This window comes from Camellia sinensis, chromosome 11, assembly GCF_055761805.1.
Source record: "Camellia sinensis isolate YWXY chromosome 11, ASM5576180v1, whole genome shotgun sequence".
In the NCBI taxonomy this organism is placed as follows: domain Eukaryota; kingdom Viridiplantae; phylum Streptophyta; class Magnoliopsida; order Ericales; family Theaceae; genus Camellia; species Camellia sinensis.
In genome coordinates, this window is record NC_138971.1 from 13,201,715 (window position 1) to 13,273,803 (window position 72,089).

General features: G+C 34.7%; 2 protein-coding genes across 5 annotated transcripts; both read right to left on the reverse strand.

The window, feature by feature from the left end:
* Positions 1 to 7,240: 7,240 nt before the first annotated feature.
* On the reverse strand, positions 7,241 to 13,102 carry LOC114316153 (Peptidoglycan-binding LysM domain-containing protein). Of its 2 annotated transcripts, none has more exons than XM_028262811.2 (4): positions 12,752 to 13,102; positions 12,261 to 12,635; positions 11,385 to 11,515; positions 7,241 to 8,515 (listed from the first exon to the last, which is right to left on the reverse strand). In XM_028262811.2, the coding sequence occupies exons 2-4, from the start codon at positions 12,570 to 12,572 to the stop codon at positions 7,714 to 7,716; spliced, it is 1,245 nt and encodes a 414-aa protein (XP_028118612.1). In that variant the 5' UTR covers positions 12,573 to 12,635; positions 12,752 to 13,102; the 3' UTR covers positions 7,241 to 7,713. The 2 variants fall into 2 exon arrangements, with proteins under 2 accessions (XP_028118612.1, XP_028118613.1); XM_028262812.2 differs by having other exon boundaries at positions 12,261 to 12,540; positions 12,752 to 12,997.
* Positions 13,103 to 29,647: 16,545 nt separating this feature from the next.
* On the reverse strand, positions 29,648 to 55,329 carry HUA2 (Tudor/PWWP/MBT domain-containing protein). 3 transcript variants are annotated; one of them, XM_082893607.1, is made up of 13 exons: positions 54,851 to 55,272; positions 52,635 to 52,711; positions 48,591 to 48,685; positions 45,967 to 48,135; positions 45,339 to 45,861; positions 38,042 to 38,150; positions 37,672 to 37,784; positions 37,406 to 37,593; positions 34,080 to 34,776; positions 33,476 to 33,980; positions 30,738 to 30,833; positions 30,529 to 30,629; positions 29,648 to 29,929 (listed from the first exon to the last, which is right to left on the reverse strand). In XM_082893607.1, exons 4-12 carry the CDS (start codon positions 47,787 to 47,789, stop codon positions 30,559 to 30,561), a joined length of 4,125 nt encoding a protein of 1,374 aa, XP_082749733.1. In that variant the 5' UTR covers positions 47,790 to 48,135; positions 48,591 to 48,685; positions 52,635 to 52,711; positions 54,851 to 55,272; the 3' UTR covers positions 29,648 to 29,929; positions 30,529 to 30,558. The 3 variants fall into 3 exon arrangements, with proteins under 3 accessions (XP_082749733.1, XP_028118611.2, XP_082749734.1); XM_028262810.2 differs by lacking the exon at positions 48,591 to 48,685 and having other exon boundaries at positions 54,851 to 55,329; XM_082893608.1 differs by lacking the exons at positions 48,591 to 48,685; positions 52,635 to 52,711 and having other exon boundaries at positions 54,851 to 55,329.
* Positions 55,330 to 72,089: the final 16,760 nt, after the last annotated feature.

Sequence of the window (72,089 nt, forward strand, 5' to 3'; positions counted from 1 at the left end):
CCAATCACCATGGTTTCCCTCTCTTGTTCCTGCACCCTCTAGACTATTGACTTTACGTCCAATGCTAAAAACTTGATTAAGGCCAAGGTCTGGCTTTTTGGTCCTGATCTTCTTGCCTACAACCAAGCATCATTGTCATCTTTGGTGACGAACTCTTCATCAGCACTCTCCTGCACCAAGTGCTTCAGGTGTGCTACTTCCTCATCAGCTGTCACTTCAGCTGTTCCATCAGGCTTCCTCAGCACACTAAGTGGTACAACCCCTTTAGTGTAAAGCTTGGCCTCAGCAAAATCAGCACAAGCAATAAAAGGCTGCGGATCCGCATTGATTTCCTCTGTTTTCCCATTGCACAAAGTTATCATCATCTTCTGATGTAGAGAGGAAGGCACACGCTTGTTGGTGTGGATCTAATCCCTACCAAGCAAAGCATTATACTTGACATTACTGTCTATAACAAAGAATGCTGTCATGTAATCTCTGGTTCCCACACTCAGGTTGATAGGCAAAATGCCCTAAGCCATTTGCTTATCCCTAGCAAAACCAGCAATGGTTATGCTGGTTGGGATCAACCTAGGGTTTCTCTTCCCTAACTTCTTCAACGAGGACCTTGGAAGCAAGTTTACTGCTACACCATTGTCCGCTAACACCCTATTCATGTGTATCCTATCGAAGTAAGCCTTGATGTACAAGGGCTTAACGTATTGGGTCATAGATATTGTGAGGTACTCGAAGGGGTATGAGAGGTTAATGTTCACCTTCTCACTTTCTTCATCAATTTCCATTGGCTTGGCCACTTCTGACTCATCTTGAACCATGTTGGCCTGTGAATCTTCACTAGAAACTGGAATGGGGTCATCTTCCTGACCTTCTTGGTTAGCCTGAAATTTCTATGGCAGCGCGTATACCATATTCATTGGCACTAAAGGGAATGAGCAAACTGAACTACTAGCTGTACTTATTTCCTTTCCAAAGTAACTTGTTCCATTGTTTCAAAAGCATCTTCCATGCTGCATTATGGTACCTCTTGGTAACAAGTTCTTTCAAAACAGCCTGTTGGTGATCTATTTATGTTGGCTTGTCAACCAGAAAGGTCTGTTTAGCCATGAAGGCCTTAAATATTTCATCTTCAGCCAATGTTCTCTCTAGGCCTAGCTCAGTTCCTTCATCTGTCTTAAAGCCACTTTTCATTAAGGCCTTCTCGAGGCCTGCTAAATTGGATTTTTCTTTGGCTCTCAGTTCAGCATGAACTTTAGCCAATTGCTCTATGTTGGCACTCCTCTTGACCTTAGGAACAGGCTTCAAACCCATCCCCTCATATGTCTAGTCTTTTGCTTGTACCATGGAAGTGCTCTCTCCATTTTCTTTTAGATCCCTCTGATACTAGGTGTATCGTCGTTGGATCTTCCTCATTTGAGACCTGGAAATCACAGGAACCACATCTGGCTCCCTTGTTTTTGGGTTCTTTAATAACACCCAATTATTTGGAGCCACTAAAGAAGGTTTGATCATTCTTCATTGGTCTCTAAAAGCCTTTCTTTGGGTAGGCATTTCCTTAGGTTTGTTCTGCATAACAAACCAATCTAGAACTCCTGAAAGCCATGAGCCCACTGGTCTGGCTGCTAGATTTGCGGTCCCACTCTTTGAAGCAATCTTTGAAGCAGTCCTTAGGGGCCAATCATCAGTCCTAGTCCTATGCCTTGCACTGAATCCATGCTTCCTTTCAGGCTGGTTTTCTACCTTGTAATAATTGGGTGGCCCAGTTTCATACAGAGGCCTTTTATCCTTTGATTGCATCCTGATGTTTTGGTGGACCAGCCAAAGATGAATGCTGTTTAGGACCAGTTGGACATGGCTTTCTGTTGTAGGTGCTGGTTGGTTTTTGATCCTTCTGTACGTCCTTATAATACTGTTTTCCATCAACTGGAAGCCCCTTCAGCCATTTGTAACTCATCTTGCATCTAGGACGCATCCTCTGTACTACAGCTGCCGAGAGAGAGTCATCATCTAGTATCTCTTCACTAGAGCCATCCCTTTAGCCTACAGAGTTTTGTCCACTTGCTGGTAAACTTCTCATATCCTTCTTGTAGGTATCCTGACTAGCCACATATATTTGCACAGTGACTTCCTCCAATTCCTTCAAGGATAGGTTTTGGAAATCTAACATGCCAACATTGGATGCAGCCTCTCCAATTTCTGGAAACGGGTTGGTGTCAATTCCCATAGCTTTCTCAGTCTTGGCTAGAAACTTTAGCCTTCCCTTCTGAATCTGTTCTTAGATCCTGTCTCAGAAAACAATACAGTTTTTAGTTGAATGAGACCAAGAATTGTGCCATTTATAGTACAATTTTCCTTTAAGTTCTTCAGGGGCAGAGGGATTTTAACTCCCTTTGGTAACTTTAGGAAATTTGCTGCAAGCAAATGATCAAAAATGTTATCTGCTTTTGTTAAATCAAAAGAGTACTTCCTATGAATGTCTTCCTTTTTAAATTGCTGGTCTATTGTACTGTCTTTCTGTATTAATGCTTCACACGTCATAGGTTATTTTCTTACGATCTCTGTTGTATCAATTTCATAGTTAGGGTCTCTATAGTAGGTCTTATATGATGCATTACTTCGATCTTGTTCCTTCTCAAGTAAAGTTTCATATCTGGACACCTTATAGGTTAATTCTACTAAGTCTCGAAACTCAGTTGAATAAAACTTCTTTCGAAACCTAAACTCCAGCCCATTTTGAGACAATCTCACAAATTCAGGCTCGGGTAGCATGACCCTACATTTGTTTCGTGCCCTTTTAAATCTGGCAATAAACTAAGCAGCCTTCTCATTAGGCCTTTGGCCAATCTTGCCAAGTCTGCCATAGAAATCTCAGGTTCTGTTTAGAAAAATTGGGCATAAAAAACCTCCTTCATTTGTTGCCAAGTTTGGATAGAGCCAGGTATAAGGTTTATATACCATACGAAGGCTGCTCCAGTTAAAGAGTTTGAAAAAAGTCTCAGTTTCATGTAATCATTATTGGCGAACTCACCACACTGGCCTGTAAACCTAGCAATGTGTTCCACCGTTAACTAGTTTTCATTCCCATAAAAGAGGGCAAAATTTGGTATTTTAAATTCCCTTGGATACTCATGTACCCTATCCACCCACTCTGGGTAAGGTTTTCTATACACTGGTGTCTGGACCCCCCGAGCCATATGGACATTTCTCTAACTATATCAGCAATTTGGTCTCTTGAAACCATATTTTGTGCTGGTTGAACCATTACTGAAGGAACAAACACAGGATTTTGAGGAACCACATTCAAGGCTGGTTGTCCTTGTTGTATTGGTTACTGTTGTAGGCTTGACTAACCTCTTGGAATCTATCTTGGGAAAAGCCCTACGAAAGGTGCTATATGAGGAGAAACAATTGTTGTTTCTCTTCCAACCGCAGGAAATCCTTTCAACCCCCTGTGTGCAAATTCAAACACAAGATTAGTGAAACCTCGTGTGCCAGGTATGGCTTCAAACATAGGATTTTGAAACATCCTCATACCATTCCCTTGTGCTGGCCCAAATTCACCAATTTGTATGGTTTCGCTAGTGGTCAATGGTACATTTTGGTTTGCTAGTGGTCTCAAAGGAGCTTCGTACCATGACTAAGGCACAGGTGACATTCTCTCATGGTTTTGATTACTAGTCTGAGCATTAGTTTGTCCATTATTTTACATAGGCTGTTTGTCTCGAGCCAATCCATGCTAAGGGGAATTCTCATTCTCTTCAACCTGTCTTATACCAGTTGGTTGATGAGAGTTCATTCGATCCAAAAAGGATGTTGCCCATCTTTCCATTGTATACATTAGTTGTTGTCCCATAGCATCTACTAAACCTCCCCGTGGATTTATTGGTTGGGTAGAAGGGATAGTTTCAAGTCCAGTTTCATGGCCCTATCTAGTATGTTGGACATGCGTTGTATATTTCGAAGTGCTGGTCTGTTTGACCATTTGCGAATGATCTAGTGGGATAGGTGCATCCGTTACATTATCCTCTGGGTTAGGTATTTCTACCTCTCTTTCTGCACCCTCTTCCAGGCATTCATTTTCTCATCTTCCTCTACGTCGAGCCATTTTTAAGATCCCACTAGGCGTGCCAAAAAATATAAGTTGGCTTTTTTAGCTTTCGAAGGTTAATTATATAATTTAAAACGTGCCAATAAGGATCAATAAGTCCTTACAGAATTTTAATTACCAACCAATTATCAAACGACTATGTTGCAGTTCTTTCAGCCTCAATGAAGAAGACTTTTACTGGTGGCTTTTTAGGAGAAACTTATAAATGATCATAGATACAAAATAGTTCAAAAAATTGAATTTCATTAAGTAAATAAGAACTTACAATGAATTGACCTAGCCTTGAAAAAAGTTTTACAGCAGCGACTATTGGAAACTGCTCCTAGGAAATAAAGTGCAGTACAGAAATTGAAGTGCTAGAAACGTAAAGAACTGGAAATGCAAAACTGGAAAGGAAAAACGAAGTAAATAAATTGATTTCTGGATCTAAGTCTGGGGGCTGCATTCTGGGGCCTTTTCCTCTATTTATACTTCCTAAAGGTAACTGTCAAAATGGGCTTCCAACCGTCAAAATGCGCTTCCACAATCTCGGTCATGTCTTCGCATAATCAGCTTCTATTACGTCATTCCTTCAGTTAGGCTTCCCTCATGTATTTGAATTTGAACTTTTGAGTAACCATTGGGCCATGTTACCCTACACTTTCTAACTGCTTTTATGTAACGCAGACCCACTATTACTCTTATGAACTGTCACGTGTCTATTGCTGATTGGAGACTTGTATTAATTTCCCAAATCACCCTTCATGAACCACGTGTTAAATTGCGATTGGCATATACAAAATATATAGCCAACAGGCTACACCAAGAATCTACCTTAAGTCCTTATCTTTTTGAGTTAGTTATGGATGAGTTGATGAGAAATATTCAGGATAACGTGCCATAGTGTATACTTTTTGCAGATGATATCGTGTTAGTGAATGAGACTAGAGAATGAGTTAACATAAAGTTGGAGATTTGGAGAAAAACACTTGAATCTAAAGGATTCTAGATAAGCAAAACTAAGACATAGTACATGAAGTGTAAATTTAGTAATAATAACAATGAAAGTAGAGGAGAAGTGAAGATTGAGAACCAAGAACTGCCTAAGAGTGAATATTTTCATGATTTATGATCAATTATCACAACGATAAGGGGAGATTGATGCGGATGTGGCCCATGGGATTAAGGTGGGATGGCTTAAGTTGAGAAGTGCGTCTGGGGTACTATGTGATAAACGAATAACCACTAGACTAAAAGGTAAGTTCTATAGAACGGCTATTAGACCAGCAATGTTGTATGAGACGAAATGCTGGGCAACCAAAAAAACAACATGTCGATAAGATGAGTGTTGCTGAGATGAGGATGCTAAGGTGGATGTGTGGCAAAACTAAAAAAGACAGAATTAAGAATGAGTATATTTGGGAATGGGTAAGAGTAGCACCGATTGACGATAAGTTAACAGAGAATCGATTAAGATGGTTTGGTCATATTCAACGGAGACCAATAGAGGCAGTAATAAAGAGATGCGATACAATGACAGTAGATGGAACAGTTAAGGGACCGGGTAGGTCTAGATTAATGTTAGCTAGTGTTGTAAATTGAGATGTAGATCTACTTAATTTGACTAACGAAATGACCTTTGATAAAGCCGCATGGAGAATAAGTATTCATGTAATCAACCCCATTTGATGAGACTTAAAGCTTGGTTTGGTTTGGTTTGGTTTGATATTCATGGTCTTGTTTAGAAAATATTGGAAAATGAAATTTGAAAATAGTAATTTTATCCAAAACAAATACATAGAATTAGAGTTATGAATTTTAAATTTAAATAATAAATAAAGGGTAAATTACATTGACACCCCTTGAGGTTTATATTTATTACAGTTCCCCCTCACCTTTTAGAAATTACATCTCCCTCCCTAAGGTTTAAAGTTTCATTACAGATTATCCCCTGAGGTTTAAAGTTTCATTACGATTCCCCCCTCACCGTAATGATCATCATACATAAAATTAAATAAACAGGGGGGGTTAGTGTAATTTTCCAAATGTGAGGGAAGAATTATAGTAAACATAAATCTTAGGAGGTGTCAGTGTAATTTACCCATAAATAAACAACCCACAATGCAAGGCTTGGATTTATAAATGACCTGAATGATCTAATTTCAATTGTAGTTACTATAAATGCATTACAATTAATTTAATATATATGGATATATTATAAAATAATTACAATCAGTTTGTTTGTTTATAAATATTTTTTTACAACGGATGGGGAGCCTGACTGCTAACTATCATAAGTACTAATTTAACAAACAAATAATTAATTTTCGTCGATCAAAAAAAATATATATATATATATATATATTATTTTACAATTTATGAAAAACTATTTTGTTCACAAATTACAACCAATCACACTCATTCATTGCTTTTTTAGCGTGATGGTCCTATTTAAAGTGAAGGACTATAATCAATAAAATTTAAGAAAATGTCTCGTAACTCAAATTTTGTGACTCAAAAGTGACTCAAATGGCCAAAACGACGTCGTTTTGGCCATTTTTATGTTGTTCTGTACTCAAAACGACGTCGTTTTGACCATTTGAACCACTTTTGAGCTACGTAACATTGTCGTAAAATTTATTCACTTGACAAAAAATATTATTAGATAGTCTCCAACTGTCATGCGATATTATCAATGTAATATTCTCTGCAAATGAGGAACAACCAAAAATACTAGATGAGCTATCTCCCACCATTAAACTACCTAACCAAAGAGTGTTATCATTGTCCCATCATGTGGAATATTAATGAATAATTACTTAATTTATGTGATCTTGCCATGATGTGGCATGTTTTGATTAGCAACACAACACAACACAAGCGCAAACAACACAAAATGGAACACCCACACAACTCATCAAATGTAGGGTTTCCCAACTAATTCCTCTAGCATGATCTACGTGCATATATAGCTAGCATTTAGCCAAAGCAAAAACAACAAATTAGTTACAAGATGTTTATAGATCTCCAATTTTATTGTGATGAAAAGAAAAGAAAAGAAAAAAATGTTAATTTGAGATATTGGTGGATTCTAAATTAAATGGGCTGTCCGTTGTCTAGTAAATATACATATTAGAGACTGAAACAAAAGCAAAAGAATATAAAAGATAAATACATATATATAACAGTATTGTTTTTTTCCTCCATTTCAATAGAAATAAGAGTCCCAATAAAATCTAATATACATTCTCTCCTGTAAAGGTTTGCAAATGCATACACACCTTTTTTGTAGCAAAAATCTATAATTGTAAACTTGTATGGCAGAATAAATCCCGGAGCACTCGCTCTTGTCAACGCTGTAGTTCTAATTTCTACTGCAGCTATCATCAACCCTTTCATTTCTAGCTTGCAAATCAACTCCCAAAAACAACGATAATATCAAGTTCTTTTAGTCAGCCAACGATAAATGATACCATATTCAATATCGATCAAAACGGGTTTTATTACTTCCCACTTTACCTGTCCCTCTATCTATCTAATCACCTCTTAATAATATGATCGGCCCAACAAAATATGAAAACCAAAATCAATTAAACTAAAAATTGAATCTACACAAAAGGGAATTTTTACTAATCGAGTGCAGCTTTGTTTTTGCGACCTGTTGTTGGCTTTGGCAAGCCAGTGACCGCTGCAGTAGACAGGGCCTGTAGATCCGGCTTCAAATTCCATTTTGATGTGGGCCAGACCAACAAAGAAGATGTGCTATTTTCCTGCTCGTGCAAACTTGATGTACTAGACGATTTCCTTACAGAATTAAAACCATCCGCAACGAGAGAATCTGCCAAAGCTATGGGAATACGGTTCAAGAAACCCGGTTCTGCCTCAACTCCTGCAGCAGTTCGATTAGCTGCCTTGGGTCGGAGAGCCAAGCCCTTTCCTGTTATCGCTGAAAATCCGCCACTGCTGCTGTTATCATCCTTCAACAGCTTTTCTGGTGTTTGATTGTGAATACTAAAGTCAGCTTCAGATTTCTGACGCCTTCTAAATAACTTCTCATTCCATTTATCAGAGTCAACTTCCCGGGCTTCTGTAATTGTGAAGCCATCAGCTAGTTCGTCGTTCTCTGAGAAGAAACCGTTTGCAACACTCTTACATTTTCTATGATGTCTCAAAGGCGGGTTAGAAAGAGGAGAAGGTTTATTAAATGGTCCGTCCTCTAAATAATGAGAACTCCCTTTTCGATAAACAACCATTTCAAAGCCTTCAGATGCGCGTCTTTGATCAGCTGGTTTTAGACCGTAATATCCTTGCAAATTGCTCATGGCCGGGGAAACCCTTCGCTGAGGAGAAGATTTAAGTTTCAGCGACTCAAATGAATCAAACAAATCAGACTGCCTACGGCGAGGTGGGGTCTCCTCAAAGCTGCTGGGTCTGCAAAAACATTAATCATAATTCATAATAAGGACTCTCAATCAGATACCATCTCATAAAAAGCATAACATCACTTGAGAGAAAATAAACTCAAAAGAACCTCCCTACTACTTCCAGGTTAAAATCAGATTATTTTCCTACACCGCAGTCACAAGTGTGTTTTGGGGTGTAGTAAAAGTAGTAAAGAAGGGTTCCAAATAAAATTCAGCTTTATATGAATTGATCACTTGAATACAACACACATCAAAAACGAACTAAAAGGTTGTCTGTCAGACAACATTTGGCAGGAAACAAGGACATGCTCATTTAGCTATATCAAAAATACCATTAAAAATCCAGTTACAAAAAATGTTTACATTTCCAAGAAAACCCACAGAAAGAAGGGTTGTATTTAATCAGCAAACAACAATGCATTGTTCAGCATCATGTAATATACCCATGTAACCGGTTTTAAATTAGAATCAATTTCAGTCAACTCAGTTCCTTGAGTTTGGGGTACAAACCCAAACTGGTACTATATAATAGCAATTTGTAATCCTAATATAGAAGTAATTTAATTCCTTCAAAATGAGCAGAGTCTAATAAACAAGAAGAAGGATCTTGTTCTGGGACTCAATTCAACAGATCTTGCAAATTTGCAATCATCCTTCCCCAATCACCTCACCATTATGACACAAACACAGCTAACAATGTTTTAGACTTTCAACAATCAAGGAACCACTCCAACACCACTGCCCCACCACCAACCCAGCCACGGTGACCCTTCCATTATTACATCCACTGTTATTACCCACCCTGAGACCGCAACCGCTACTCCAACTAACCCATCATCACAACTGCCACTCCAACACCAGAAACACTGATGCCATTCTTTCATAGTACTCCCAAGCTACCATAATCACATTCTTTAAGCACAATTGCGCTCACAAACCACTGTATGTTCGAGTTTCTAACCTAATCACACTTCATAAATTTAGAATTTTGGCCCTAAACACAGCCTTTTTCTAAAAAACACTAATTACAAAATATATGCTCTTTTCCCCCTAATATAGTCAGAAACACAACTCATTTATCAACCAAATCCGACTCATCGTTCTCTCTCTCATAGAAACCCTAAAACATCTCTTCCCAATACAGAGATGATGAAGGCGCTGTGGCAGTTGTTGCAAAATGAATCAAGGTGGTCACGACAGCAACTATGGTAGCTTTCACAAATAAGTTTATCTTCTGTTTTTTCTCTACTCCTCTCTAACCCAGATCTGTATGTATATACATGTATATCTACATATTTTATGCATTTGCTAGGGTTTAAAGTAGAGGGGGAAAGAATAACCAACTATTTGAAACTGTCCGAAACGAATGAGAGAGAGGGTCTGCTTCGAACAAAACGTTGGTCAACGATGGTTAGTGAAATCTCCAACCTAAAAGAGACGGTTCAAGTCACGGTTCCACCTATAAACCTGAACCGTCCGACCCGTGAACAGCCCTAATTTAAATGATGCAGCTTTTTCAATAAGCAGATAGCTATCCTATCATTTCTTTGCAAACCCAATCTGTGACATTTTTGGCCCTCCTTTCTTATTGTAGTCCCTTCAACTTGGACAGACTACCCCTTTCTCCTTTTCAAATAATATTGATAGTAGTAGTACAAAAAATTACATCTCTGACACCTTGTCCTGTCTCACCCTGTCCCAGATGAAGCGGTTGAGAAAAATATTAATATGTGATATTAATATGTGACAACTCTTATTTAACAATAAAAAATAATTTTTGACTAACCTTTCAAAAGAAAAGCTAATTTGCTAAGCATTAGATAATTAGATAAATAGGCAAAGGCTGAAAATATCTTAAGTATTGTACTTTCCTTTTCTGCCTCATCAAACAGACAACTTGAGCTATTGTTCTGTCATGTGCTTAATTAAGACTGGTTCAGTTCTTTTTTAATGGGAATTACATTTTATAATCACATTTTCACTGGTCAAATTATTATTCTTATCATCTCACTTTCTGAAAAACAGTGTTGATGACCAAGTGTCTGTTATGAACATGAAACTGTTAAAGGGAAGATAGTTTCAAGCCATCCAGGCTTCTCCTTAATATCTTGGTCACAGGATGAAAACTTCTGTTCGAGATTGTGCATCCAAAGGCTAGAAAAACTAAAAAAGCATGTCTCAAGGACCAACTTCCAGTGTTAATTTTTACTTTTCAAAGATAATTAGACAGGTGAATAGCAAAGTAAATTGGGACCTATAAGCTAAGTGGTGGGTGTTTCTACTGCAATCTAACTGCTACTACATTTAATCATCATTCGTGAATTCTTGATTGATTATCCAGGTAATCATGCTCCATTTTGATACGCTATGAATTGAAATTAGGCTCAACCTTTGCGTTGATTAAACTATCAGTTTCTCTTGCAGTTTTGTTACTGCTAGTTACTACTGCTGGTTATGCTTTGGTCTTAGGTACACGCCTAAGCTTGACGTTTGGTTGGGGTTTGCCTTGCAAATTTTGTACATTTTTTGATTGAATTACGTCTATCAACCAAAAACAAAAAGTAGATAATTGGAACACTGATAAGAAAAAAAATAATAATGGTGAAATTAAACCTCAAAACAACTACCAACAATTTATTATGATATATTTCAGCTAACAACAGACAAGAAAAACAGATAAAGGGTGTAGTGAGATAGCATAGCAACACTAGTAAGCTAGACACACATGGTCAAAAATTCAACCTGTAAGACATAGCACATTTATAAACTATTAAAAACATAAACCACACATCAGAACAACAAACACAAATGAAACTCATAAATAAATGGGGCTAAAAAGAACAATAATAATAAACGTAAAATGGACATATAAATACCCTTGACTATCTAAACCATTAGACAGAATGGGAGATGGGGGGTGCCTCCCTGGTAGTGGAATGTTAAGCGTCTTGAGAGCAAACATTTGGAGATCCGTCACAAGGCCATTTAACCTTTTAATGTCGGCCACCTAACATACACCATTGCATGTTAAAGAAAACTGGTCAGCCATCCTACTGTCTGAGCAATTCAAAAAAAGGAAGTGAAAACAAAGAATGCATGGTAATCAACCTTAATAAAAACCCAACATGTAAACATCCATACCCACAAATGGACAGTATAGAAAGGTAAAACCACACCATCAAACAAAACAACTTTTGGCAATATATGTGAAAAAACTAATTGCTTCATCCAACTAAAAATTTTCACAGTCAAACTAATACAACTACAAGAAGTTTTTAACAGAATATTTGTCCTATTCATGTATCTGACATAAATTTCATCCACCTCCCCATAAGGAAAAATTTAGCAGACCAATCACAATCGCAACCAAGATGTGCTTCTCTCAATTATGTTAAAAAGTCGTATTAATCAGACTCATTTTCCACTTTCACTTTTCGTTTTTCTATTTCTTTTTGTTATTTTCCTTCTTGTGTGTGATGCAATGATACCAAACACATTAAAGCTTAAACGATTTCCTGAAATTTCTTAGCAACCAAACAGAACAAAAGGAAATCCCATTCTAACCCATGTCAGAATACTATAGCATTCGGTGTCTACACGAAAACGCATTGATTAAATGACCATTCTCATACAGAAAATCAATAATAATAATGAAAAAAATAAACAAAACCGCATTAAAAAAGCCAGAAAACAAAAAAGATAATGAAATTAATGGAATTAAAATTTTAGACTACCAATTTTGTTTTAATTACCTCAACACCATACTTGATTGCGACGCCAGCGAGTGTATCCATCTTGGAAACGCGATGTTCAATGTAACTAAGACCACCAACAGGCGAACAAGAAGAGGGAGGCATTGGAGGAGTACTAGGACGAGCCAACAATGAAGATGATGACGATGATGATGAAATCATTCGATCAGGGCTCACTCGATCTACCTCCTGATGATGATGATGATGATTAAGATAGTAAAAATTACCATTGTCGTGCTTTTCTCTCTCCATCAGAAACTCGATGCGATCTTCGAAAACCCTAAACAAACCCCGACAAATCACTTGCTGCATCTATAATAATACATCATTGGAGCTACACATATATATACATATTGAAATGTATATCCACTAGATCTGAAACGAAATTGAGAGAAAAATTATAACGGATCCAAATTTTTGCCGATTGAATTGAACATGAACAAGATTGAAGGAAAAAGAAAAAAAATTGATCAGATTGGGTATGTACAAACCCTAGATCTGGTGGTGTTTTGCGTTGAGTGGTGTCGTTGAATTCGTGCTCTCTCTCTTCTTCTTCTTTCTCTCTCTCTTCTGGTTTGTGTGAGTATCGACGTTTCGTCCTGTTCTTCCGGAAAGAGGAGTGAGAAGGTACAAAGGTGGTGTTTGTGTGTTGTGGAAAAAAAAATGCGTTTGATCTAAAAAAAGAGCCTTCAATTAAAAGGAAAATTAGTGGTAAATTGGACTAGTTTTATATTGACAAAAAAGAAAAAAGAAAAAAGAAAAAAGAAAAAAATACAAGATTAGGCTAGTTTTAATGGTGTGCGAGGGTGAAGTCAAAATTTGACAATAATTTGTTGAAACTTTAACTGTTTTTTTGGTATGTTGTTTTTAAGTCAAATTATGATAATATCAAATTTTGAAAATAATATTTTTCTTTTTTTTTGTGTTTTCTTGTTGTGTCTTACTTTTTAGTGTAAAAGATGTTTATTGTGGGAGTAATATTGTCAAGTTATGTCATTTTGATTATATTTTGTATGAAAAATTATGTGTAATGAAAAATGTATAATCCTTTTAAACATCTTAATAGATGACCTAAAAACACACATTAATAAAACTCGTAAAGAAATTCTATTTCGTTTCTTTTCCTAAGAAATTCTAGCCGCTCTTTCTTTTCTATCACTGTATTAGCCACTACCACTCCTCTTGCCTCCATCATTGGCTTACAACTAAGGAAGCTTTCAGATCTTGACTCGGATCTAATTCATAATCGAGATTCGATATTGTTAAACGTATTATTATACGCTAAGCAATTACCTCAGATCTAAAATATTTTATTTTGTAATGTAGATGCGGGAATTAAGGTATCAAAGCTATCAGTTGTGACGATGAACAAATTATCAAGGTGATTGGTATTGTTTATTTGGTGGTGATCGTTTTGTTTTTGTTTTTGTTTTTGTTTTTGTTTTGTATTGCAATAATCTCTCTTTATGTAGAGGCTTCATCTTCCTTGCGTTGAGGTTTATTTTTTCTCCCTATGTGGAGACTCATATCTTTTCTGCGTGGAGGTTCTTTTTATCCATCTAGGATCCATTTTATTAGATGATTTATTTTATAATATATTAAACCTGGGAGAGCAGCTTGCCTCTAGACCTTAATCGGACTGGACAATGTTGTTCGGCTCGTGAGAGCCCACTACAGGTCTCGTTTTGATAATCCGAACTGTTCAATGTGTAGAACTCGTCGAGTACTATATACCTATAAAAAATCACATTGATCGAATATCGATTGCTATCTCATCTTATTAGTTTTTTTTCCACCGTTAATTTGTTCACTGTCCTTTTTTTATACAAAACTGATTTGATCACATAGCTATCGATATCTGATCAATATGATTTTTTATAAGCACATAACAGTCGACGAGTTATACACATTGAACGGTTCAGATTATCAAAACGGAACCCGTAATGAGCCTCTACGGGCCGAATAGCACCGTCCAGTCCGATTAAGGACAAGAGGCAAGCTACTCCCTAAACCTTGTGCTTTCTCATAAAAAAAAAACAAATAAATAAAAAATTAAGACTCGTACTAAAATTTAAATTTGATATTGTAATTTTGACACAAATAAACATGCAATATATTCTATTATATAAATGAAGGATGTCACATTTAAAAAAAAAAAGAAGAAGGAACACTCTCTACGTATAATCACTATCACATTTAATATTTGCTAAATGATTTTTCTTATTAATCAAACCGACTAACATTGTTAAATAATTCTTTTTATTTATCAAAAACTATCTAAAAATTTAAATATAAAATTATAAATTTATAACATTTGTACCTATTTTTGAGTTACATGAGTTAGGTATATTTTACATTTGTTAGAAAACTGGTATGTTACCAAAAAAAAATTGTGACTTGTCCACTTCAAGAACTTTTATGGTAAATAGAGGTCCACCTAGAAGAAAAATCTCAATCCAACCCACCACACTATTCTATTTCATGCAGTGTACCTAAAACATTAAATAAATTACATAGAAAATTCAAATATAATAACTTAATTGAGTTTTGAATAGAGATAGTAATTTTTCTCAATATCACTTCAACAAGAAAATAGGGTGGGAACGGGGAAATTTTATTTCTATGCACTTGATTAACTCAATGCACATTTTTAAAAAAAAAAATTTTATTACATTTCTATCATTCAATCAAATTACGAACACACCCCTTCCTTTCTCCCACCCACCCACCCACCCAACTCAACCCTAACCTTTGTCATTTCTGACCACCGACAGTCACCTCTCTCCCTTCTGATCATCACCACCTTTATAGCCTTCCTCTTCTCTTGCCCGACATCCATTACATAGACCATTTTGGAGTTGTGCTGCTCAGATGCTGGTGCCGTTACTTTTAGAGAGAGAGAGGAGAGAAAGAATTGGGAGTTTGGACAAAGAGAAACAGAGTGGTGAGTTGGGTTCGCTCTTTCTCTATCTCTCTGGCCATCACGATTCATTCTAGCCAAGGGTTTTCAGATCTTCGTCGGCGGTGAAAAAGAGCGGCACGAGTTGCAGTGAGGAGAGGCTACTTGGGGTGAGGTGGTCGACAGAGGAGTGGCGGCGAGGGTGTAAAGTTTGAGATCAACTGGGTTCTTTACAGATCCGATCTGAGGGTGGTGATGGAGAAGAGGAAACAGTGTGCGGGAGTGGGAGAAGGTTGGAGAGTGGCGACGATCGTGGCAGGTTGAGAATGGAATGACGCCGGTGAAAGGCGATGGTTGCCAACAATGGTTAGGGTTATGATTTGTTGGAGAAGATGAGGGTAGTTTAGTATTATCTAAAAATTATTGATGTGTATTGAGACAAAATTAAAAGTTTTAATTTGTGTATGGTGTAAATTGAGTAAATGGTGCACACTAAGATAAGTAAGGATGTTTAAATAGAATTATCCGTGGGGACGCATTTTCCTATTCTCGCCCTCATCTCCATTATACTAATCAAATATAGTTTTATATAATATATATAATTTAATTTTTTTAAATATAATAAGACTAAAACACTTAAATATTATACTTAAAACACTCATTTTCATTTCTTTATTTTTCATTTTACATTTTTGAAGTCTCATTATTTATAAACTATGAAAAATGCTAATAAAAGCCCTAACGCTTATTATTATTATTATTTTTATAGATAAGCCCGAAGACTTATTGATAGTGTTGAAAAAGTGTGTAACATGTATATTAAAAGTGTATTGACATGTGTAAAAATATTCTAAAATATATAGAAAATGTATTGGGATTATAATTTTTTTGATCTTGTTATGGGTACTTATTAACAACCCTTAGCATGACCTATAAATTATTATCTATAATACACTATATTGTCTCTCATTTTTATTAATACCGTCATCTTTAAGATTATAATATTATCTCATTTCCATCCCAACCCTATGACACTCGAGTAATGCTTGAGAGCTCGAAAGTCCTAAGGCTCGAGTGGCATGAATTCAAAACGACGTCGTTTTGATTCTTTTTTTTTTTTTTCCTTCCTCTTTTATCTGTGAAACGAAACAAAGATTGTGAAACGAAACTGAGGGAGGGAGAAAGAGAGAGAAGAGAGAAGAGAGAAGAGAGAAGAAAGAGAAAAGAGGGAGGGGGAGCCAATCTTCTCATGTCATCGTCGTCGCCATCCCCTCTTCCTCTTCCGTCACTGTTGCGACCACCACTGTCGCCGCTACACCACTCCGTCACCACCACTATGTATATATGTATGTGTGTTTCATGGATTCGGCTTCCAGATCTGTATATGTGTGCATGTGGGGGGGGGGGTTTGATTTGTGGATAGCTTTTGATTTTCCAAATCTGTGTGTGTGAGAGGGGCTTTGATTTGTGTGTTTCATGGATTTTCCAGATTTGTATATATCTATATATATTTTCCAGATCTCCTCTTCTCTTTTTTCTTTCTTCTTCTTCTTCTTCTTCTTCTTCTTCTTCTTTATTCTTTCTGTGAGTTATAAGGAAAAAAAAAATAAATAAATAAAAATCCAATACGACGTTATTTTAAGATTTCGGGCCATTCGAGCATCTAATTTTTCGAGCTACCTACCGGGACTCTATGACCCCATTGATTTATCTCTCTCAATCTAATATGAGTGGATCCCTACATGGGCCCACCCTATTATCACTCTTAATTTTGAGTCTATCATTTTAAAACAAAAAGTTTAAATTCAAATTATGTCAAAATTGGGATCCAAAAAATTTATACATTTTATACTAAGTTCAAAATTAAAATATTCTTAATAAGCATCACTCAAATGGAGACCAAATCCAAAAGGTCCAAAAAATTTTTTTTTTTTAATTCAACTAGCAACCAAACAAAAAAAATTAAAAAGAGTAAAATTTAATTAGTAATTTTGCAGTTTATTATATTATCCATTAAAAGGGATATAATAGATAAGCTTGATTATGCAAGTTTAATTAGTAACTTTGTAATTAAAAATGTAAGAAGAGTAACATTTAAGTGAAATTTTGTTGCATTTAAATCATTGTTTTCATATAATTTTATATTTTTAAAAATTGTGTACTGAATTTTGGTAAACTATGAAGTAACGAAATCATTTATTTATTTATTTTTATCTTTTTGAGTTCTTGAAATGATTTCTTAAAATCTTAATCTGTATAAGCAAATTTTAGTAATTATGTTCAAACAATCTTTGTGTGGGTACTAGTAAATATAAATATATATATAAAATATTAAAAAAGAAAAGAAAAAAAGGTCTTTAAGAGAGTTTAAAAGAATTATTCATTCTCCATTACACTCATTTTTATACAAAATTTACAATTTTTATAAGTTTCTTATTATCTGCTTTTAGAGTACACATTAACAAAATTTATAAATAATAAAATAAAAAAGAAAAATTACCACCCTATGATATTTTCACAAAATTATTATAAATTGATGAAAGAGTTTAGTGATTTAATTATTAATGTTTATAAAATTTATCATTGATTTATAATTATTTTTAACTGAATTAAAATTTCTCTAAATAAAAATAATTGAGTACTTTCTATTTATGTTAGTGAGTAATGTTTTAAATTCAAAAATTCTATTACAGGATGCAGTAAAAAAAAAATATGAATTTTAAAGAAAATGTTTGAGGGCACAATTTTTGTGGCTCAAATGGCTTTAAATTGCCAAAACGACGTCGTTTTGGCAATTTTGAAGTTGTTTTGTACTCAAAACGACGTCGTTTTAGCAATTTCGAACCATTTGAGTCACAAAAATTGTGGCCCTCAATCATTGCTGTTTTATTAATTTATAAAATATTTTCCTTTATAATAATGTATTATATAGTGGTGGCATAAAATAATATTCGAAAATATAAAAAGTCAACAAAATTAATATATTTTTAAATTTATCATTTTATGTGGAATTAATAATTATTGAAGCAACGTGCCCCAGCCGTACAGAGTCTACCGACGGGTTCCTAAACCCACAATCCTCGCTTCTTAGCTTGTCTTCCCCGAATTCACTTTTATTTATTTTTTTTTTTCAATAACTTCTTAGGTGTTGACTTCAATATAATTTTTAATTTTTTATATTGGAGGAAAAAAAAATTAAATCAAATGCATGACTTTCTATTGAAGTCTACGGGTTCAATATAATTTTTCATTGACAAAATTCTACATAATTTTTAGAGTAAATTGCCCTCACTTCCCTTCTAATTTAGACAAAAATACAATTACGCGTCATTTAATTGGGTGAAAAAAGATTTTTGAAAATAATATTTTTTGTATTTTTTAGCATTTAGTACAATAAAAAATAAGTTTATGTAGATAAAAAAATATTTTTCGGTTTTAAAATGTGAAAAATGTTTTACAGACTAAACATACATTATAATCTATTTTCAACTAAAATGTATGTTTATTTTTGTTTATTTCAATATTTACTCACTATTTGCATTAGTTTCAATTATTTTAGAAATACTAAAAAAGATATCAGTGTAATTATTTTAAAAGTGTACAATTAACTATATTTTTCTCAAACCTCAAGAGAGATGAGTGATGATATCGTTAATCAATGAGCAATCTCATTTTACGGGACGAACCACAAGATAATTGAATTAACAAAAGACAAGACTTGTCTACCTAATTGTATTTATAATTTTTTTTAATACTAGTAACACCCAGTAAAATTATCTTACTGCTCTATTCAATTTTTTTTGTTGAATAATTAAAAAAAAAAAAACTTTAAGGTTTAAGTTTTGTAATAAAATAAATCTTAAATTTTAATTTTACTAATTTAAATCATTTTGATTTATTTTTAATTTAAACCATTCGTCTATTTTTGTTAAATAAAATTGACTAAAAATAATATTTTAATAATTAAACTCAATGTAAGTATATGAAAATTGTCTAAAATATTTGTTTTCATTGAGTTTAATTATAAAAGTACACTTTTTTTTTTGACAATTTTATTAATAAAAATAAACAAGTGATTTAAATTAAACATAAATCAAAATATTGGGATTTAAATTAATAAAATTTAAAATTTAGAATTTATTTTGTTACAAAACTCAAACCTTTATCCCTTCCATTTTTTCATCAATAACAAACAAGTTTGAAGGCTTTTATAAATTAGGTAATAGAATAATACGACCTCCAAAATTTGTGACCCTCACAACTCCCAACTGATTTATGATTTTTTTTTACTCTCTCTCTCACAAATGTGTGTGGGGTTGTGGGGTCCTAGGGGTCCCTATCACCTCTATAGATAATAATAAACAAATATAATTTATAATTTAAAATATCTCAAAAGAAAGATGTAACGCATTTATTAAAAATCAAAATGACAAGTATGATGGTTTATAATTGTAAAATATCAATATTACATAATTTAATATATATAACAATTTTCCTTATACATTTACAACCATTTAGACTCAACAAGATACAAGGATTGGTCAGTAACATTGGATACTGTAATTTCGTGGATGGAATGGTCCATTTTGGGATTGCTATTATGTGATTTTTCTTAAATTTATTTATTTATTTTGGGAATTCTAAAATTGTGGCATTCACCTTTTATGAATATAAAAAATCAACAACATACCCACGCAATACACGTGGAGAAAAATTTAATAACATAAAAACATAGAAGGAAAAAAAAAAAAAAAAAACTTTCTATTACTTTTATAGAAAATTTACAATTTTTATAAGTTTTTTATTATGTGCTTTTAGAGTACACATTAAAAAAATTTATAAATAATAACATAAAACAAAAATTTACCACCCAGTGATATTTTCACAAAATTATTACAAATTGATTAAAAAGTTCAGTAATTTAATTATTAATATTTATAAAAAAATTTATTAATTTATAATTATTTTTTAAAATATACACTGAATTAAAATTTCTCTAAATAAAAATAATTTAGTACTTTTTATTTATGTTAGTGAGTAATGTTTTAAATTCTAAAATTTTATTACAAGATGTCTTATCAGTAAGCAGTAAAAAAAAATTTAATAATTAATTTATAAATGTTTTCCTTTGTACTAATGTATTATAGAGTGCCATAAAAACAAGAAAAATGACTGGTAGCTCGAAATTCGTGGCTCGATTTTGGCTCAAATAGTAAAACGACGTCGTTTTGTCATTTTTTTTTTTCTTCTTTTTCTTCGTTTTCTTTCTCTTCCTTTTCTTTCTTTCTTTTCTTCTTCTTCTTCGTTGAACACAGGCGAGAGAGAGCAGAGCAGAGGCGAGAGACAGAGCTCGTCGGACACAGCTCGTCGGCGTCGTTGAACACAGCTCGTCGGCGTCGCAGCTCGTCGCTCGTTGCTCTACCCCGCCTCCGCCGCCGCCTCCGCCTCCGCCTCCGATTTTAATGGCCCCTCCAGTCCAGTTCTTCTTCTCCTTCTTCTCTTCTTCTTCTTTTTCCTTCTTCTTCTCTTCTTCTCTTCCTCTTCTCCGAATTCAGGCCAAATTCGAGCTACGAATTAGAGCCGTAAAAACAATGGCTGAAGCACCAATAAAATACTTTCTAAAACATTATATAAAGGATTATTCTAATTTGATTGTAGAAACAATGATTAAATAGTAGTAACTTAAATTTGGTAAAGTTATTTGAATGTTCAATTTATTTTTATGTACTTTATTATTAAAAATATGTAGAAATTGATATATATATACATATATATTTTAATTACTAAAATTTTGAGAATCCCCCCCCCCAATAGTCCCTACGTTTTATTTTTTAACCTCTTACCCCTCTCACTCTCCCGCCCCCTCTATCTTTATATATCTATGCATATATATATATATATATATATATATATATATATTTTAAATACTAAACCCCCCCCCCCAATAGTCCCTACGTTTTATTTTTTAACCTCTTACCCCTCTCACTCTCCCGCTCCCTCTATCTTTATATATATATATATATATATCTAAAATTAGTGCTGTAAAAAAATCTTGTTCATGAACAAGCTCGGCTTGTTTAAACGAGCCGAGCTTGATCTCAAATAAACTCGGCTCGTCAAGCTTGACTCGTTTATCTTTATTTAAATTATATAATAAATATTAATAATATTAATAATATTTTTATTTAAATAATATAAATAATATTTAAAAAATCTTATCGAGCCAAACCGAACGGAGCCGAGCCGAGCCGAGCTCGAGTTTCATTAATATTAACAAATTAAGCTGAACTTGAGTCCAGTTACTTATTGAACCGAGCTCGAGCAGTTCGACAAACAAACGAGCCGAGCTTGAGATCAGCAAAACTCAATTTGGCTTGGCTCGATTCGATTGTAGCCCTATACAAAACTATAGTTCTACCTTATCACAAAATTTCATTTATACCCCTATCCTATCTATTCATTCAAAGCCTAACTCTAATATTTCCCTACCCTAACCACCAGCCATCACCATTATCCCCTGCTAGACCCTTCCTACTTCTCCTCGTCATTGCCTAGCCCCTCCTCTCCCCTTTTCTTGACAAATCGCGAGAGAGAGAGAGAGAGAGAGAGAGAGAGAGAGAATGTATGTGAATGTGTGTTTTCTAGGTCTAGAGAATAAGATAATGATGATAAAAAGAACACAAGTGATGTCAAAGGAGTAAGAAGAAAGATCCGCGAGGGTGAATGACAGTGGCCATGATAGCAACTGAATGCAACAAATGTTAGGGTTTCAAATTAGGAAAGATGAAGATATATTTGAGATTAATATGAGAGTTTAAAGAAAAAACAATAAAAAGTAATTTAGATGCATAGTGATCTGAAGAAATGCGAGGTCCAAAGATCACCGCATTTATATTCAATTTATTGTGAACACAAATAAAACAGTGACATTTACATCAATTGGAGCAACTAGCAATGCCAACATTTAACTTGCACCAACGATACAAAGATTGGAGATGCTCTAACCTAGTGCTATACTGGTTGGTGAAAACCATGAGAAAGGTCAGAAGTACAATAAAAGAAAAACAGTAGGGTTGGGCATGCTATTATTTTGGCCCAAACACCACATAAACTAAAAGTCAACAAATGACAATTTTGATGCTTGATGCCCCCCTTGTGATTAGGAGTAAACGTGAAAGCATTTTTCTAACTTTTATTGTAGAAAGTGAAGTAGTGTTAATTTATTTTCTTTATACTTTGAAAATTAGAATAATTTTTTATTTTAAATATATAATAGTTCTGTCCATATTAGTACTGTTAGACTTACTTATCATCATCGAAAAAGACACGAATCTGCATACCAGTTGGCAGATATGTCGGCTCTACTTTTTTTTTTTTTTTTTAATATTAAAAAAAATATTAAACGTAACAGTGAGATATTATCAGTTAATAAAAAATTATAAAAATAATTAAGTGCATAAGCCTCCATCTCTATTAATTTTATTCAATTATTTTTTTTATGTGAAATTTTATAAATTTTTATAAAATTCTAATAACTTATGTGATTTATACAAAAACAGAAAATATGATTGGTTTATGTTCCTTGAATAATAAAACTAAAAAACTAAGTATAGTACAAAACTTTTGCTTAATCCTAATCCAATCCAACCACTTACAACACTCACAACTTACAAGCCTATCATATTGTGAAGTGAAGTTTGACATCCCGTGGGTATATGATACCATGGATGTATAATCTGTACGCGTAAGAAAACTCTCACCTCAATATCTAATTTTTGAAATTAAATTCTACCAAAACCGAATAAACAAACGTAAATACCCAATTCTATCACACTAATAACATAATACCAATTGCAGTCAAAAGAGAAAATTCAAATTGTGAGAACCTAATCAACTAAACTGCCTGAGAATGATGATTTTCCAATAAACCAACCTGGCAATTCTGTGACTTGGGGGAATAAAAGGACCTGATAGATAGATGATGAGACTAATAAAATAAAATATCCCCAACAATATTCTACATCCCGAATTCTAGGGAGCAATCAGATTAGCCTTTTCTTTTTCATGGGTGTAAAGGACTAGTGATGAGATGCTTCTATTTAGGATCAAGCTCCCCTCCGGTCCAAATCGGAGCATACTGTTGTGCCCGTAGAGTCCACCACGGGTCTCATTTCGATGACTCAAACCGTTTAATATTTAAGACTCATCGAGTAATATATCCACGTTGATCGGATATCAATATTTAGGGCAATGAGGGTGGTAATTGGGGTGGTGATCACAGGTGTGGGGGGGAGGTTGCATGGGTTGGGACAGTTGTAGGGTGGTGGTCGTTGGGGTGGGGTAGGGCTGCAGCTGTGGTGCTTAGGGTGGGTGTGTAGCTGGGTTCAAAAGGTTTGAGGGGTGTACTGAAATGTTGATGAGAGTCAGGTTGGAATTACAAGACGGGTAAAGAGAAAAACGAAAGTTTTGAATTTTTGAGGAGAGAGTAATTAGAAAATGGGTGGGTATAAGGAGATAAAAGTCTCATATAGAAGCTCCTTGCTCCTTGACACCAGGTTTCTTAAATACACCATCATATGGGGCTCCTTCCCGTTCAACAAGCTATGAAATTACAAGCTATGAAATTACCAGCTTCATTCAACTCCGTAAACCAGGCAAGTTCAACCAAACAGTCCTCAGAATCACAAACAATAATGCCCTAATAAAATTGGACAAGACAACGATAGAGGAAAGGATCGATGACTTTAACCAACAACCCAAATGCAAATCTTATGTTCATTGTCACCAATATCACAAACAGACAAGACGACACCAAATTCTAAAATTCAAATTCTATGTACATAAATATCGTGGCATGTATGATAGCAGGTCTATGATATTCAAATTATTAGGAAAAAATTGAAAAGCTATCAAAAAATTTCACATCTTTTAAGCATTCAAGATTACTACCATGATATGCACAAAAAAGGCTTCACATAAACACTAGTGCTATATTATGAAAAACTTTGAGCATTGTCTGTGCCCAAGGTTCTATGTTCATATCTGAGAACAGAAATCGGAGAATAATACATCTGAGAAGCACAGCCCAGTGCACGAGGCTCCGACCACTACAAACTCAAGATGACCCATGGCTGACAGCTATAAACAAGTTGACCATGCTACAATCAACTCAACCTAACAAGAAAATAGTTTCATTCTCTACAAAATTGGACCATTAACTTTTATTGTGCTTCTTGAATATATGAGTAATGAAATTCAAAGTGTTTTCAATGTTACAACACTATCGTGTTTTGTGGGTAATATATATTTTTATTAAAAGGCAAACATCAATTGGTATCTCAACCATAGATTTTTAATGTACTTGAAGGATTTTCAAGTACTATTGGATCTGTGTGCTTTCTACAGAACATATTTGGATAAATTACACTTACCTCCCTTAAGGTTTGGGATAAATATAGTTAGCCCCAAACTTCTGAGATGTGAAAATTTGATATGGACATTTATTGTTCATCATAATGATGAATCATCAAATAGTCACCAACTCAGACATGCCTTTTTCCCTTGCTATCAACTCTCTAAATCTCTTGATTAGTATTCCTGACAAAGAACTACCAGAAGATTGCTGATTACTTATCTTAATTATTCCTAAGAACGCCAAACTATTGACCAGCTTTTCCTCACCTTCACAAGTTTTCTATAACCACAAATGCCATAACTCATCCCTGACAACATCCAATCTCACTCATGATCCTACAGCATATCTTTCATCTGTGTTCTATAAATAAGAGGGTAAGTTCTATAAATAAGAAGAAACATTGGTCAATAATTGTCTATAGAAAATATATTTTCAACTTGACTCGCATACATAAATCCAATCCATCCATCTTGTTGATCAGCAACATCCTACAGTTAACTTTTAATCCATATGACCATGTTGTGAATATAATTTTTCTCTTTTCCTTCCACTCCAAATTAAACTTAACCGAACCAAAACTCATCATGATTATACATGCAACGGTTATCTCGTGCAGCTGCATTGGCCTCTAGATACCAAGTATGGCTGACATTTAGCATGGCTATCCGAAACCTAGCAACACAACAAAATTTGGATTATATATACATTGTAACAGAGCAACTGAAGACATTGATTTTCCTATGTACTTATTCTAGAGAGAACATAATAACTGGCAGAGAAAGCACCATAGATATCAACTACTGAGGTTTTGGATCAGAAAAGTATTAATGGCTCTCTTATATCAGTATTGCATGGTATAATTATAATATAGTCACAAACAACCCTTTCAGAGTGGATATTTTATAAACTTATCTCTCTATATAGCAGGTCTACAATAGCAGAAAAGTATATAAAAGAGAACCAAGAAGCACTAAATCCAGTCGATTCATCTAGCTAATTCTTTAGGTAATATCCCTCATACACTTCACAGCAGCAAAACCGAGAGTCAAATAAACAATGACAGTCAAGTAATTTAAGGAGATCAATCTTTTATGTGATTTCTACCAAAAGTTGTTACTAAGCGTATCGAAGATGTTCCAAATTCACCTCATATCAAATATTTTGACTCTACCACTTCACTAATCATAGGTAACGACTTGTTTCGATTTAATGCTTGCAACTCTTATGTCTTGTTCACTTGCATAAACACATGGATGTATAATTTCGTTCTTGTTTCTTCTTCAAATTTTTTTTTTCTATTGACAACAAAAGAAATTTATTTAAGTGAACAGTTAAGGTACAAGAAAAGGATCCTGACACACTACAAATAGCACTCCAATCTCTAGAAATTAAAAACAACAGGATCCCTTTAAGAGAAAGGACCACCGAACCCCCAACCCCCCCCCCCCCCAAAAAAAAAAAAAAAAAAAAATATATATATATATATGCCAAATAACAATTTTTCCCCCAAATCCTCTCAACATCTTCACTTTTTCCCATAAAAAAGACCTAGCATTCCTTTCTAGTCATAAAGTCCAAAGAACCACACAAACGAGACATCTCCAAAGAGCCTGAGCCTTAGCATTTGAACCAAATCCTGTAAAATCAATGCACAACAAATTCTCACTAAAGGATGGAATAACCCAATCATCCTCCATAAAAAGAATACTCTCCACAATAAAGATAGAGCCAAGGATAGTGCAAAAATAGATTATCCATACTTTCTTTGGCCCCCCTGTACATTACACACCATTCTGGAAACAAGTACCAACTCAACCTTTTCTTTTCTTATGAGTCAATGTCCACGCAAGTACTTTAACCTTAAAGAGGTACACAACACAAGCATCCCAAATATTCTTATCAGGAGGAAAAATTTGTACATTTGAATTGTCAATAAGACTATCAAAATAGGACTTCCAAGAGAACTACTGAAAAAGAAAAAAGAAAACCTCAACAAGCCTTGTGAGATAATTTCTATGGAGAACGGTAAGTCCCTCTCTCCACTGCAATGTACCACACATTCACCTGAAGTCCATAATTTCTCATTTCCAGCGCGCGCGCGCACACACACACACACACATATATATTCAGATATATACATAAATACATAGTGTATACAAGCAAGAATGACATATCTCTACCTGTGCCGCTGGCCCCACATAGCAGTGGCCAATGCCACAAATAGAAAGATCAAAACAATTAGGATCCTTGAATCACCAATCTAGCACCATCTTGTGTGTGTGTGTGTAATGTTTCCTATCTGCCATTGTAAGGTAACATATTTTCCATGTGTAATAAAGTGAATTAGAAACTTCAAATGATGTGTGTAATGCTGCTTCTTTTGAAGTCACCCACGCCTTCGTAAATTCACAAGGGAAAATGGCATGGATCAAGGTTTAACTTATTCCAAGGATGATTGATTGTGCTGCCCTATAAATGTTAGAAAGAAAGATTTTTGTTTTTGTTTTTGCTTTAATTATATATGGTGATGTTATCAAGACAAGACCAGGATCATATTTGATTAAATGGTTTTATTTTACTGGTTAGTGGGCATGGGTTTCAATTAAGAGTACAATGGCTTGACGGATCAAAACTAGGAAACGAACCTAGGATTGTTGCAGAGGTATCCCTAGGGAAAGAAAGTTGACATCATTTGTTTCATTGAACAAGGAGGAAGGAAGAAAGGGTTGTTGGTCAAGTTTACCATTATACCCTTGTTACCATTATACCCTTGCATATTAAAGGATGAATGTTATTGTTTTAAGGGGCAACGAATAAAAAAGGAAAGAAGAAAGCATTTCCTACTTTAGTGGGTTTGAAGGGAAAGCTCAAACACCCATGAGAAGCATAAGACAGAGAGAAACCAAGGTATTGATAGTACCACCAAGACAGTTGATGATCACACAGTGTTCAAAATAAATATATATCACATAATTAGCTAGTTGTGAAGCCAAAAAGTAACTAGAAAACAAGAGGCATGCTCTTCAAACAAAAAAATTACCAGGAAGATATGTATAAACACAGATATATATCTGGAGTTATTAGCATGCCTTACCTGCAAAAGTTACAACAGTGTAAACATAAACACGAATTCACTCTCAAGTCAAATTCCTTAGTGACAAAGATTAGGGGTAGGAATTTTCAACACAACACGAACAAGGCACAAAATTAGAGGGTTAGGGTTTGCTCGTTCTCGACTTGAACCCAAAAAAGGCCCAACACGATAACACAAAAAATAGACAGGTCAGATTAGTATCAAACCCGTGGTTTCACGAATTTGACACAGCTACTCATTTGAAGGTAGTAGTGCAGCAGTTATTGGAGTCAATTATGAGCTATTTTAGTTATATATTTTCATTGAAAGTTCTGCTGGTTTACAATATTAAGAGTAATGTTGCTTAGGCAGAAACATAGGTAAAAACCGACATATGTAGTCGACCATGATTGGTCCCCGTGTGAGGCCAATCATGACTAACCACATGGTTAGTTTCGTTATTATTTGGCCTATAAATCGTTCTCCAGAATATTTATGTAACTATTTATGGTGATTGAGATCTAGTTTTCACTTTTGTGGATTACTTGTGAACTTTTTGTGAGATATTTCATGGATATTTCCATGCAGATGTAGACGATGTATGTGTTTATTCTTGTTAATGGGTTACACAGGCTGTATGCAAAATAAATAGGTTTTGCATGTTAATTGGGTCATGTGAATCATATTCGAGTTAAAAAGGGTGAGTTACAAACAGGTCGGGTTAGTGTTGAGGGGATTCTAACAATAACCCGAGATGACACAAGGGAATCATAGTGCCATTTCACAGCAAAACCTTCATTTCTCAAGATGATACTACCAATCCCACATCACCAGAGTCCTAAGGCAACAAAGATTTGGGGACCTTACTCAAACGCCTTCCCACCTTTTTTTTATGACCTGGTGATGTAATCAAGGTCTGAGGCTACCTTGGGAAGGAATAGTCACTTACTGATAAAAACAAGATTTCTGTCAAATTGGTTATCTGGTTGAGCATTCTTACAGTTCAGGCTAGCTTATATAGATGTGTTCTAGTTATAACGGCAGCATTGCAATTTTCTTAGCTTAAAGGTGACCTCTTTAGAGATACACCTATTAATCATTACAATGGTTGCGTGTAAACTTCTTGTCAAACTTGTAACAGCAGCTTTATGGACTTTTAGCTTTTTTACCCATGACTAACCTCCTTAACCAATCTTTATAGGCTTGTACTACCTATTTTGAAAGAGATTTTTGGACCCTAAATTTTCGGATACAAATGCATTTTTTATATTCCTATTTCCCTACTTCTTAAGGCTTGGTTTAGAGCCCCACAATTCAAGCCTTGCTGAAAATTGTAGAAATCAGATATAAAAATCTAGTATGTGCAAACTATTAGGCTTGATTTTAGTTTTATTTGGGTCCTCTTTCTATCATGGTTTTTGAAGCCTTTGCCAAACTAAATCAGCTAAAAATAGACTAGAGTGGGAGAAGGGGAACAAAAAAACTAAACATATAAACAAAACACTAGCTAAAGCAGACAACAGCAATTGTGCCACCTTAAAATTAAAGATCTCCTTCCAATTGCCAAGTGCAACAGCAACACTATATAAGACTTTAAGGATGAGTACAAGATTGATTCAAGCTACAAACCAAAATCAAACATAAAAAGGGGTAGCTTAAACCCATGACCATAAAAAATAATAACAATTAAAGAGTATATAAATGCATGATGTCCAGAAAATATAGCCCTTGCGCTAAATGCTAAACAAGTCTAACAAGCAGCTGAAAGCATGGTACAACAGGAACCAGTGTTCCATCAGAAAAGGTAAACGACTAGTGTCCTATTTGATGCATGTATTCACTTGATTATATGACCATATTTATGGATGGTACTAATTTTGGACCATGTTTTGTGTATATTTTGCAAGAAAAGAAAAGAGTATGTTAAGGTAGGGTAATACACAAAAAAAAAAAAAAAAAAAAAAAAAAAAAAAACCTCTTCAGGATCACTTAAACTAATATTTGGTGCTTGAAAAGAAGAAAAAAAAAAATCTATTATGTAGTATGTCAGGTATAATTACAAGTTTTAACAACAAAATATAAACTAAATGAGTAATGGGCTTACACTACGGAAGCGAATGCTTTTGGGATGCATTTGTCAGGGAAAATTACAATATACAATCCTGCCAAGAGCCTCCACAAGTTCTCAACACCACCTTAGTGGTAGTCAATTTTTTTGCACAAAAGCAGAATCTTCTTCTGGAGCATTATGAATTCAAATTTCCTACTCACGCCACAGCCCACTGCAGTGAGCATAATAAGAAAAGAAAAAAAAGCAGCTGTTACTTTGGAGAGAAAAGAAGATATAAGCAATGGGTCACTGCATAACATTTTATTCAAACAACGATTAAGGTAAATAATAATAAGGGCAAATTGCCTTATTTCATGAATTGCTTCATTTTTTAATCAACTAATTCAAAACCTGCGAATTTGTCAATGAGTTTATCAATTGTGCAGCCAACAAACAAAATAAGTATTAAATCTCTGAATAGTAATTCCATGTTTTAAGAGAAATGGCCCGATTTAGTGAAACTATAAAAAATTATTCCATTTTACAGCCAAATACATCTAATTACTCAAACTGTAGACAGACTCTAAAGTGGCCTAATTCATATTTGGGACAACCAATAGGCCGTTTAGGTTTGACAAAGGTAGTAATTAGCAATACACAGGAACAATAACAAGACAATGTATACAGTCTCTACAAAGGGAGAACATACTTCAATAAATTGACTTATGGTTCAGACCCAGAAGTATTAAACCATCTTGGCAATACGTAAATAAGATTACAAGAAAAAAAAAAAAGAAAAAAAAAAGAAAAAGAAAGAAGAAGGAAACTCACCAAAGATCTATAATGGAGCTGCAGGCGGTCTTAAGAATGCCTCCAACAATTAAGGGCTGACATATCTGGTCTACCAGGCATTATTTGAGAAACACTGTGACCTGAAGTACATACAACCATGAAGTTATTCTTTCTTCACAACTGATGTTGAAGTGATTAGGAAGTCACTTCTGAGAAAGTGAAGCATTCATTCTACATGCCAAGGTCACCTGGAACTGGAGCTCCAGCTGGCAGTGTGCTTGGGGCAGACGGTTGAAAACCAACATTATTTGCAGGTGGCCTTTCAAGAGGAGGCCGAAAATAACCTTCCAAGTAAAAAATTACAAGAACAACTGTCAAAACAAGCAACTTCAACTAACCAAAGAACCAATAGCTAATGAAGTCAAGAAAGTAATGACTGCACACATTTCCTAGATCAATCTTTGGTGTGAACAACCTTTAAACGTTATTTTATGTAAAACATGTGATATATTCCAGGTCAACTTTGGCCAGCTAGAAACCACCAAACTTATGACCATTGAAACTTGCGATGGAATTGGACAAAAAAAGTACCAGGAAGGATGGTCCAGAAGAACATCCTTCAAGTACAAGACACGAAATTGCCAAGCACAAATATGCAAAAAATGTAACCATCAGAATATAATACAAAAAAAGAAGGTACCTTCCCTCTTTTTTACAATGAGACGAGGACTGACATTCAAGAAAAAGAAACACAAAAGAACTTGTGTGTGCCTAAATTGGTATGCTCTCACATATTGAACTTGTAGAAGCACAAACTTTCATTCATGCAAGTTTTTACGAAGCCAAAATAAATGACACAAGTCCAAGTTTCTACTTTCAACCATTAATTTAAAAGTTAACATGTGTTGGAGTATGACCATTCTAAAGGCTCAATTATACAGACAGTGTATCAAGAAGGTTCCAGCAAAAGAATTAAAATTAATTAGGAACAAGAATCAACAAGAGATCCAAGTTACGGAGCCTATCCATGCCAATAGTGGTAAACTTCAGGCCTTTTTAATAATGCAGCTATGTGCTTAAAGTTGAAAGTATGCAGTGGTTAGGGAAAGTTAAGTGCAGTCAAGAATGCATAAACACCTTATGCTTAAATCTGAAAATTCACCTAAAAGGTCTTAAATTTGAAAATTCACTTAAAGTCTGAAATCTGAAAATTCACTTAAAAGCTCTCAAGGATAGGTGAGATGAACCATGTGCCACTCAAAATTTTTTATATAAATCTTAGTTGAAAATCTTGGGGCAAATTATAGCAGCACTCCTTGTAGTTTATCCATTGTGTTAATTTAGTCCCTACATGTTACAGTTCCAATCATAACAATTTTACCCTTAAATTTTGCATTTTGTGTGTAACTGATCCAACTGAATACGGCCATCAAAGTTTATAACGGAGAATGGTCACATGGTCCTTGCATGTGCATTCTGCATGGGCAAAATGAATCAAAACCAATTACACTGGTGGTCCCTTTAGTTTTCCCTCATGCCAATTTCATCACAGTAATTTCAATTACAACAAATTTACCACTTAAATTTGCAATTTGTGTTTAATTAGTCCAATTAAAAATTATTGTGATGCTTTTTTTTTTAATAGAAAATTAGTGCGCATAACTCAGGTGGCCACTATGGAGACGCATAATGGGAAAATCAATTAGCTTGCTTGGTTAGGTTTTTCAAAAAACACTTTTCAGAAAATTCTACTTTCTTATTTTCTGTATTTTTTTGTTTTTACTGAATTTTTTAAATATTTTAAGCAATTTTTTGTACTTTTTAGACATAGCCAACATAAATATAACTAAAAAGTAAAAAAATTGTGAAAAAAACCTTTTAAAAATTCACTAAATACCAAAAAAAAAAATACAAGAATTCAGTACATTTTTTGTATTTTTATGTATTTTTAAATTTTTTTAAATATTTTTTCCCAATTTTTTTTACTTTTTAGATGCATCTAAGTAAGGTGCATCTAAAAAAGTAAAAAAAAATATTTAAAAGTTTAAAAATATTCGCTAAAAACAAAAAAACACGAAAAACCAAAAAACTCAGTTTTCAAAAAACTCAAACCAAACACACTGAATACATTTCCACTCAGCACTCAAATTTATTTAAACCCTGCTTTTCGGGTAGATCCATTTAATCTGTATGTGATTTAACCTGATTTCCCCTGCCTGAAAATTCTAGCCGTGAACAATAGACCAAACTTGCAAAAGTCACAATTAATCCCTCACTGTCTTTAAACTTGAACACTAATGTTATAATCACTGAATGTCTTACCACATTTTGTCTATAACTATAACGATGTACCACCACCGTATTAGTAACAAACATAAGTGGTGGGACTCACCACAGTACGCAACCAGTTTTCATCAAAAATCTAGACAACCATCAACAATTGGACCAATTAGAGACAGAATGCAAAATTAAAGGATAAATTTGTTGCAATTGCAACTATAGGGACTAAATTGACACAAGTGGCAAACTACAAGGACTATTTTTGTAATTTCTCCAAAAATTATCTTTCAATTTTCAACTAACAAATTCATTAATATTAAAGTAATACCAATTAAGTGCCAAATTTTTTGGAACCAACTTTTTAGTTTTATCAAACAATTCTTACTTAGCATGAGTGAAAAGTTAATATGGCAGTCTGTTAATGAATGTAACGTGTGACAGGATTTCGGTGTTGGTAATTCAATTTAGTATTTTATGTTTAACATATTGGATTGCAAGGCCTTTTCCACAAAGGAAGTACATACAATCAAGCAATTATCCTTGAAAGATGCAAGCTTGGTAGGACTTATCTCCCGGTTGGGAAGTCACAGAAGACACCACTGGGCTATGACCCATGTGGCAGCACAAAATTTCTTGAACACAATATGTATGCAAATTCAATGATCACTGTTATGCACTAATCTCAATGGAAAAGGAAAAAGCATACCTTCTTGGGCAAAGGGTGGCCCCGAACATGATGGAGCTCTCCCACCACTCATCCACACACCTCGCGGATTATCTGTGCTTAACTCACCAGTGGGCAACTTCCACTGTTCATCAGCAATGTACCGCCGTGGACCATCAGGAAGTTTTGGCAATGAGTTCGGGCGAGGATAAGGATGTTGTGGGTGTTGCTGAACTGTTGAATTCGGATACGAGTAATGACTGGACAAGGTTGGCGGAGGCGGGGCAGGACGGAAAGGTCTTTGTGCGAAAGGAGCATTGCCAGGTTGAAATTGCTGATTTGGTTGAGAAGCTTGGGAGTTGACATACAAGTCGTGATGTCCATAATCTAATGACCTTGAGGAATTAAAACCAGAACATTCATGTGGATTGCGAACTCCTGCCGGTGCAAAGCAAGTTGATTGCTGCGGATACATTTCACTTCTAACAGTGCCATCAATATGAACCCCATGATTTGCATTTGCAGCCATTTGGACAAGCTGGTTTCCCTGCAACCAGGAGGAGGAGATCACAATGTATGTTCCGCCATACCCATTAAAAGATTATTTTAAAAAAAACCAATAACAGACAAGAGAAAGAAGTTTTACGCTTGCAGTGCTGCAATATTCATACGGTCCAGCTGGTTGATAGGTCAATTTTGGTGAAGATGGTATTGATGACTGAGGCGGATGAAACTGTTGTGACACCATTGTAGGTTGGGGTGGTAATGGTGGTTGAGACCGCAATGATGACTGAGAACCTGAAGGAGGTAGAGGAAGTGCATGTGGCATTGAAGAAATCAGAGGTGGAGGAGGGGGTGGGGGTGGGGGGGGTGGGGGTGATGACGGAGACGAAGGAGGAGGAGGTGGTGATGGTGGCGATGGTGGTGGTGGTGGCGAAGGAGGCAAAGGTGGGGTTGGAGGAGGAGAATTAAAAGGTAATGGTGGAGAACCCGGAGGTAGAGGAGCCAACTCGTTAGAAATGTTCAGAGCAGCCTCCAAGATCCCATCTGAACCTTGCTGTTGCGAGGCAAATTCAATTGAACCATTTGCAAACAAAGATCTTTCATCCTTTGGGTGTCCTGATACATCTTCCATTTCTAGTTCACCATCCACATCCTCTAAGATACAGTGGCGTCTGTCATTTGGAGTGACTATACATGTTTCAATGTCTCCTGCAGCAGCCACTTGTTCTAGTGGTGATCCACCACCAGCTTCCTTATATGAACTACTTGGAAGATCCTCTTCTTCATCTTCTTCAAATACATGAGAAGGTAAGAAGCCAGGCAACTGAAATGTAGCATTGCTGAAACAACAACCCAGAAAAGAAGTATGCATCAGAAACTCAATGACACAAAAACGTAACATTGGAAAAGAATAGATACAACTTGATCAACTTATTGCAGAATACTTCAACCCAATAAATTTAAAAGGGAACCACAATTAAGTTCAAGCCAACAAAATTAACCTCACACCCCAACCAACAAAAAGTTAAAAACAAAACAAAGTAAAAATGGGGAAAGAAAGAACTATAAATAAAATCATGTAATCAGTGCTGCATGCCTCAAGTTCTCCAACTTTCAATGTAGGCCTTGCTTTCTTTCTATTAAACCAAATTTTTCCCATCCAAAGCCTAGTGTCCCAATTAGGTGAGGTTGCTACATGAATCCTTTTTATCCATTCAGTCCATTCAAGGGCTTTATGCCCAATTAATTAAATAAATTCATAACATTTTTTTTACTACCGTATCCTATGTCAATTTAGATCTTCCTCTCCGTCTAGCATTTCCATTTAGGATGATCACATCACTTCTCCTTACCATTGTATCAAAATTCATCGGTGTATATGACCAAACTATCTTAACTTGTTCTCTCTCAATGTTTCTTCAATCAATGTATCTTCAATAGTGCTACTCTTACCATTTAACAATATATTTATTTCTAGTTTTGCTTTTCCTAATCTTAAGTTATCACACATCCAAGTACCTTCGTCTTAGCTACACTCATTTTATGAACAAGTTCTAAGTTTCCCAACATTCTGTTACGCATCACACCTCATAGTTTTTCTATAAAAATTTCTATTCAATTTTGTTGGTTTTCGTCGAATCACATAATATTTCAAAAGCACTCATCCACTGTAAGTCAACCTACATTGATTCAATGGATCAGACAATCTCTTACCTCTCTATCCTCATTAATAATTGAACCTATGTAATGAAAATGTTCACCTTTTGCTATCTCTTGGTTTTCAATCTATACTTCTCCATTATTTGTAGTTCTATTGTTACCAAATATACAACTCCCAAACTAACAACCACAGCCTTCAAGAGAGAACCTTAGAAATTTTGAGAGAAATTGATCATTGATCTTTCTCAGTGTGAGACATTAACAAAAAGTCACAGCAAAGGGTTTGGGTGATGCAGAGATATGGTCTTTAAAACTGTTATTCAATCCACCCCTCTTCCACCATGAGCCTATGTCTCTCCAACTTAGCATTTGTGAAGCCTTTTGTTCATTCAGCCAAGTAGTAGTGTGTTCCGACCATAAGTCCACTATTTGCATAACTTGTTTAGCCTTTGCTTCCACTGAGCCTCTAGTGATTGTGTGAAACATCAAACCTGCTCCCACCATGCTTCCACTATAAAGTCCATTGCAGATCTGATGAATCCCCATACTCTCACTTCAAGAATTTTGATGCTATTACTCCTGCACTGAGTACTATGTAACACGAGTCCATTTTGAGCCCATACGTTCTGTAAAAATTGAAAATGCTTCCATTCTATTTCCTGGCAAGTCTTAAACATCCTCAACTTGCAATTACAAGTGATAGAACGCTTTTGAGTCCAATATGACATCATCAAAACCAAGTTCCTATCACATTTTCCCATAATGGCCTCAACATGGCCTTGTCCAGTCACGGTAGATATCCATTTCTATAGAGAGGCTGGCAATGGAAGTTGTCCTTTTATTCCTCTAATCTTTTCTCAGTTCTCTCTCTCATATTAAGTAGCTAGTGAGAAAACATGACATTTAGAGCTTTTTTTAGGAGGCTAATGTGAGCAAAAATGTTTGGCGCCAACAGAATAAATTGCCCTCAACAACCACTGTATGGCTGCTATATCATAATTTTTCGACACTCAGATAGAAGTGGAAGGGAGGGCTACATTCAGCTAATTTGAGTAGTTGGACAGCTTAATTGGACAAAAAACTAGTTTTGGGGCTTAATCGGGAAAAAAAAAGATGCAGAGTTTTGGCGGCTTCTGGAGTACATTCAAATCTCCATCTCTATCCTTACAAGCCTTCATGTTCAAAGCAAAACAGATTGGTAAAAGAAGCTTCAATATTTATGAAACAATGATATCAAAAAGTGTATGTATAGCCTACTAGACCCAGAGCAATTTTCAGGGTAAATAAAGATTGCTTAATGCTTCACTCTAATGATAAATGTAAGGTTGCCTATCCATGTTTACCAATTTTCAAGATGTAAAAGAATTATGATATGCAATACAAAAAAAATAATAAATAAATAACAAAGGGCACGCAACACGACACATTATTTGACAACTTGGTCTCCATCATTAGAAAGGTACAGTTGCTTCCATTCAGCCAATCCAGTTATGTGAATGGACATAGTAACTTTCTTCTAAAGTTTTTATACACTGAATTGTTGAATACATTGAGAATAATGACAATATAAAGTTTTATGAGACAAAATAACTATATGTGAATAAGTGCATGCATGCGACAAATTCATTAGCATTAAACATGATTACTACTTTACTAACTCATTTTCTTGATATCCAGCAGAAACAATAGATAGACAACCAATGACTATGTTTAACAGTTCCCATCGTGACAAAACATCATATTTAAGTACTAAAAAAAAGTAAAAGCAAAAATTACTCAAATAAGAATAGCAATTAAGAAGCATCAGACCTCCCATATTCATCAACAAGCATGCCTTCCATATCTCTAATTGGATCATCTACAGCACGCTCAGCTCGAGACGGACGTCGAAGGAAAAATCCAGCAGATGCATCGTCATTTGAAACTCCAATGTCATCCATATATTGGCGAAGAAGAGACTCAGGTAAGATTTTCCTCTCAAGCCATAATCGCAAAACCTATGGGATACAATTAATTCAATTTATCTTTAGCAAAAAAATGATGGCACCCTCACTGGTATGAAATGTTACAATTACCTTGAGACACTGACGGCGATTTTCACGAGCAGCAACTCCAGGAGGAGCAGCAGCTCCTAAAAGGCGAGGCAGTGCTGCTTGAACTGTAGGAATGTATGATGCTCCGGCAATGCCTTAAGGAAACATCACAGAGTCAACAAATTGAAAATTATTTCCATTAAAAGAAAACAGCAAGCAATTTACATATTCATATTAGCAACCACATAATAACAGAAAAGTACATGGGTCAGCATAAATATACATTAAGACGATGGATGATTATCATATACCATTAACATATTGCAAAGTTGCAATATGAAAACAGCACCTGGCATAAACACCATTGAGAGAGTTATTGACAATGAAATGCTTTCTCAGTTATAATATCTACCTTTATGATTGTGTGAGCACTGTGTAATAGAGTCCACTAGAAAAAACAGGTCCACTTTGCGATGAAAGCTAGGCTCACTTTCCAGCTTCCGGATGAGAAGTTCCACAACCTGCAGAAAAGTATAAACCCAAACCTTTATGGCCCATACGCGCATTTCTATCAGAAACCTTTCATCCATTGGAACTTCCGACATACAAGCAGAATAGATAAATTAAACCAAAATGATTCAAAGAAACAAACCAAAATAATTGAACATGATAATCCAATGATATTGTAATAAATAATGTATAGAGAAAGAGAGAGAATAAATTGTATATATTATTATTGATTGATATGTTGTTATATATTACAATGATTCAGGATTCCTATATATAGAAGAGGGTGAGTGTGTAGTAGGTAAGGAGTAGGTGAAGTGGAGGTGGTAGTGGTGTAGTGAGTTAGGTTTAGTGGAGTAGGTGAGGTGGTAGTGGTGTAGTGGAGTAGGTGAAGTGGAGGTGGTAGTGGTGTAATGGGTTAGGTTTAGTGGAGTAGGTGAGGTGGTAGTGGTGTAGTGGGTTAGGTTTAGTGGAGTAGGTTTAAGTGGGTGAAGTAGGTGGAGAGTAAGTGGATTTTAACAGCCCCCCGCAAACTCAAGGGGGATAGGAACTAACCAACTTGAGTTTGGAGAGAGTAACAAAACAAGAAAATACATAAAAATAAAAGAGGATAAGAGACACTGTATGGTCGTGTCAGACCATTGGTGAAGACACTGGATGGTGGTGTCATAACGTTGTAGAGGACACTGTATGGGGGTGTCATAACGTTGTAGAGGACACTGTATGGTGGTGTCATAACGGTGTAGAGGACACTGGATGGCGGTGTCAGACCGATGTAGAAAACAGTTTATAGGGTCATGTCGGACCGTTGTAGCAGACAATGTTGTGACAGTTGTGGTGACAGTTTACGGAGTCTTGCTGGACCCTTGTAGAAACTAACCAGAATCAATGTCGGGACAGTTTACAGAGTCTTGTCGGACCCTTGTAGAAACTAACCGGAATCTATGTCGGGACAGTTTACAGAGTCTTGTCGGACCCATAAAGGAGCTAACCGGAATCAATGTCGGGACAGTTTACAGAGTCTTGTCGGACCCTTGTAGAAACTAACCGGAATCTATGTCGGGACATTTTACAGAGTCTTGTCGGACCCATGAAGGAGCTAACCGGAATCAATGTCGGGACAGTTTACAGAGTCTTGTCGGACCCTTAAAAAGTCGCACCCTCAAAAGGTGTGCCCAATCTTTCAAAAGGCGTGCCATCAAAAGGCGTGCCTAATCCATAAAAAGACGTGCCAGATATGATGGCGAGGCACGTGAGTGCCTTGGCTGGCGCGCCCGTTTGTCGTCTGGCGTCAAGTGGCGCGCGATACGCGTGGCTGCCTCGGCTTATTTAACCAAGACGGAGGCTGAGGCTGAGGCAGAAGCTGAGATAGAAAAACTGAGAGAAACCTCTAAAAAATTCTTCGTATTCTGAGAGAGATACTCTAGAAATACTCTGGATCCAACCCTTCTTTGAAAAAACTCAGCAACCCATAACATGGCCTCGTCTTCCCGTTCAGCTACCCAGAATATGGCCTCTTCGTCCCGTGGTCTGCTCACTCTCTTTCCCGACCTCAACGAGTCAACAAGAGAGATAACTGGTGCGGTGGCACTGGAACCTCAACCAAGCGCCCCGGAGTTTGCTCCGTTGAACTTTCCGATGCGGTCTGTGGAGCAAAGAATGGCAGTGCAGTCGGATGTGGAAGCCAATCAGTATACATTGAAGTCATGTGTGGAAACCATGACTGCGGTTACAAACTTGTCGAACCGGCTGCAGAGTAGGACAAATGAGGTGCAGCAGTTAAACGCCCAACTGGCTCTGCTCCAGCGCATGTATAAGGATGCGCGAGCAGAGATAAGTGTGCTAAAGGCAGAAAACAAGGAGCTGAAGCGGAAGGCCTCCGTGATGTTCCGATTTGGAGGGCCGCCATATGCTGCAGTGGAGGAGCAGGGAGTAGTGATTGTGCCCAGTGGAGTGGGAAACACGGAGGCAACACCGTCAAGGACCGCCCAGGACGGAGGCAAGAAGAAAAGACCGGCGGAATAGGCGAGAAGAAAAATCCCACTGTTCCGATTTGTGTTGGTTGTGTTTTGTTTTGTTTTGTTTTGTGTTTTTTTTTTTATTTTTTATTTTTATTTTTATTTTTATTTTTATTTTTATTTTTATTTTTTATGGTGTAAAATGCTGATCGGGGTTGATCCCCGGCATGAAGAAATGACAAGTTTGTAAAATGTTGTTTTTTTTTTTTGTTTTTTTTTTTTTTGTTTTTGTTTTGGGAGTGTTTTGTTGAAAAAATAAAAATAAAATGAAAGAAAACAAGGGAGAAAGAAAATAGATAAAAAATATTTATAGATGGATTATATGAAAAACATCAGTGCGATTGTTTCAAAATAAAGTGGGGTATTTAAAAAAGAGGAAAAGTGATTTGGAAAAAATAAATAAAAATAAGTGATTTTTGAAATCAAATGGAGGAGAGAGAGGGACAAACCCATGTGATAAAGTGGAGAGAGAGTCGGTGAGTGGGGTGCAAAAGGTGAAGGAGAAATGATGGATTGAAAATGGTTTGGGTCAAAAGTGGACACTGTTAGTGGGGAACATGAGTGCATTGATTATTTGATATAATAATAATAATAATAAAAATAAAAAGTTAGAACAGTTGGAGAGAATGAGTGGAGTATGGTAAGGGTTTCATCCAAAGCCAAAATTCCTGCAGCGAATCACTTCGCAAATCCTAGCATGAGCTTTTTCTCTTTCCAGGCTTATTCATGAATTTCCTGGTGATTTCAAGAGCCTCTGGTGGCATTGTGGCAGAGAACACCCCAACCTGGATTTTGGGTGGCAGCAACTGAGAACACCCCAACCTGGATTTTGGGTGGCAGCAACTGGAAAATATCATAGATCTGATTTTTAAAAACCTCGTGACAGCATTTCATCAGCTTCATCCAAGACAAACATTTTGATGCAAACAGGGCGAAGTGATTGTCTCCGCAACATGTCAAACACACGACCAGGAGTACCAACAACAACATGAACCCCACTGGAGAGAATGCGCTGATCTTCGCGCACACTAGTCCCTCCAACACAAGCATGAACCTTCACACTTTGCTGGGCAAGTTCAAGAGTGGGTGGAAGAACCAAAGCTTGGCACTCAACCAAGCTATAATCTAGCTGCTGCAGAATTCCAGAGCAGAATGTTGCAGTGTTTCCAGTTCCAGACTGTCTCGTCATATGAGGTGAAGAATTCGTCTCCATCAGCCTCACACATGACTACAGTTGCACAAATCTTTGTTGATTTTATCAGCGGAATAGGTTCAGGTCCGGCGGGCGGCTAAGGTGAGGTTGCCGCCCGCCGGGGAAGCGAAAATACTAGGTTTTAAACCAGCTCTGATACCATGTAATAAATAATGTATAGAGAAAGAGAGAGAATAAATTGTATATATTATTATTGATTGATATGTTGTTATATATTACAATGATTCATGATTCCTATATATAGAAGAGGGTGAGTGTGTAGTAGGTAAGGAGTAGGTGAAGTGGAGGTGGTAGTGGTGTAGTGAGTTAGGTTTAGTGGAGTAGGTGAGGTGGTAGTGGTGTAGTGGAGTAGGTGAAGTGGAGGTGGTAGTGGTGTAATGGGTTAGGTTTAGTGGAGTAGGTGAGGTGGTAGTGGTGTAGTGGGTTAGGTTTAGTGGAGTAGGTTTAAGTGGGTGAAGTAGGTGGAGAGTAGGTGGATTTTAACAGATATCAAATAGAATACTCACCATCTAACTACTAAGTAATATAACAGGAAGAGCTTGAGGGAGTTGAAGAACCTGGTTTCAGGTATTAATGATGATATTTGTTTGAAAGAGGCTAGAGACAAAACTGTTTCTAATTGAAGATGGTGAGTTTAGGAGTAGGCGTAAATGTGGTTAGATAGATGTTGTTGAGGAATAGTTTGGATATTGTGATTCTTCAAGAAACAAAAATAGATGATGCCGATAGAAAATTAATTAAAAGAATCTAGGGGAGCAAGATATAGGAAGTGGGCTGTTTGTCTGTGTGGAAGATGGGGGGAGTTGTGTTTGTGTGGGATGACAGAGTGGTTACCCAGACTGATATCACGGTAGGGAAGTTTTAAATGTCTGTTAGATTTGAAATTGTGATAAGAGTGAATGGAAGATCAGGGGGAGTTGTGATTGCGTGGGATGAGAGAATGGTTAGCCAGAGTGATATTGTGGTAGGGGAGTTTTAAATGTCTGTTAGATTTAAAATTATGATGACACTGAATGGTGATAATCCGAGTGCGAGAAACCTTTGCGGGAGAACTTAAGCAACCTATTTCGCCTTTGTTCTCCTAATTGGCGTGGGTGAGGATTTCAATGATGATAGTGAATGGTGATAATTGAAGCACGAGAAAACCTGTGGGAGGAGTTTAGCCACCTACTTTGCTTTTGTTCTCCTAATTGGTGTGTGGGTGGGGATTTCATTGTTACAAGATTAGTTTTAGACAAAACTTAATTTGGTATGTTCATTAGGGAATGTGAATTGATCGATCCTCCATTGTTGAATGCTCATTTTACTTGTTCAAATGAACAAGCAAATTTGGTGTATTATTGGATAGATTTTTTTGTTTTCTTTGGGACGGGAAGATAGATTCCTAACGTTAGTCAAGAGGTACTTCCCAAACTAGCATCCGATCATTGTCCTTCAGCTCTTGAGAGTTGTCCTTTTAAATGGGGCCTACTCCTTTCAGGTTAAAGAATACGTAACCAGAGCATCATCTATTCATTAAATGTTTCGAGGAATGGTTGAGAGACTGTAGTTTTCATGGATGGGAAGGTTTAAAGTTTACGAAGAAATTGTAGACAGACAAAGAGAGGATAAAGATATAGAATAAGGACTTTTGAGAATTTCAAAGAGGTGAAGAATGAGCTTGTGAGAAAGATTGATGAGTTAAATTGTACTGAAGTGAGTGATGACCTTAGAAAGGACTGAGAAAATTTAAAAGCCAAGTCTGAAAATTTTATTTTTAGAGAAGAAATTTCTTTTCAAAATCTAAGAATAAATGGTTTGAGGGCAATAATAATGCTAGGTTCTTTCATAAAATTGCAGACAGAATGAGGAAAAAGAAGTTTACTAAGCAATTAGATATCGATTGTGGGGTAATTGTCGAAAGGGAAGACCAAATTGTCAATGAGATTTTTGTTTTTATTCAAGATCGTCAAGAGGGATACTATAGCTTACACTAAAGGTGCTTTGTAGAAGGGCAACAGATTTTAGGATGTGGCCCTGATAGCAAATCAGAGACTGTAGTACACATGTACAAATAAGGAAGGAATAAGATTCATGACTGCTTTGAAAAGGCCTATGATAAATGTGGATTAGGAATTTTTTACTTTTGTAATGAAAAAGAAATGATGCTTTGGAATGAGATGGATTCAAGAATGCTTATATCTTGCAATATGTCCGTAATTTTTAATAACGAATCACGCAAGAGCTTTAAAGCTACTAGAGGGTTGAGGCAGGGCAATCCTTTTATCTCCCTTTTCATTACTTAAGCCCCATTTGATTTGTGGTTTTATGGCTAAAAAAGCCATAAAAAAGTCAAAATGTCACATATACATCAATCAATTACTTTTCCCTCACAACTATCTATTCAACTAAAAAAAACCATTCCAAAAACACTAACTTTTTCACCTCATAAAAAGCCTAAAAGTAAAAAAAACACTAAAAAACCACATTGCCAAATGGGCACTTAGTGGTTAATATTTTAAGTAAGCTAGTTCACATAACTAAGGAGGAGGAATTAGTAGAGGGTATTCATATAGCTACGGATGGAGTTTCAATACCACATTTATAGTTTGCAAATGATACAATTTTTTCATACTTCGACAAGGATGATAAAGTCTTTAATTTGTTGTGAAGGGAGAAGAATCTGGAGAATGAGTGCTTTTGGGCCTAGCCATTGACAAAATTGGAAATAGGCTGGATGGTAGGAAAAGAGCCTCAAGTGTTCTCATATATCATTTATCATTGTTTAAAATTCAAGTGTGGACAAAAGGATTGAGAAATTGATGAAAAAAATTGTGGGAAGGTAATGGTGATGGGAAGATGGATCGCCTGATAGTTGGGAAGTCGTTTCCCTTCCAAAAAATAAAGGGGGTTTTGGTTTGGGTTTGGGTTTGGAGAATAATTTAACAAAGAATATTTCTCTACTCAAAAAATGGTTACAAAGATTTCCTTACACCATGTTAAGAGCAAATATGAGATTCAAAATAATAGATGGGAGTCCTGTGTGGTTAATTGGAGGAATTCTTGATCCCGCAGAAGTTCTTTTCCCAAGTTCTTTCTCATTTTTCTTAATATACCTGGTTGTTCGTAATGGGGAGAATGTTCACTTTTGGTAGATGTTTGGAGGGCAGTGAAAAATGAGATACCCGATTGTGTCATTCATCTCGTTCTCATAATGCTTCTATTATGTTTTGTAGTTCTTTTACTATTTTGATTTCTTGGCATTTCAACTTCTACAGAATCTTAATGATTGAAAGGTCAATGAGTTGGAATCTTTGCTTTCTATTCTTGATTATGGGTCTTTGAGTCAAACAGTTTTTGATAATATATTGTGGCAATAATATTTTTCCTCATACGTTTATATGGTAATTAATAACTACTTTCTTTTTCATGCACATTGAGCAGGCATACTAATAATATATTTATAAGGAGCATAGCAGGGACATTGCGGCTATGTCTGCAATGTTTAATTGGGATTCTGCTACATGAAAATTAGATAACTTTAGGCTGCAAGTTACAAGCTACAACTTCCAGCATGAAAAGGACAGTGGAAAAGATAACAGTAGACTACCCAAAAACGTGAAGTTGAATTGGAAAAAAATAAAAAAATAAAAAATAAATAAAAATCATGATACTAGGTTGAACTCAAGAAGAAGATTTTAATAGAAGAAAACACACTATTTAATACTTTCACACAACTCATTTTATGAAAAATCACTAAGCCAGTATGAACTTATGACTAACCAGATTTGCTGCTTAAGGGCTCAGAAAGCTATATGTTTCATGCATATATCTAGATAATAGAGATGTGGATGGTTTCACACAAAAAACCCAAGTAGTGAATGCTTATGATTGTGTGACCTGTCAACAATCTAAACTAACGAAACTACTCCGTGCAGGTAAATCATACAACACCACGTGAAAAAGAAAGGTTCAATACACTATATTCCTACCTCGTTGGCAATGCCATACTTTGCACAATCAATTGCAAGACGGGTTGCACGTCCAATGCTTTCTTTAGTCCTTGATAGTGTCTCTATCATTCCTTCAAAAGCATCACGAGCAACAGCTGCCTCGGTACCACCACTAAGTGAACCCCCGGCAGGCTGGTGCCCTGAACTAACTCTTCTGTCCTCAAATTCTTCAGCATCAGGGTGATTATTTGATGAAAACTGGCGACCATGAGATGGAGAATCCACAGATGTGCGAGCATAATATCCCTGTACATCTGGCTGCAAAATGTTACTGGAGCCTGATAGGAAGGCCTGAGCAGTAGATGCAGGACTGGGGCTCCTCCCGGGCACATCAGTAGACTGTGCCAAAAGAGAATTAGCATTGCCATGAAAAATATTTTGTGAGTGAGCTTGTCTCCTTTTGGCCTGAGCAGCAGCAATAAGATTCTTCATAGACATAGCAGAATCTGACATCTTAGCCTCCAACAACAAACTGGTTTTATCATCTCTATCAGCTTCCAGTCTATGATTTGGCAGATAATGAAACATGACCATCAGTTAAATGGCTTTTTTTTTTTAAAATATGGAAAAAGAAGATATACTAAATTGAGCCCAAAATGAAGCATACCTTTCTGCAGTAAAGGAATTATTCTCCCTTGTATTTCCTGTTACAGGAGCAGAATCATCCGCTTGTACATTTGATTTTGGAGTACTTTTTGATCTTTCTCCCAAAGAAATTGGCTTAGTTCTTTGAGTTTTCACTTGATTCTGAGAATAATTTGATCCATCAGAAACCATACCCAAGGCCTTACCAGATCCTGTTTGAGTTTTCTTCGGATTACCAGCACCAGCTACTTTTATTGATGGTCTATTGCCTTTTAATGGTTCTGACACTGGCTTGTTAGTAGCACCTAACCATGGAGACTTTCTAGGGGAACCCAAAATTTGTTTAGCCTCCATGGCAGACACTCTTTCCAATTCCAGTTTCACTGGACTATGGGAAACATGAGCAGCAATTGCCTTTTTAGGCATCTTCTCTACAGGTTGCTCAGGGTTAGGTGAGGAAGATTCGTTGGGTACCTTGGCAGAAGTTATGCAGTCCTTCGAAGGGCCAACTTCAGCTTCAACTTCACCAGAATCTCTTACACTAGGTTGATCGTGAACAGAACCTTCATTTTGTACATCAGTGTTCTTCATGCAATCAGTAACACCTGAAGGAGCATGAATCTTGCTGGCAGATCCCGCATGTATGGGAGTTTTAGGCTCCTCATCATCATCTTCATCAAATAGGCGAACAGCTCTCCGTTTTGTGTGCGATTGAGTAACTGGAGATTTAACTTTATCAGAACAAGACACATCATTTTTTATAGCAACAGAAAATTTTCCTGTTTTACTGTCCGAAGTTACAATAGCAGAATCGGATATAGCCTCAAATGCCCAACGCCGACGCTTTGTTGGCGGTAGAGCATCTTCATCAGAAGGAATGTTGGAAGACAAGCTACCTGTCAGCACTCTTGATGCTGAACGATTTTCAGTTTTCAAACGAGACACAGACCGTTTAAGCTCTGGATTATCTGTTTTTTTTTCAAGAACCTTAGAACTTCGAGAATCATTTTTTTTGTCTGTTTGAAGCGATCCCTTGGGGGCATCATTCGCCAAATCTGCACGTTTAGACCTTTTGGCAGGATTTGAAACTTCATTAATTATTGAATCATGCTTTGCAGGACCAAGTTGACCCCCTTTTTTCCACCCAGAAAGTTTGCCCTTGGCCCGCTCCTCAGGACTACCTTCAGCATCCTTTTGCCCGTCATCCGCTACCCCAAAATATTTCCCATCTTTTCCCAGTTTTTTTGCTTTATTTTCAGTAACAGCATGTAAATCTGATTTAAGATCTGGGGATGATTCCTTCATACTGCTACCTGTAGCTTCCTTTCTTTGCATTCCATCCTTGGCATGCTCATCAGATTCAAGGGGGTCAACATGACAACTGCCGGTATTGTATTTCAACCTCGACAAAGCAGCTGAACTACTACTTTTGTGAACTTCATGAGAACCCACGGGTTTTCTCTTTGACCCAGTAGCCATTTTCCCTGACTTGTGACCATTTGTTAGCGCCTTCTTGCCACCATCAGAGTGCTTGGCACGAACTGACCTATCTTTTTGACCATCTCCTTCTGCATCACACTCACGGTCATTCTGACTAGCGTTCAAGCCTTCAGCAGGTGTCACTACCATTGAGTCTTCTGGGCAAATAATATTATCTTCTTGGTTATGATCGCAGATTTCTTCCTTACGATAAGATGAATTATATGGACTGGACGCTAACACTGCCTCTGTAGATGCGTGAGCACCATCATTCAACAGTTTGTTCTTCTTCTTAGAAGCTTTAACAGGAGAAAATCTATCATTAGCTTTGCCTGGCACACTAGGTTTTGTATCTTGGCAATCCATCACACTGTATCTCTGTGAGCAACGCTCCAACCCACTACTGTGATCACCCAGACCCCTAATCTCCGTTTCTCCATTTGCTCCATCTCTACCATTTCCATCTTGTAAGTCAACCTCTACTGCATCATCTTCCACCCCATCAACAGATAGAGCCTCATCACCAAGAGCTGATCTATCAGTATCATCTCTTAAACCACTAGAATTTTTTTGTTGCAAGTCTTCAAATGCTTCACAGATTTCCTTCACAGCTTGAGCGAAGTGTTTAACTGTTTTACCTTGGCATCGAGCTGACAATTTATTTTTCGCCTCACTAGTAAATGCCTGAATATCCACAGGGGCAACAAAAGCTCTGTAAAAGGCAAACCAAATTAAAATCTACAATCAGTAGAAATTTATAAACAAAAAATAAGAAACAAAATACAAACAGCAATGGGTAAATTAAAAAAAAAAAAAAAAAGCACAAGAAAAAAAACTGCAAACACACAAACTTGTTTCATGTAAATCTAACAAATTTTGAACTTACCATTAATATCCCAAAACACTGAAACAAATACATAACAGTTGTTTCAGATTCAGCAAAAATAAATAAATCGTCAATTTTATATAAAATGACCACAAGGAAATACACTTCAGTTTCTCATATTTTAATTGAAACACGGAAAAATATGCATTTGACCACAAATAATATGCCCACATTAACAATTAGGTCACGTTATCAAGTGCACACAGACGCAGTTGCTACTTTATCAGGGCAACTAGACAAGCATCAGCTGAAATTTAGATATCATCAAATAATCTTACAACCAGAAGTAAAAGGTTCCACAAAAATAATGCCATTATGCAGCTGTTTGAAAGCACAAGCATATCAATTAGCCAATCTCTTCAGTCGTGATACATGCCTGTTGACAAAGAATATATCCATTTAACTAATTAGAATAAAAAATAGCTAATCAAAGAAATAGATCAACCTTCCTAATAACACAAAAGTTTACAAAGAACTTCAACATGGCACATTAAATTCTTGTAAATTTAGCAACAAAAAATAATAATAATGACAAAATCCATTTTACACTATGGACCCGGAGCACTTATAGCCCCACCACGTTTAAGAATAGCCAATTTGCCCTAACACGGTTTTGGACTAAAGTGCTACCTTAACTCTATTAACATAAATATAAAAAGATGTTAATAACCTTGTCGTCGTCGTCGTCTTCTTTTTCTAATTCTTCATTGCCAAAAAAAAAAAAAAAACAACATAGATTTGAATGCTGCATAGCCACCAGCAGGTGTGGCTTTAGAAAACCAGATTCTTCTTTTCGGACATTAAACCAAAGGAGAACATATTCATTACCCAAAATCCATAGCCTCTATCTCTTTCTAGAATTACTTCTTTGAACTAAAAATGAGATACATTAATGGCAGCAGCTGATGGAGAATGCCCACAACAGAACGTACCACCAAGGACAAAGAAAGTGATGTCAAACAGCCAGCACAAGAAAATAAAAGTACAAGCAAATAAAGGTCACACCAAAAGAAAATGAAAGAAATCATAAAATTCTTTGATCTCAGTATCAAAACTCAACTCAATTTAATATCATGGTCAGAAAAATTCTGCTACACAATGACCTATAATAAACATCCAAGAAAACCTTAATTAAAAGTTACCAAAAATAAAACAACACAACTTTTAATTCCTGATTAATATGATAATATTGGGCATATCCTAAAAATCCAACTATCCAGATTTCTTCAATTCTTTCCTCAGCCAAAACCGTTTCTTGTCCTCATCAGAAAGTACATGGAAATTCCAAACTTTTGAGCTCTGAAGTTCTAGTCTTTACAAGTTCATGATTCCCAAACCCCCCAAAAAATAGTAATTTTGGAAACAAACGGAAGTAGTGAATGGCTTCCCAAATAGGCTCCAATAAATCCAAAATTCCCAACAAAACTGCAATAAAAGCAACTTGCAACATTTTATCAACAATAGAAAATCTGGGGAACTTTGTTAAGATGACCCCAATGTTTCACAACCTTCCTACACTAGTTACAGATGAACAACAAAAAGCAAAAGGAAAAAAAATAGCCACCAACATTGGACAAAAGTATAATTAGGAGCGCCACCCATCTAGAGAGACAAACTCCTTCAAAGGACATGGACTATTTAGAAATAACATTCACCAAATTCATATATATGTGTGTTTAGTTACAAATTCGCTTTTAAATAAATCAAATATCTTCATAAGATTGACTGCAACTGTTAATGGAGAACTTTGATCTTATATTCACAAGGCAATATCCATGCATAGGCGTATCTGGTACATTTTAAGCTATGTTGCATGGTCTCGGAGGCGAGTGCATCCAAATGTCAAACCTTCATAAACCTAAAACTTAGGATATTAGGATATGTAGCCTAAAGTTGGATTATGGGTACAGGGACACATCATAAATACTTATAAATATTACATATTGTACAATATTCTTAGATAAGATGTTATTAACTAAGTAGTGATGTACTTGAAAAAATTTAGGGAAAATACGAGGTTTTCATCTCTCATCTATGTGAAGTGCGAGAAATGTTTCTTCACTAGCAAATGTGAGTTTCTTCTTCATCAAACATCATAACAAATTAGAGGATCCAAGTATCTAAATTGTGTACAAGTGTCAGATATATACACCACACCCTTACCCTTGTCATATCCTGTGGATACTAGTACTTTGGGGTAAATAGAAGAGTCCATCCACATAACACAAATTTAATATATGCTGTCCACTTTTTTTTGCAAACTATCAGGTATTGAACATTAGGAGGACTCTGTATCAATCATAATTAGGTTACCAAACCTAGTCGACCCATCCACAGCATTTGAGCGGAACCTTTCTCATTCAAAGAGTTTATTATTACTATCTCAAGGAAAAGTAGATTTCATTCATCTTTTTACAGTGTGCTTCTGGAGACCAGGGCTAATTGAATGCAAGTTTTTCAGGAAACTCAAACTGCCATTAGAGATGGCCAAAATAAAAGAGGAAAATGACGCCTCGAGTATGAACTAATTTTTTTTTTTAAGACATGTTTGAATCTTAGATTTGGGGAAAGATTTATGAAAACAAGGGAGATATGAAAGAAAAAAATTGCTTATATCATTCATAGTTCCATTCTCTTTTATTTCCACGCCACACCATAAATGCCTCTTTAAATTCAAAAATTAAACCGAAACTAAAAAAATATCACAATTTTCGTGTTTGTTTGGTTTGATTTTTCAAAAACTGTTTTTAGATGAGTTTTCATTTATTTTTAGTGCATGTTTTTATGATTTAATCAATTTTTTGTATTTTTTAAAGGTACCTAATCAATATGCATCTAAAAAGTACAATAAATTAGCTAAAATATTAAAAAATATCAATAAAACTAACGAAAATTCAAACAAAAATTTGTGTGCAATTTTGTTCAGGATTTAGTTTGTTTTTAGTGAATTTTTTTCATATTTTAGTTAAACTTTTTTAAATTTTTAGATGCATCTAAAAAGTCCTATAAAAAAATGACTAAAATATATTTAAAAAAAAAGTCCAGTAAAGACAAACGAAAATCCGTTTAAATATAGTTTCTGAAAATGTAAACATGAAATAAAACTTATGTAAAGTTCTTTTTTTTCCCAATGGGCTCAACTGAACCCACTGACTTACATGCAGCCCCGCCCCTGATTACAGTACTAGCAGCAGAACCGTCCAACACAAACACTGACCTACATTAGTCATTATCTTCATTAGAAAAAAGTCCAAATCAAACTATATACATAATCCTTAGGTTGCTTTGTTAACATGCTCCAGGTCATATCAATTGGGTTGGTGACATTCAAATACATAATCACTTAGTAGAACTAACTATTTTTCGAAACATATTGAAGGTATTTTTTAGAATTCTTACAAAAACATTAAAATGAAATAAATTAAAAACTTGAAGAAGATCCCGTTGGGAAACCATTTCTCGTGGTTTTTCTCTTTTCTCAAAACATGTTCATGTCATTGTGCATAATGGGGAGAAACACTTTTGAGAGGATGATTGGAGGGGTGATGTTCTTTTGCTCATTTATTTCTGATTTTAAATCGATAGCATACATAACGCCTCCACTTTTGTGTCAAACCCACTAACAGCAACTCAAGGTCACAATCATGGCTCTCTACCGGTCCAGCAAAACTTGTTGCTCATGAACCAGCATATATTATTTTTTTACCATGCTTACAACTTTGCAAAATCTTGTGCAATGTATTACAATTTACAGGCCTTAACATGGAACCCAAGAGAACTCTACCTCAATATTAGCCATAAATTACTGGCGCCACAGCTTAAAGTCCAATGCCTTGACAATTGCCTATTTCTCTAACTAAATCATAAGAAATAAGGAAATCATCTTGTGCATGAATTGGAAATATGTTAGCAATCCATTATAACTTGAATTCAAGTTCCATCCACTATAAAATCTTAAGACTTCTTCACATAAAAAACAAAATGTCAATAACCTTTCCAATAAGTATGGCACTGTGAGAAACCAATTCATTTAATACCTTCATAATGCAAACCAAACTAATTTCCCATTTGTTGTTCTTCCCATAAGTTTTGTTGTTTCTTGTTACCAAATACAAAAATACCAAAGTACTCTACCATAAGTTTTTTAATGAATGATGCGAGTAATACTCCCTTGCACCAATTTGTATTTTCTTCAATAAGAACTTAGATTCCAAGCTAGTCTACACTAAAATTTTATGTTGCAATACAAGGATGCATATAGCAATTTAAATAGCTTACTCCACATGATCACACATGGAAAATTGGGGGGGAAAACAAACACTTACATTTCTGCTGTTCCAAAGAATTGAACAAAATACTTCTTGGGGTCAGGAGCTCGCTTCCAATCTTCCGGCCTGCTAATCTGAAGAAAAAAAATTGATACCCAAAAAAAATGCCTCATAAACAAAACACTTAACTAAGCATAATAACCTATATTCCGCATTACAAAATAGCAAATACATCAAATAAGGTAAATCCAAATGTGCGCAAAAACAACAAAGATGACACCAAATTCCAGCACACAAACAAATCAAAATTTTCATCATTACCTCATCCAACAAAAAGAACTTTCAAATCTACATCATCACATCAATCATTGACCAAACATGTTGCCACAACTAGTATCAAGAAACCAACTACCTCGCATATCTATGGAGCACTAAATATTCCCATTCCCACAAAATAAAAATAGATGTTTGAAACTTCATCAACAATTTACAGGAACCTTTTTCTTGAAGAAGTGTAATTAATTTCATCCATTAAGACAGAAGCACATAGTTGTACAAAACATATGGGTCCAAGGAGTTAAATCATAGGACAGCTCACTAATTTTTATTTTGGCTTTCTGTTTATTTTTTTATATAATTTTAATCAACCTTAGAAAACCTAATCCAAACTTCAAGCCTCCTTCCCCCAACGTCCCCCACCCAAAAGAAATAATAAAATAATCCCATGCCAACCCCCATCCAATTTCATAAAATTTTTGGGCTACTGAGCAACTCTCAAACTTAAAAAACAATGTTTCTCAGAGGGCCGACCTTTATTGGTAATTTCAATGTGTTTTTTTCAGGAAAACAAAAAATCTTTTAAGACTTATTCTGCGTCAAAATTTAAATAAATTCAACAACCTAAGTACCTGAAAACAATGCAAATATTTTAGGAGCCAATCATGTTCTAAGCAAAAGCCAATGCTCATCACCAAACACCAAACCAAACCCCATCTTAATTCATCCAACAAGTTTGAAAAAAGTTAGAATAGACATACAAAAGAACATTCTCAAACCAAGTCCAGATATCAGTGACAAACAAAATCGAGCACAAGTAAATGATACCTCGGAAACTAACCAAATTGCGATAGAACCTGACCATGTTCAACATTATGAAGCAAGGTAGCAAGACTTTAATATTTAGATCGATAAAGAATCACAACAAAAACAAACAATCAGTAAATCATATTAAATTCAATTATTCAACATCCATAAAAAGCAACTCAATAACAAATTAAGTGAATTACTAATTTAACCATGCTACAAACAGCCAAGCAACATACGGCAGAAAGCACGTTGAATTACTAAAATCAAACAAAGACAGCATGAACTCCTCACAATGGTTCACCCAACAAGCCAATACGAATGTACTAAGGAGATAAACATAGAAATTCCTATCGGACCTAATCTATTCTATTAGATAAAGCATACAACTCACTTTGGAGTGAACAACTTTTTGAAGCTTTGTCGTGTTACACAGACTCTGCAAAATAAATCAAACATCCGTGTCGTGCATCCGATACTTAGATAAGGGTGAGATATGTGTCGGATACTTTTTCACTGGGCACTTCTTATATATTTTATCTGTAACACTTTTATTATATATATACATATTGTCATATAATTATTATAAATGTCTTTCTGCACTATATTTTACATATAACACCATTTCAAAAATACAAAAATATAACTTTTTTGTTGCCGAGTCCGTGTACCTTAAATTTAAGATTTGATGTGTCAGAGACCTCTAGATAAGTCACCCGCACTCGACACCCGTCACACAATTTTAATTTCCAAAAATGTCCATAGAATTGATAGCTGAATGAATAAGAATGCTGCATTTAGTAAATAACTGCTAATCGGTTTACGAAATCAAGGCATAATTCCCATTTAGCAAAGCACCCAAAATTTATATATAAAATTGCCCGCGCGGGGTGTGTGAACCTGCAATCTAAACATATCCCCTTACTATATATCCCAAAGTACGAAATTAATTGCTCCACAATCAAGATAAGTTCAGACAGTAAAAATAAAAAATAAAAGCACAAAATATTTGTACTAAAATCGACCCAATAAACCAGCAAAACAAACAAAACCCTAATTTCCAGTCAAACGATTGTAATAAAAAAATCAAAAAACACTAAAAATTAAAACATGAGCTGAAACACTGATATATACAAAACCAAATTGAATTCAAGAAATGAGAGAAATATCCGAAAGAAGTAAAAGCACACCTTAGCAGGCCATGCAGGGAAGCCCTTGACCTTGGCGAGAACCAGATCACCGAGACGCAACTCACTCTTCCCCTTCGGTCCTTTCGCTCCACGTTTACGCGTCGGAGCCATTGACGCTACAAAACCCTAGCGGGCACCACCAACCACGTCGTAATCGTCTTCTTCTTCGTCGTGAGGAGAGCGATCAGAATCGCAATCGTACCGAACCAAAAACCCTAGAGAAAACTCGCAAACGCAACCAACCACGCGAGAAAATGGGTTCGCGAGAGTCTCTCCGGCGAACAAAGTTATCAGAGCATCGGAATCGGAGACACTGTACAGAGAGGCTAAGAGCTGCGATACGGGTTCCGCATTCGGATTGTAGAGAGAGAGAGACAGGGAGAATGGGGGGAATTGAGGCGGTTGATGAGAGAGAAACAGACAGAGAGAGAGAGAGAGAGAGAGCAGAGAGTAGAAATAGGAGTATAATAATTTTTTTCAAAAAATTTATACCAACTAATATAATTATATATTTTAGGGGAAATGTGAGAAAATTTGCAAGAATGTAAAAGAAAATGTAACAAAAGATAGTATGCAATTTGATGGTAGAAAAAGAAAATAATAATAATATGTATGGAAATTTGTAAAATAATTGTACCACCGACCCCGCATCGACACCAATTCCAACCTTTCATCATGATTAGATTATGCCTTCGACGACTCTCGGCAATCCAATTGTAATTGTGAGTGACTAAATTGTTAAACCCAACTCTTTCTTTTTCTTGGATTTTAATTTTAGGGTTTTAATTTTGAGGTAGGGTGGCATATGGTAAAGGACGAGCCGCTAATGATTCAGTAGTGTAAATGAGGGATGATTGTGGTAGCGACATGGAAGGGATGCAGAATGATTGATAAGAGATGATACGGTGGTCGGAGAGGAGTGAGAATGCAATTGGAGATGGCGGAAAGGACTGACTCATATCGGTGGTGGTGATCAATGTCGTAAAAGAAAAGGAAAATGATGAATGAAGGGTATTTATGTCTTATTAATTTACATTACCATCTTTTTGTAATTAATTTAAAGAATAACATATCTTTTGAAATTAATTTTAAGAATAACATATCTTTTGAAATTTTGGGAAACATTTTATTAATTTGCACACAAAAAAAATTGTCCATTCCATTTTTCTACAAGGACTTGCATGGCCTCCAGTTGGACTAGCCAATTGGACAGTCCAGTTCAACTCATTGTGGACCCATTTTGGATTCATTTCGACAATCTAAATCGTTAAGTATGTAGAATTTGTCGAGTACTCAATTTCAATTAAAAACACAACAATCGGATATCAATAGCCACTTGATCAAATCACATTTGCGTGAATAATTTATTTTGAAAATTATAATTGTCGTTGGCATAAATTTGATCTAATTAAGTGGTTATTGATATTTGATCAATATGATTTTTTGTAGAGATGAAGTACTCAACAAACTCTACATATTAAATGATTCAGATTATCGATATACGCTCCAAAGTGGGCTTACAGAGGCCAACAGCATGCTCCGGTCCAATTCTAAACTAGAAAGAGGCCACTGACTTTCTAATTAAGTGGCTACCCTTTTATGGGGGATAATTACACTTTTGTATAATTTTTGAAAAATAATTACATAGTATTAATAAAAAAATTAAAATTAAAATTATTAATATTTTGCAATTTTTTTCATTGATTTGCAATTATTTTTTTTTAGAATTTTATTCATGATTTGATATTTCTCTTTTTTTTTTTAACACTTAATTTGGTTCAGGATACAAATACAAAATTTATTACTCTATGACTAGTTTGGTTAATAAAAACAAAAAATTCAAAATTTATTACTTTGCAATAAAAAAAAATTATACAAATTATTAATTTTTATAATATTATTTCTATTTTTGTGAAAGTCGTATGGTAACTCTCCCAAAAAAAATCAAAATTGATTAATTTGTAATAAAAAAATAAGGCTTTTTATTGAGAAATCCTATGTAGAAGTGTTTTAACCCAAAAAGTCTATGAGGGAATTTTTAACCCACTCCCATGTATTTATACTTTTATTCCATAAAGTCTTTTTTCTTGATTTACAGTATTTTTCTTAGACTCTTATACCCTTATATTTAATATTGATATTTAATGTTGAGAGAGGAGAGAGAAGGGAAATGACCAATGCATAAGAAATTTCATACACAAATTAAATAATTTTGATGTTATTATTTTATATTATTATTATTTTTAATTGACAACACATTAAAAATAATGTGAACATTCTCTCTCATCTGATGTGAACGTTTACAACACATTTCCAAAAAATTCTCTCTCATCTAATGTAGTGATGTGAACATTTACAACATATAAACTTTCTTATTTTTAATTGACAACACATTAAAATAACGTTCATTATATTTTTAATTGACAACACATTCGTATTTACAACATGTAGTAATGTGAACATTCACAACATTTGAACATTCTCTCTCATCTAACATAATGATGTGAACGTTCACATTCGTATGTTTTAGTATGAATATTCACATCATGTAATTAACAACACAATAGCAAAAATTCATTTCAAAGTAATGTGAATATTCATTTCAACTGCATGATGTGAATATTCACATCATGTAATTGACAATACAATGACAAAAATTTATTTCAAATTAATATGAACATAATGATAGTCAACATCTTGATGTATGAGAACTACCAAAACATAATGACAATCAACATTAAATATTAACATTAATAGGGGTAGGAGAGATTGTGACTGTTTTGGTCTTCTTATATTAAATAAGACCTAATGAAATAGTCAAAAACAATATGTGTTTGATGGAATAAAAGTCTTAAAAAATGATTTATCAAAAAAGCTCTCCAAAAAAATATTTATACAAATTATTAATTTTTTATAATATTACTTTTATTTTTGTGAAAATCATATAGTAACTTCCCCAAAAAATTCAAAATTGATTAATTTGTAATAAAAAATACTTATACAAATTATTAATTTTTATAATATTACTTTCAAAATTGATTAATTTGTAATAAAAAATATTTATACAAATTATTAATTTTTATAATATTACTTCTATTTTGGGAAAGTCATACGGTAGCTTCCCCAAAAAATTCAAAATTTATTAACTTGTAATAAAAAACATTTATACAAATTATTAATTTAAGCCTGTGTTTGGCAAGTGGGTTTGCAGGTTTTTTTGGCTATTTTAGCCACAAAAAATAAAATAGGCTATTTTAGCCATAACAAACAAAACATCACATCCAACCCATAATCATTACATTCTTCTCTCACAAAAAAACTCAAAAAAGCCAAAAAGCCAAAAAGCCCTTCCCAAACCAAGCTTTTAAGCCCAGACTAAAATAGCCAAAAAAACCAAAAAGCCAAAATGACAACCCACTTCTTTATAATATTATTTCTATTTTTGGGAAAGTCATATGGTAACTTCCCCAAAAAATTCAAAATTTATTAATTTGCAATAAAAAGCATTTATACAAATTATTAATTTTTATAATATTACTTCTATTTTTGTGAAAGTCAAATGTAACTTCCCTAATCCACATTTCTTAATGCCCCACTTATTGCTTTGGATCCTTCATTTTTTTTAAGAGTGATTCTATTTACACTATTAGTTTACCTCTCTACACCTTCCATCACATTACACCATTAAAAAAAATATATGATTCTCATTATACCCATTATACTACCAAAACTAACTCCAAATTAAAAACTCTTCAAAGCCCTTTCAGTTTTGTATCTACTGATAGCTTTTGTAATGCCCTGACTTTTATTACTTGGATAATGTTACATTTTTTTCTTTAAATCAGTCAATTTCAATAACAATAAACATCAAAGGTATTTAGCAAATAATAAATTATAAATGTCCTCTCTTGTATACATGTGATGAAATACAATACACGCTCATAAGCGTTACGTTATCAATTACAAAATAGCGAAATATATAAAAAGGATTAACCCTTTTTACAACACATCGGCATTCTACTTGCATTTAAAAGGCCATGTGGTCAACAATTAACAGATTTCACATCTCAAGCAACTCTTTACTCCATACTTGAAAAATAATTAGCAACGTAGGATGAACACAAAGGTCTAGTAAGAATCCTAATAATCTTAAATAATAGCAACATATAGATAGGTATGATCATGAATGCTCTACGTATATATATAGGATATATGACATTTTATACTTCAAAATATACTTACATAAATACAATTTTTCAAAAGATAATCTTTAACTTAATAAGAAACAAAGACCAGTTCTTACCTTTCAAAACTTTTCATTTGTATTTAAAGAAATCTCAACCATTCATCACATTATCACGATCTCCTAAGATCGATCTAAACAATATACTCATCCTATATTCCAACTCATTACGGCTACAAATATAATTACTATATATTATGGCCTTAAGCACAAGTGTAGAATGAACGTTCACAAATACATATATATATATATATAAGCAACAATAAATATGTCAACACGCATTACCATATTTTACCGGTCACAAGTACGGAAAGCTAATAATGCATCCCTTCTCATCATAACACAAGTATGAAGATACAGTAAGCGTAATTAACATATAACGGACCCCCGACTTCGTCAAGTCATAGCCACCACAACCCACTTTACTAGGTGTGAGCCAGAGGGGAGAGGAACTTATTTCAAAGCACTAAACTTTACTGGTCCTTGAGCCGGAGATGAACCTGTTCACACTTTACTGGGCGTAAACTGGAGGGAAGAGAAACCCATATCAAAGTGTCAAACTTTACCGAGCGCAAATCCGAAGGTTAGAGAAACCCATATCAATGCGCACTTTCAGTCAACTTAATTACTGACACATTATTCCAAGTTTCACAAATTATCTAACAACATCAGTACCATCTCATATCGATGCCCAAGGACACAGCCTCATAAACGACAAGAACCAAGTTCATGAATTCAATTTCATCCTCTTGATTTAGATTTTATCAACATTTATACATTACATAACTTTCATCTTTCAACTCCAATTAATTCAACTTCCAATTTACGTCGTTTTCAAAACTCATAATTAAAGTCTGTTCCATCACTACCATCCTATCTTTATGATTCAATTCAAAATATTCAAATTTGGTTCAACAAGTAATAATTCGTCATAAATACAATTATTCACTTATTTTAAAGAAAAATCGTTAACTCCTCTTACTTCTTATTTCACAAAAGTATATAAATTGATTCCCAAAATTTATTTTTCATTCACTTCAAACGCCCCATACCCACAACAAATCGCCACATCTTTCTTATTAATTATTAAAACTCAACTAATAATTTATTTTTATAATCCAACACATATGTAACATAAATTAATCCCATCACTCAAACAAATAAATAACTAAAGGATTTGGGACTTTTCATTACAACCTTCATAAACGAGATTAACCAATCCACAAATCTTTCAATACACATAACATTTACCAATACCTTTTTTATTTCTCCGAAATTCTGATTTTTCAATAATCATTACAACTTAACAATTATAAAATAATAAATAACAATTAACACAAATTAAATTCATGATGGCTTTCTTTATTGTCTTGCATACCCATTTTCACATTTTTAATACACAATACCCCATATGGTTCAAATAACATCAAATCACCAATTATCCCCTCTTTTTCATAACCCATAAACAATTAATTGGGACTTTTTATTCTAATCCTTTTAAACATGTTCCTCAAACATTACAATCTCATATATTCACAACAAAACACAGTATTTAACTCTAGCTAATAAAATCCTAACCCTCATCACATGCTTTTCAAAAATGCCTAACAAATCAAGTTTTTAATGCAATAAAAATTATTACATGTCTATCTATAACGAGGTATTAAAAATGAACAAAGAAATCCCTACCTCAAAGAGAGAAGAGGAGAAAACTCTAAAAATCAACTTCGCCGGAATTTGATCTCCACGGTCAACACGTAGCCCTCGAGACGCTCGTCATTTTTGTATAAAGAACAAGTATCAAAATCTTGATTGATCTTTGTAGATCAAATAAAATGTGAATTTGATGAGAGTTTAGAAAAGAAGGAAGAGAACAGAGAAGTTAGAGAGAAAGAGAGAGAGAGAGAGTGAGTGATGAGAAATGGTCACAGAGAGAGAGAGAGAGAGAGAGAGATCTTGTTTGAGTGAAAAGAGCACATAAATCGATGTTTGGATGCACTCGTGTTGATCAACTTAGGAAAAAAATGGCTTTCTCACGAAATCCGCTTGTGCGGAATTCAAATTTCGCTCGTGTGGATTTGACTAGGTAGCTTTTACTAGGTGACTTCAAACAAGCATATCGTCCTTGTTCAGAAACAGAATGTTGTTAATTATGTGTCTAAATTGAATCCCCGAAAATAAGCTTTCCAACGGTTCCAGCCTCACGTCAAGATTCAAAATATGGAGAAAGAAAAAGGCGAAAAAGTTAACATTACTCAAAACAAATATTTGAATCTAACATTCTTCTTCTAATCTTACCCAACCAACAAGTTAACTCATCAATTAAGGCTCCAAACAAAGAGGAGGATGTCTCAATTATAATAACTAAAAGGTTAAATGCAACCCATAACTTTTCAAAAGTCCAAAAAAAATGTAAGTATAGAGTAACAGTTACCACTCAACATAAACAAGTTGGGATTAAGACCCGGGACACTGCAGCTTTTGGTAATATAATGCTAAAGAATTTGAATTACTCCAGTACTGTATTACCAAACAAACTAATTTTTCCAGTCATTTGTTGCCGTTCGATTAAATGATTTTACTTTACTTAACAATAAATTAATTGGAAGAAGTGACTGTTCAGTGATACATTACTATACAAATTAGAATTGGAATTACTCCTTGAACTAAAATAAATTTGTCCAACCACCTGTTGCTATACATTTACAAATTACTCTAGTGTCATGTTACTGAACTAAAATAAATTTGTCCAGCCACTTATCGCTTTACGTGCGTTGTAGATTGTCTTCATTATTGTCACATTAAAGGCATTCCTTCATTTCAAAAGGCGATAACATCTTGATCGAAAGCTCCACTGTTCTGAGTAGTGAGAAAGACTTTTCAAAATTCGATCAAATCAAGTAATCAATATCTTTTGTGGTCGCACCATACTCTTTGACATGTTAACTAACAATGATATTTCCTCCTTAGATAATCTACCAACAAATGAGTAACTTTCAAGATGTTCAACAACTGGATGATCGTATTTGTATTGCTGCAATGAGTAGAAGCATAATCCTTCAAAGCAAAAAAAATATAAAATATATATATAAAAAAATGAAATTGAAAATGCACGATAAATAATTGAACAAATTAAAAATGCTCGGCCTTGGGTAACCGAAAATGTATCTTTTATTCGGCAGTGGGTTATCGAACATATTTTTTTGTTCGGCAATGTCATTTTGGATGATTTTATTTTGTTCAATTTTGACACACCGAACAAAAGTCGAAGAACTCTCTCAAAAAATGAATCAAAAACCTACCAAACAAATAAAAAAAAATCACTATTTCACTTTTTTTATGGTTCTTCACCACCGTTTCTTCATCCATTGTTTTCTTCTATGATCAAAACACTATGATTCTCATATTTTGAAAAGAGATGTGTAACAGAGAAGAAAAACTAAGAAGGGAAGAAGAGCAGTAGGGATTAAAAAACAATGGATGTAAGGAAATAATGAAATATATTTAATTTTAATCTTTTGTCCTTAAAGAAATTTCACACAAGGGTAAAATTAGGAGAAAAAAGAAGAAGAGCAATTCTACTTACACCATTAGTTTACTTCTGTACACCCTCTATCTCATTACACCATTAAAAGAAAATGTGATTCTCATTACACCCATTATACTACCAAAACTAACCCTAAACTAAAAACTCTTCAAAACCCTTTCAGTTTTGTCTTTTACACTGATTGTTTTTGGTAATACAATGCTAAAGAATTTAAATTATTCCAGTGCTGTGCTACCAGACAAACTAATTTTTTCCAGCCATTTGTTGCCATTCGATTGGATGATTTTACTTTACTTTAACCAGAAATTAGTTGGAGCTGATTTGTGAAGTTCTTATTCGGTGATACGTTGCTATACAAATTAGATTACTCCAGTCTAATGTTGCCAAACTAAAATCAATTTGACTAGCCACTTGTCGCTTTACATGCGTTGTAGATTGTTTTCATTGTTGTTGCATTAAAGGCATCCCTTTATTTCAATGTAATCAATATCTCTTTTGGCCGCACCATACTATTTGACATGTCAACTAACAAAGATGTTTCATCCTCAGATAATCTACTAGCAAATGAGTGTCCTTCAAGATATTCACCAGCCAGATTATTCTACTTGTTGCTGTAATGAATAGAAGCATAATCCTTCCAAGTAGAAAAAATGAAACTGGAAATGCACGGTAATGAGTAACCTAACAAATTAAAAATGCTCGGCCTTGGGTTATCAGAAATGTATCTTTTATTCGGTAGTGGATTACTAGACATATATTTGTTGTTCGACAATATGATTCTAGACTATTTTATTTTATTCGATTTTGACACGCGGATCAAAAGTCGAAGGACTCTCTAAAAAAAGAAACAAAAACCTACTAAACAAATTAAAAAAACTCACCATTTCGCTTTTTTGATGATTCTTCACTACCGTTTCTTCATCCATTGCTTTCTTCTATGATCAAAACACCATGATTCTCACTTTTTGAAAAGAGATATGCAGCAGAGAATAAAAACTGAGAAGGGAAGAAGAGAATTAGGGATTGAAGAGCAATGGGTGTAAGAAGATAATAAAATATACTTAATTTTAGTCTTTTGTCCTTACTAGTAATTTTACACATGCGTAAAATTAGGGGGAAAAATCTCATATGAAGGGTGTAAAAAGGTAAACTAGTGGTATAAGTTGAATCACTCAAAAAAAAAAACCATCTGATATAAAGGGTGTAAAAAGGTAAATTAGTGGTGTAAGCATAATTAGTTATTTTATTTTATTTTTTTATTACAACAATAACCTCAAATGAAATTACTTATGATGACAACAATTATTTGGGACACCTATTAATCTCACACACTCACTAAATCATAAGTTAGGGTTTATGGGAACACCCACCTTCATCACTACTCCATACACTTCAAAACCTTCAAAATTTACCCACCCTCAAACCTTGAGAACCCTCCAGCAGCAATCTTCTGATGACAATGGTGGTAACCATCTGATTATACACAAAAAAAAAGAATTGAACAAAAAGAGAGAAATCTAACCCCAAAAAAAACATTTTTGCAAAATCTCAACTTTATGATCACCAAACAAAATCCAAAAACAAATACCACTGAATCAAAAAAATGAAGTCCCAAACGATAAACCATTTGTATAAACTACCAAACATTGTCAAGCAAAACAAAAATCCTAGACCAATGGTGAATAAACAAATAACAAACACAATCACCCTAAAGAACTCAAAGAATTGAATCAGTTTCGCAACATTCAATGGGGAAAAAAAAATAGAGATTGAAACAAGAATTTAATTACATGAAAATAATTTTAATTTATTTCATTTTTAAACAATAAAAGTAAAAGAGATTGAGTATCTAAAGAGTGAATTGCAAAGGTCCTAGGGGGTGATCAAAATCCAAAAAGAGAGTGAGAAATGTGATCGACAGGATTTTGGGAGATTTCTGTCTTAACTTTTAGGGTTTTGGGACATGAATGGGTGTTAGGGAGTGTGCTGAGGGATGCGCATTTTAGTGGGTGTGAAGTTTTAAAAAGATAATTTTGATATTATTTGAGAAGATGAGAGAAATTTTAAGGGTTTTGAAATTTATAAGTGGTCCAAAGAAATAGAGGGTCCAAAGTAATAAGTGGAGTATTAATAGCAACATCTACAACCATTTAAAAAATTAAAATTTTATTTCATCTTTTTACATCCTTCAATATCTCAATCATACCCTTTTTCTTAACCTTACATTTATTTCCACGCTTACATTTTCTTATTTCCTTCTATTTTTTCTTGCTCCCTTTATTTTTCAAGCAATGTGGGTGTTTCAAAGTAGAGTTAGTGGCTAGGAGTTTCTTTTTTTTCTCTCCATCTTTCTTTTTTTCTTTTTCTTTCTTTCAGATCTAGGATTTCGAAGTATAAATCTTAGGGTTTTGCTATAACGGTTCCGGTTTAGACCTGACCCTTGTCGTCCTCCTAGATCCTGGATTCCGTACCTTTAATTATTGTTTATGCCCTTTATCATCTTGTTGATAATTGAGTTGAGTTGTTGGTTGTGTTTAAAATAGGTTGGGAGTTAGCTTTGCAATAGAGTTGCTGTCTGTTTCACTTTTGGTTCGCTCGAGCAATGCTTTAGTCACTCGAGCGGTCTTTAAGATCTCTCAGTATTTTTGCAGATTTGTAAAACTTCTGGGAATGGGTAATCTTCGTTCTAGCTGTCTTTTCTTCACTCGAGCAGTCTTTTGCAGGTCTAAATTTCTAGGAGGGGGTCATTGTGCACTCGAGCGGTGTTTTTGGTCACTTCGAGCGGTGTCACTTATTGTGTCTGATACTAGAGCAGTGGTTGGTCGCTCGAGCGGTCTGTGCGTATATCAGTTCGAGAGAAAGGGATTTTTATCACTTTTTCACATCCTCTCTCTCTAAAACACTCCAAACCCTAATTTCTTCACACTCGCTCTCTAGTTCATACCGTAAAATCCCAAATACTTCATAATCCATTAATTTCTTCACCATAGTTACTTGGAGAAAAATGTAGAGCTCGTCGAAAATTTCGTTTTAATCAGAGATTATCTCATTTTTGGCCTTGTCAAACTTCTACCCTTGCTCTCTTCCTCTTCTACACTTACGGTAGAGATTTCTTCAATCTTTGGTATGATTCTTAGCTTAGTTATTTGCTGTTTGAAAAGGTTTAGTGATTTGGGGATTTTGGGTTAAACTTACGCTGTGTTTGGTTGGGGGATTTAGGGAGGGATTTGGAAAGGGAAAGGGAAAAGATGTGTGAAACTAGGTGAAATATAGGCATATTTTATTTACATTTCACCTATCTTTTCCATTTCCTTTTCCAAATCCCTTCTCAAATCCCCCAACTAAACATAGCATTAGGGTTTAATTTTGAAATATAAACGAGGGATTTTTCAAATAAATTCTTGAAAAAGGTTGTAGGAGTGTATACAATGTTAGATTGTGTTGAAATGTTGAAATTTCCTTACTTAAATGTGATTTTGAAAGTAAATGAGGTTTTGTTTGAAAATCATTGATGTTTGATTTATGAAAGAAAATTAAAGGATGTTGGATTGAAATGATAAGAGGGATGTATCTGTTGATGATAAGAGTGGAATTGGATATATATGTATATATATTATCGCTCTCATTTTTGAAATTATGAGATTATATCTGTTGTTGAAAAATTATCTGTTGAGTAGAAATATCTATTTTAGGCTATCAGTGAAGGGTAACTTTGATTGTTGTAAAAATTGTATGAGGATTAGGTTAATTGAAACTAATTACTCATACATCTTGCATTAAGCATTGTTTTATACTTAAACATTGAAAATGTATTTTTTTTGAGAAAATTGGATGTATACCTTGGTGAATTTGGTTAAGGTTGGGGTTGGGGTTATTATGTTGGCTTGTGGTCCTTGGTGAAAGCCTAGAAACCCACGTAGTTAGGTGCTGATCTTTCTGGTTAGTACCGGTAAAATGACTTTGGTGGTATTTGTATAGGCTACTGGTAGATACGCATCGAGAGATTCTCAATGTTTTGTATTCATTACTCTGTTTTTTGATATAAAAGTGTATTTTTCATGAATTGATAAATAATATTGGCATTGCATTGTTTTGAGATGGAAAAGTATAATGTTTGGCAAATGGCATGCATATGCATTCACCTTATGACTTTGTTAAGTTCATATATTATGTTAAAGTATTTCTGCTGGGCTTTAGCTCACCTTACGTAGAACAAAACTTTCAGGTGCTGATGATATGCCTCTACCAAAGAGATAATTTGAGAGGACTTGAAGCAGAGAGCTTCTTTTGTTTCTTTTATATAATTATTTTTGTAAAAGTCTTGGGCTTTTATTTGTATTGAGTTTAACTCACTTTTGTTTTACCCAAGCATTGACTTGGAAATATGTAGCGATTAGGGCATAAACTTATCTGTACGTCCTTTTGTTTCAATTCATTTACAAATGACATATGCTATAGATTCAAGATCTAGAATTTATGAATGTATACATGCATATGTCATATTTTGTACGATGAATGAGTATCAATGAAATATTGAATATATGGCAAGTTATATATTCTACGGAATATCATACTATGGGTTGTTATTATTTCAGGGTGTTACATTTGCAAAGGGGAAGGAGATGAAAGAATTTGTGAGGTAGAGAAGATGATGAGTGATTTCGAAGTTGTCTAATATAGTGTAAATAAGAATATGGGTGTGTGGTTGTATGATTTATATTGTCCAAATTGTAAAATTACAATTTACCCATTAGGTTAGGTTACAACCATTATTGATTTGGATGGACCATCTTCAATTGATTCGCATAAATTGAAATCACAAATTTTAGGAACTAAATAGATAAAATTGATAGGTTAGATATGAAACATAAAAAATAACAATAACTTATGGGATAAAAATGAAATTAACCCTAAATGTTTTATTTTATAAGAAACACTTGTACAAGTGATTATACTAAGATTTTTGATAAGTGTATTTGACAAAGTTGCAGCTTCTATTTACGTATCCCAATTTTTTCATGACATCTCTTATTCTCACATGCATGGACAAATGTATGCTTAATAACAAGCATGACATCATGAGCTGACATGTGCAAAAGACTCATATCGATAGATCAAGGAAGGTGTTGATTTTTCATTTTAAATCAAGGTCTTATTCGAAAGAACCAGAGTTAGCCAAGTACCTCGAGCATGAACAAAAAGCTCAAAAAAGGAAAATGAGGCATTAACGTCCATCTTTAAGCTTCTTGTTGTGGGGCCCATCATAGATAAATTAGGAATTTTTTTTTAAAAAAAAATGATGAGTAAGAAATATAATTGCAAAGTGATGAAAGTACAAATCTTATTTGCACAACCCAATGCATGAATCACTTATACATTTGTTGCTTCACAATTATTTTTCTCATAATTTTTGTTTTTTGATATTCTCCTAACAAATTATAGTCTTACATTGTAATTTTTGAGCAATTTTTTGATTACATTTTATGAGTATGTAAACCTATTGTTTATCGACAAGGAGCAATATTTCTAATGCATAAAGAGATTACAAAGTTAAATTTAATGTGTAGCTAGAAGTCTCTTGAGCATCTACATAAGAGTTAAATTTACCAAATTACCTCTGCAAAAATCCAAGATGCAATAACAAAATATAAAAAAAGTAGTGTGATTGTCAAAATTAATAGCAAAGTGGCTCTTTAAATTTGATGTAATTGGCAAATAAATCCAAGATACAATAACTAAATTCAAATAAAGTGAAGTGGCCGTCATATCTAAGAGAATACAAGTGGCTCTTTAAATTTGATACAGTCGGTGGCCATTACTTGATTTCATGCTTTTCTGTAAGTGATTTTTAGACTTGTTAGGATGTTTAAATTAAAAGCCCATTATTTCAAAATGGTTGAACTAGATACATGTAAATACCTTTGCTTTTTTGGTTGCATTTGATTGCATACAACTAAAAAAATCAAATTTTTTTATTGATTTTTTTTTATAATTATGTCAAAATATTTTACATTTTGGTCCCGTCTTGTGTAGACGAATCTTAAAATTGAAAAGAAAATTCAAAAAATGCAAAAAAAAAAAGGGAAAATCGGTCTAGGGTCCCTCTTCCACTTTTCGTAATGGAAGAGATCCACAAAATTATTTTTTGATGTCTAAGGTCCCTAAACATATATCAGATGAAAGTTTCACTGGCTCATCTCTTTCCACTCACTGAAAGACCTCTCGATCGTCTTCAACACTGGACAATTCGATTTACACAAACTCAATTTGACCGATTCAATGATTGGAAACTCCGAAACCAAACTTCAATTAGAAACCCTAGGTTTGTCTGGGATTCAACACTGCGATTACGGCCTCAGTTGGCTCTGGAGGAGTTGTAAACAGCTCAAGAAACTCCAATTGCGAAGCTGCTATGCAATCGGCGATGAATCATCACTCTCATCGTTCGTCGAATGCTTAATTGGTCTCCAAGAAGTGGAATTGTGGACATGTAGGGCGATAATCAACGAGGTTCCTCTTCCTCCTCCTCTTTCATACACTTTCTCATTCTAGGGTTTCAAGTTCTTGAACCCCTTCAATTTCATTTTAATTCGTCATCCCCTGTTTTCCCTACTATTCCGTCAAGCTTTTACAGTTTATTTCATACACTTTCCCTACTCTTCTGTCCCTAATGCTTTAGATTTGCACCTTACAATGAACAAGTGTGATGATCAATCTGGGAAGCAAGATGCAAAAGAACAAGAAATGGAAGAGGAATTTCTCTGTGATGTCCAGAGAAAATTCGACCAGAGAAATTCTCTGTGAAATGTGAAGTTCAGAGAAAATTGGACCAGAGAAATTCTCTGTGAAATGTGAAGTTCAGAGAAAATTGGACCAGAGAAAATCTCTGTAAACTAGAATTTCTCTGTGAAGTCCAGAGAAAATTCGTCTAGAGTCTCTAGATCGAATTTTCTCTGACTAGTTGAGTCTAACTGATTCAATTTCCCCTTCTACAGCTTGTATTATATCTGTCAACTACACAAATGATGTGTTCTTGTATATGTATGCTTTTGGTATTGTTGTTGTTTCTTGGTAATAAAGTTTGTGCAGCATTTGTGCTGTTTAGTTACTGATATAGAGGTTGATGAAGATGTCGAACAAGAAGATAAACCTGGAGTTCAAAACCTCAGCATCTCTGTGTTCTACAAGAGGCAAAGTAGTCAAGTAAAAGTCCTTTTCATCTCATTATTGCTCCGAGCCTTCACTTCCAACTCGGCCGAATCCAGTGACCGTGATGATAATTCGGGCTTAAGCATTAGCGATTGTATGGAAAAGTGCTGGAACAATTGCAGTTGTGTTGGGTTCACCACAAGTAATAGCAATGCTAGTCCAGAGAAATTCTCTGGGTTTCAAATTAAGCATTCCAGGTTCCAAATTGTGAATTGAATTTTTTTTTTTCATTTGAAGTTGAAACCAGAGAAATTCTCTGGTTTTTGAATTGAATTTTCTCTAGGTTAAAACCAGAGAAATTCTTTGATTTTTGAACTAAATTTTATTAGGGTTGGTCCAGAGAAATTCTTTCCAGAATTTCTCTGCACCAATTTTCTCTGTGACGTGAGATGATGACAATGGTCATGATTCGGCGCTGAAGAAGTTGCAGAACTCTCCCATTAATGGAAGACTGAAGCTAAAATATAAAGGCCACGAATTGTATACGAAACACAATGGTAGAAAGAATTTTGAATTTACAGCCAATACATTGTTTTTTCTTAGGAATTGGGAAGAACTTGCATCGAGTGATAAAAGGGAAGGGGAAACAAAAAAAAATCATTCGTAAACTTCTTCAAGATAAAAAAGACATTTCTTGATTATCAGTGCACAAACATTCACCAAAAATATGCATGGTGTATGTGTGGCTCCCTCTGCATAAAATTCTGAGAATAATTAGATTTTCCAGAGAAATTTGGACTAAAATTTCTCTGGACCAATTTTCTCTGGACTGAAATTTCTCTGCACTAATTTTTTCTGGACTGAAATTTCTCTGGACCAATTTTCTCTGGACTGAAATTTCTCTGGACCAATTTTCTCTGGACTGAAATTTCTCTAGATCAAGGTTGAGGGACCTTAGACATTATGAAAATATTGTTGATGGACCTTAGACATCATAAAAATATTTGATGTCCTTTATGCTATAAAATCATAAGATCAAGGACCTTAAAAAAAAAACCCAAAAAAAAAAATACTATATATATTAAAAATAAAAATAAAAAAACCTAAACCAAAATAAGCCAAAAAAGAGTCAAGTGGTTTTTGGCTTATTTTCTAGATTTTTTTTTCAAGTTGTTAAAAAAATTTACTTTTTCGATTTATGTAGTCAAGTAAAACCTAAAAATGTGAAGTTTTTAAAATTAAAAAAAAAATCACCAAAAACATAAAAATGCCATTAAAAAAGTCAACCCCAAACATTGATTTAGTGTGCATTTTTTTAAAAATTAATTAACAAATGCTGACAATGATATACTATTAATGTAGGAACGGGCCCATAATTTTTATCATAAGGGGGCGAATATATACATATAGATCACTTACAAGTTTTTAAAAATGTATAAACTATAACATAATTTTCTAACAGCAAAAAAGTGAAGAAAAGTACAAAAAAATGTAAAGATAAACACTTTTATCTTTTTATGTTGAGCTCTAAAAAATAGTTAGTGTAATCTATTTATAAAGTGAGTCATCTCGAGTTGTGCTAATCGTTCTTTCATATCATTAAAAAAGTCTATGATACAATAGTAAAATTCTGAGTAATATTTTTCAATAAAAGTAACATGAAAATTATCCTCATATCATATTCAGTATAATAATTTTCATAATTTATGAAATTAAAAACACACATTCCGTTATAACTAGGGGTGTGCATAATACCGCTGAAACCGCCGAAACCGCCAAAACCGCATCGAACCGCACCGCCAAGGCAAATTCGTTATTATTTGCCAATCGAACCGCCAGTTTTTGGTAAGAAAAATAGAAAATTCTAGTGACACTTTTATCAATCCGCCGGTTTCTATTTTTCTTCCAAACCGCACCAACCCGCACCGCTATTAAATAATGTTTTATAAGATTCAAAAAATTCTTTTTTACTTAAATTTGCTTGTTCTTCAATACCTTAGAATATAGTATTACATTACTGCTCGAGGGGAATTTTATGTATTGTATTTGATCATTGTAGCTTCCACAGATGCTTGTAATGAACTGATGGCATAGTCGTTGATATTATCATGTTGTTGCTACACTTGTTGCATCAGAAGAAAGCTTCGCAAGATGCTTAACATCACGGTATTTCTCGTCTTTTTTTTACTCTTTGATTTAAATTTTGTAATTTGAATTATATTTTTTATAAACCGCCAATCCACCCGAACCGCCAAGGCAAATCCGCCATTATTTGCCAACCGAACCGCCGACTTTTGATA

Excerpts from the sequence above, each read along its gene's own strand:
- LOC114316153 (XM_028262811.2), bottom strand. The coding sequence starts at position 12,572 with ATGCAGCAAGTGATTTGTCGGGGTTTGTTTAGGGTTTTCGAAGATCGC. Across the intron at positions 11,516-12,260 it reads CAATCAAGTATGGTGTTGAG|GTGGCCGACATTAAAAGGTT; the intron begins GTAATTAAAACA and ends GGTGTATGTTAG. Across the intron at positions 8,516-11,384 it reads AATGGTTTAGATAGTCAAGG|ACCCAGCAGCTTTGAGGAGA; the intron begins GTATTTATATGT and ends ATGTTTTTGCAG.
- HUA2 (XM_028262810.2), bottom strand. The coding sequence starts at position 54,961 with ATGGCTCCGACGCGTAAACGTGGAGCGAAAGGACCGAAGGGGAAGAGT. Across the intron at positions 37,594-37,671 it reads ATCGCCGTCAGTGTCTCAAG|GTTTTGCGATTATGGCTTGA; the intron begins GTAATTGTAACA and ends TGTATCCCATAG. Across the intron at positions 33,981-34,079 it reads AATATTGCAGCACTGCAAGC|GGAAACCAGCTTGTCCAAAT; the intron begins GTAAAACTTCTT and ends TCCTGGTTGCAG.